A 72,089-nucleotide genomic window follows, 5' to 3' on the forward strand; every position below is an offset into this window, starting at 1 on the left:
TTACATGCCCATCTCATGAGTTACCATAAAAGTTAAAGAAAAAGAGTCCAAAGAAGACTCTTATGTAGCACAACTGGGTTCCATGTTGCACCACACACAATATTTTTCACCTTGACTTGAACACGCTCCAACCAACTCTCTTTAAACACCCCTTCTCCTTGGGCTCAAGCAATATAGTTCATAATAAAGCCCAAGTTTGGGCTAAACCTAAACTCTACAATCTTCACTGCTTTACCTTTTTCACATGTCGATGTCATATTTCCAATGCATGAACCCTCATATTCAACTGACAAAGCATACACTATCACAATCATCATTCTGTGCACATTGCTTATGAGCTTGAGTAGTCTTTCTTTGAAATTTAACCACCTATAGTAAGTTATTTTGTTACTCAACCAGAGAAAATTTTGATGAAGAACCATCACCCTTTCTTTTCTTGTCAACTTTTTGCTCCACCCGCAACAAAGTTTTCTTACTTTGAACCTTTATTTTTCATACATTTATCATAGAGCTTTTAATGACATGGACATCATAATCAGTCATGCTTCTTTTCTGTAACTCAAGCAAGCCTTCATTTTCTACACTGCCTTTTAAAGGAGATATCACAACTGCCCTAGTTATAACATTCTCAATTAGTCGGTATAGGTTTTCAAATATCTTTCCTTTCATCAATACCTGTGCATACCTCTTAACCACCAGGTTTCATTCTTTGCACTAAAGAGACAACCCTTGGAATCCAATGCACTCAAAGATTTTTTTTTTTATTCTGAAATATGTTTGAATGACTCCATCAAACATTCTTATATTAACCGTACCAACTCTCACTACCTTACAATGAGCACCATTCTCCATAAGAACCATCCCGTCATCACATGCCGTATAGGAATCAAACATATTCATGTTATGACACATATATCCATGAATCATAAAAAAAAATCATACTTAAGGAGACAACCAGACTTTCTCCATCGTCTTCATAACCGTTAGCTACAACACTTGCATGATCAATACCTTTGGCCTTCCTTTTCTTCGGATCTTCTTGACAATTTTTGCACTCTATCTTCTTATGAGATGGTTTCTTGCAATAGTAGAACCTCATAACAAACTTGTCATTCTTATTATGATTCATGCTTTGGTCATGCTCTTTGAATTGTCTTTGATCATGATTTGAAGCTTTTGCCACCAAACCCTCATCTTACTAATTATCGGGGTTAGTCTTCTCAAACATCTCATTAGAGAGTAATTACGTAGTTGCATCATCAATCTTGATAACTCTTTCCCATAAAAAAAGTAGTCTTTAAATTTGCATACCTTGAAGATAATAATTTCAAGAAAATTAAAGATTAATCATCTTATTTAAGTAACACACCCAATTTTAAGAGCTAACTCATAATCTTATTGAAGGCATTCATACGCTTTAAAACACTATTATCTTCTTTCATCTTCAAATCATATAGTTGTTGTTTCCAATAGAGTTTGTTTGTCAAGGATTTCATCATATACATGCTCTCTAGCTTTTCTCACAATTCTTTTGCAGACTCTATCTCAAGCACGTTATACATTATCTTATTCGCAAGGTATAATAGAATCGTACTCGATGCTCTATAATCTAAATCCTCCAAATCCTCGTCACTTATAACTGATGTCTCGCTGGATGTTGTCTTATCATCAACAGATGTCACAAGTTTACTTGACCTACCGAACAATGTCTTGTACACACTCTATTGAATCAGCATAGCATTAACCTTTCTTTGTCGTAATGCAAAGTTTCATTTGCTATCAAATTTCTCCACCCTAAACATAATAGTCATCATCTTTAAGGCTAAATATGATTTTTCCTACAACCAATAGCTTTGATACTACTTGTTGTCCCATGATAACACTAGGTCGGATCTGATATTGATGCAATTAAAAAACATAGATAACAACAATAAATATCAGTAAATAAGCAAATAACAACAAGATAATAGAATTTTACATAGTTCACCAAAATTGCCTACATCCATGAAAAAAGTAAAGAAATTTTTATTAATATAATCAATCACCGATATAAGAGAGAACCAAATAAAGCCACAAATGAGAACAACTACACATGTCGTTCAACCCACCAAAAAGATCAATGCATACAACCCAAAAAAAAAATCTCCTTCACTAAGAAGAAGTCATTCTCTCTCACACTCTTCTAAAAAAAAAAAAAAAATCAAGGAAATCTTCAAATACTAGAGAACCACTCAAGAGAATAAAACCAACATCTTTCTCTCTTACGTCAACACCAAAAGCCAAGGGCCAAAAGTCAAAGAAAAACACACTCTCATGTCTCCTAGTGAGAGCACTAAAAGAAAGAGAGATACCATCGTTTTTCTTTCTCCCTCAAGCTAAGAAGTACCTCACAACTTTTCTAAACGAAAGCACACCCTCTCTTTATCATTCTCAAAGGTAGATAGCTTATGCGGTACAAGTGGATCCCATGTTCAAGCCACACACAATAGGTACAACTAGATGACTAGATTTCGACCTGCACATTCAAAAAAAAATTGAAAAAAAAAAGATATGATGACATGGATCTTTTGAAAATTTTATCAATAAAAGATTATTAGATATATATATATTTAAATATCATTAAACTATTAGAATAATATTCAAAAATGTTAAAATAATGTTTGTATATGTCATATCGTGTCCGACTCATGTCAATCATACGACCTTGAGTGTCGTGTCACTGTGACATAAGATTTAACAAGGGCTTGAGTGCCCAAAAGCGAGCTAGTTCCAAACAACTTGATGCATGTTGTGTACTCACAGGGATACGTTATTAATTTATTGTGTTGTGTACAAGACGCACCATATGACACGAGGACACGTCACATGACAACTGCCATAGTTTTTTTTTTTGAAAGGTTGGCTGCCGTAGTTATGTATAATAATTTTATGATATTATAAATAAACTTATCTTTACATTTAAAAGCTATTTAAAATATACCTTTTTATTTATTATATTTATAAAAATAGATGTGCATTTTTTTGTGAATTTCCATGAACTTTTCATAAAAATCACAGATTTTTGTCTTTGGATCTATGATGTATATATATCCATGTGACATATACTTATAGACTTGACTGAATCAAATACACTAAGGGTAAGTTTAGTTTGCTGAGACATGCATGTGATTTCAAATCATGATTTGGAATCATATGAATCAGAATCACACGAGGCTCCTAGTGATTCTGATTCTCAATTAAATGAGAAAGCAAATGAGAGTCCATTTCTCACCATTCCTTTTCTCATGTTTGTTTAGCTGATTTAATGAGATTCATTCTCGCATTTGTACCAGAGTCCAAATCTAATGAGACCCAACTAAACATGCCCTAAGAAGGATTGCTTCATATTGAAGACTTGATAGCCTTGATGGAATCAAAATCATCAGAAAGATGAGTTGCTTCATATTGAGGTAAATGAGGGGAGGAAGGGACGGGGGGCAGAGTCCAGACCAAAAGGGTTGGCACGCATGACTGCTGCAAATGTTTGTGAGCAGGGACATAAATGGGTTGGAAGTCAGATTCGGTTTCAGAGTTAGATAGGATCAGATAAAATCGAATCCAGATCTGACTAGAGCTGAAAAACTGATATGTATATGTATTTGGATTTGAATTTTAGGTGGATTCAGATTTGGATTTAGAAGCAACACTCAATAGGGAATAAAAATATGATTATTAAATAGATCTGAATTTGGCTACTGAATCTGATTAACGGATTCGGATTCAGGTCTGATGTAGAATTACAACTAACCCATTGACATCCCTATGTGTGAGCCCCATCCAAGGAAACGACCATTAGTACTAGGGGTGTCAATGGGTCAGGTTTGACCTAGATGTAGACCCAACCCGTACCAAACCCTATAGGATCAGGGTTTGGTGATAAAAAAGGTCTGATTAGAATCCAGGTTGAACCCAAAGGTCCGATTAATATATGAAGCCGGGTATGGTTTGTGAAATTTCATACCAGACCCAGGCCTGACTTGAGTTTAGATTAAGATCTGCAATTTTTCAATGTAAAATGGATAAAAATATTATTTTATCAGGTATGGTTTGGGTCTAGTTCATGTATATCTTTATACAATTCGGGTATGATTTTTCTTATGGTGTGTCCTATTAGACCCAAGTCTTGACCTGGTACCAGCATCTCAAATCAGGTCTGGTTTTACGTGAACCAAACCGACCAACTGACACCCCTAATTAGTACCCATGTCGATATGATCGATTCATTAAGTGAACCGATTTTTAAGAAAAAAAATGTTCAAATCCAATTGGATAGTCTTTTAATTGGACCATTTCAAAGATTGTTTTTTTATAAATATGTATTTTAAATATCTAAGTGAACTGATTATGTCAATTAAACCAACAATTGAACCATTTTTTAGGAAGCCTAAATCAACTCATTTCATTAAAGGACCGATTTGATATGAACCTGCCGAGTCGGATTCATTTTGTTAACATTGATTTATAAGGTAGGCCTCCGAAGATGGGTACTAAGGTGATGTTTTTGATGCATCCAAATTAGGATAAATTGGGATATTGCTCTTTGTGTCATGATGCAATATCCCAACTTATCCCACCTTTTTTTTCTTTTTTTCGATAAAATGGGTTCGTCCACATAACCCCAAAACTAGTTTTACTTCTTGAACAAGTGGGTTGCATAGGAAAGCAAATCTACATGGGATAAGTCTGGAAATATCCAACTGATTTATCCAGATAAGTGGGACACACTAGGCATCATATCATGATGGGTTCCAATGTTATTGTTGGTAACTAGGGGATCTGGTTTGGACCCAGGTGAGTACAAACCCAGATCTGACTTTGAGGTGTGGGTGTTGGGTCCGGGCTCGGGTCTGATTGAGTCCATCATAAGAAAAACCATACCCGGGTCCTATAAGGATTACATGAACCAGATGGGTTCATACCCGATAAAATACTATTTTTTATCCCTTTTATATTGAAAAAATGGTCTTAATTGGAACTCGGGTCAGACCCGAGTTTGGTATGACATTTTACAAACCATACCTGGCTCCACATACTAATTGGATCATTTAGATACAAACCAGTTTCTAATCAGAGCTCTTTCTTTACCACCAAACTAGGGTTGGTAAATGAGCCAAACTAACCAATCTTTGTTTGTTTGGGCTTGGCTCGTTAAGGGTACACCCTTGCTCGAGCTTGGGCTCATTACGAGCCAAGCTTTGCATGCTGATCACGAGCTGGATCGTTTCTTTTAAATTATTTTTAAGCTTGATCATATGTAAAATATATATGGGTTGATTTGATATCAAACTAGTTGTATTTAACATTAAATAAATTCAACCTTATTAAAAGATTAAAAAAACTTTAAAAGAATAACATTTTGAAAAATGCATGGTTAATTTTTGTAAATTGATAATGTTACCTTTTTGAAAAGAGTGTTAGATTTTTTAATTTTTTCTAAATTCAATAGACATGTAATGCCAAAAAAGTAACAATTTATTTTCAAAAGTACCATTCTTTTAAAGTTATTTTAATCATTTTAATGTTTGAATATATTCCATGTTAAATATAATTAGTTTAATGATAGATTAACCTATATAATATATGTATATACATGCATAAAATATATATGAAAAATGATCGTACTATAGGGCTAATTTGTCATGTTTTCCAAAATACCTTATAATTTTTACTATTCTCTTGATGTCCAAAATTGCTAATAGTCAACTTTGTTAGGACTTTTTTATCCTTCACAATTGCAAACTTATATGTTATTACGATAAAATTATACCACTCATGAGCTAGTGTAAACTCTCACTTAAATCCAGAATCACACATTTTTTTATGCAAACTTAACAAAAGAACAAAAAAAAATGTGTAAACCTAATAATTATGTCACTTGCCAACAAAGTTTCTTTGTCATGCATGACTTTTTCTTCCTCACTAATATTTTTTTATCAATAATTAAAATTGTATCATATTCGACAATATGACAAATATACACATATGACTCAGGATATCGATTATACCTAATGCACCATAATTTGTTTCTTGCTTAAAGAATATTTAAGTAGTTTGGTTCTCTTTCTGCCATGTTTCTCTTTACATTTATACATCATGAAGTACATAAAATATGCATAGAAAACATAAAACATTGGAGTAATTCATTAAACAATACTTGATATACACACAAAGACGCAATTAATTAAACAACTCTTAACAAACTAAATCAAAATTCATCGTATCTATGATTTTATTTTCTTTTATGCATGTAACATTCATGCATTTTCAACATTCAAGATAAACCATCAAAATATCATATTCATGATCACACTTATATCTCAATCATAAATTGCATTAAAATTATAACTTGTACATTGTTTTGTCATATGCTCAGGAAGGCTACATGTCATTCAAATTATTGCGATGAATATCACCATCACTGGTTTTTCCACATAGTTTCACATCCTTTGTAGTGATCCTTTGATCATCTATAACATCAATATTGTTCACTGTTTGGGATAGTTGGATAATCGACAAAGGATTGAACTCAATAGATGGTGCCTGAGATAAATGTGCACTCTTTATAAGATGCACATCATTCCATTCCTTAAATGCTTCTTATTTAATTGTTCATTGATTAACTTTGCATATATTCAAGTAAACATTACCACTAAATAATATTGATTCTATGTCATTATCGTCTAAAACATTTATCCATATTTGTTGGTTACTTACATTTGGAGAATAATTATACCGGATGCTCAATAAGTCTTTCATATATATGATTTTATGAGATATTAAAGTTATAAATTTCTTAAAGTTATTATTTTTGGAGACCACTATAGATTTTTAATTAGAGCAACCAGACCTACGATAGTATACTTTAGCTCTTTCAGACACTATCATTGACTGCCTACAACAACCCCTATAGATCTTCAATGCTTGTGCACGGTGAATCATAACCACATTACATCAACACAAAGAACAAATATTAACTAAAGGATAAACAAACAATCATAAATCAACATAATAAGTATATATCTATGAAAAAAACTTTAAACGATAAATCCAATGGCTAGAGAAGTCAATGACAACACAAAAAAATATACAAAAAAGATCCATAGCAACAACCAAATAGAAATATGCATAAGGATATTCAATGATTATATCTAAAAAAAAAAGATAAAAGTTTGGAGTGAAAAATAAACAATATGTATATATATTGTTTGTATATAACTCACCTTTTGAACCTATAAATGGAGAAGTCAATGACAAAGATGATACCACAATCTCTTTGAAATGCAGTGCTAAATTACATGAGAATCACCGCAAGGGAAGAGAAACTGTGTAAAGGGTTCTATAGGAAAGCTTTTTGCAGACATAGATAAAAAAAAGAAACCCTAATTACAAAAAAGAGTTTATATATGATTCATGAACTCTACAAATAATAAGAAAACTTGCATAGTATCCATCCCAAACATATGCGATGGATTAGAAAATTTCATATATTTGTCAGAAAGTATGCATATATGTAGAGAAATTCGCATGTGTCATAAATTCATAATTATTTCGGTAGGATATTTACGATGTTGCAATGTTCAATTTAAGTAGAGGTTCACACATATATTTATGTGAATTCGTGAAGTATATGCAAATAAGTAGGATATTTGCGATTTTAGTGATTTCAGTCTAATCGGATCTGTGCAAATAAATTTATGTGAGGTTCTTATTATATATGCGAATAAGTAGGATATTTTCGATTTTAGTAATTTCAGTCTAACCAGATATGCGCAAATAAATTTATGCGAGGTTCTTATTATATATGCGAATAAGTAGGATATTTGTGATGTTCGGGATATCAGTTTCACTTAATGTTCACAAATAAATTTATGCGAGTTTAGTGAGGTCCACATAAGAAAGTATGTGATTCTGGATTTAAGTGAAAGTTTGCACTATCCGATGAGGGTACAATTTTATCATAATAACTCATCAGTTTGCAATGACGATAGATAAAAAGATCCTACCAAAGTTGGGCATTTGTGATTTTGGATATATGAAGAATTATAGAGCATTTCAAAAAATGTGTCAAATTAAACATACAGTACGAATATTTTTCAAAATATATACAATATGCATATATAATATATAAATATATAATATGCAAATCGAGCCTATACAAACCAAGCTTGTCATGTTCGTGCTCAGCTCATTAACCAAAACAAGTTGGATCGTAGCTCGGCTCATCAAGCTTAATTTCCAAGTTGAGCTGAACTTCTCAAGAGACGGTCCAAACCATAGTTACCGAAAGCTTCTTAGATAGGTGAGAAACTCGCTTTCTAGAAATTTGCTTCGGAAGCGCGATACTCCTCGCTTCCGAAACTTGATGAGAACCTCGATTCCCCCACGCTTATCCTATGCCCTCCATACGCTTCATTTATTCTTATTATATGTTCTCTTACTCAACTTTTCATGCTTTTTATGTGTTTTCTCTAACTATTCTCACTCACTTCCATGTGCTTTCGCTAAATTGGTAATTATTTTTAGATTTTGTTAAAAATTTAATTCTTACACTGAAAAGTCATGAAATTTAAAATTAATCACTTTTATTTTAGTTTTTATTTGTGTTTTATTTTGATTCTCATTCAATTCTTATATTTTTTTGTTTTTTATTCCTCGCTTCCCGCTTCCTATATATTTTAAAATGCATCGCTTCTCGCTTCCGCTTTCCGTATTGTTTTCTGCTTTTGCTTCCTAGTGTGGCAACCTTAGGCCAAACAGCGAGCTGCTTGCATTTCCCAGCCCTACACCAACCCTGACCCTGAAGGGTTTGTTACGGGTCGAGTCCGGGTCAAACCTTATCGGTTGGCACCCCTATTAGGAACTCGTGGGTTTGCAGTCCCAAAGGGGTTGGGCCTGGGCCGCTAGATGGCCAGTCCAGGTTCGATTCCTTCATGTGAGCCCTTGCGTAAGCCATCGTCCAACATAGGCCCTCGTGGTGGGGGTTGTATCCTTGGACTGTACGGCCTTTGGAACGACGGCTATAAGTATAACTGGCTGAGCCAGTGCCACCAGGTCTTTGATTCTGGACACGGTTTATTTGAGTAATAAACCAAAGCCAAAAAACTTATGGGATGTTTCAAACTCCAGCGCGCGCGCCATCAGGATATCTCATAGTCGAAGCCAACGGTGGCCTTAATCAACAACGCTCATCGGTATGTATTACCATCCAATTCTTTAAACAAGTTATCGACATTTCAACCATTTCCATCAACGTTTTCATATGGGAAGAAACCAAATTAATAAGAAATTCAACCGCCACCCATTGTCTCAGATATGCAATGCGGTGGCTGTAGCTGGTCTTCTCAATGCAGTCCTTGTTATTCCCAGACTTCAGTTTCACAACATTTGGAGGGACCCCAGGTATGAAAATCCCACCATGGGTTTTCCTTTCATGTTGTTTTCTTCTTGTTTTTTTGTGTGTTTTAGCGTGTCTTTTCATTGTGTCAAATGGGCAATTCAATGATATTTCTTCTCACCTTCAATTTCTTTTGTTTGATCAACTCTTTATCTTTGTTGGTTTTACTTTATATATGCTTATTTTGCATGTGCATATATTCCCTTTTGGTTTAGCTTCCATCTAGAACCTCTTTTTTGACTTGTGGATGGAAAGTAAAATATTTAGGTAAAATCTAACTAAACAATTATACTGTAAGCCTACAATATAGAGAGAAGGCCTTAAAATTAGGAAACTACATGCTTCCTTTTCCTCTAGTTTCCCTCTCTTTTTCAAACACATTATGGCATTATCTTGTATACAGGATTATAAATTTAAAATTTTCATATTTTTATCCTAACGACATCCAAATTTACCCTATTTTTAAAAGCATTGGTTAGGAAGAACAACAGTAGGAACTTGTTGGGGAAATTCAGTAGGTTGGGGAAGGTTGGCTGCTTTAGTGGTTTAACAGGGGGTGCTTGCTTTCAATTTCAATATCTACAACTAGCAAATATCTCAAAACATTTCACATTGGGTTAGGAGTGCTATCTCATGATGAGAAAAGAAAAAGTGCCCACATATTTTTGAATTGTTAATAGAGAGTTGAAACCTGCTCTAAGAAATTCCAAAAGCTTTAAATGCGATGCTGGATTCATTTGGGCCAGAGATAATCTGTATCTCTAATAGTCAGAACTGAAATTAAGTTTTACTTCTGAGCAATCAAACGGACCCTAATTTAGACTTTAAATTCTTAGTAATAAAGTGCATAATGTTGATCTTTTTTCTTTATTGCTTTCGGCTGCAAAGGATAAGCTAGCATTTAGTTTCTTTTTTATAGAGTTAGTGAACTATTTTACGAATGAAAACTTCATTCAACCAGATCTGATTCTTTTGTTAAATAGAAAAACAGAAAACTTCATTCATCTATATTTGATTCTTTTGTTAAATCAAAAACTACAAATGCACAATAATAAGTGGCGTTATTTGGTATTATTGATCTATTCACTATTTCCCTTTTCTTGTTTTAATTATTGTACAGTTGCAAGTATCTTCATAGTCAAGCTCCAGAATAGAATTGTTGATTTATTAATTCGTTAGTCAAGTATCTAATTGCAAATTTGGAACTCTGATTAGTTCAATGCTGGTTAGGTTGATTATATTTGGTTATTTTTCAGTGAATTCAAGGATATATATGATGAGGACTACTTTATCCATACACTTCAAGGTCATGTCAATGCCATTAGAGATGCACCAGATACTATACTGGAAAGATTTGATCACAATATTAGCAATATCCAGACTGTCAGAGTTAAAGCTTGGGCACCAATCAGTTATTACGTTGAAGCTATTTATACTTTATTGCAGGAGCAGGGGTATGTCTTATTGAGTTTTATGTTTTTTTTTCTTTTGGGGACATGAATGGGTTCTGCTTATAACAATTGACAAAATGGCATTGGCATCTTTAGATTGATATGAAGAAATTGTTTAGAATGGAATTAGAGATGTTTTTTATCCCTGTTACTGCCAATGTGTTATGCAATCCTGTTAGATATTATGTACATTGTAAAATTTTGAATGTCTATGTTGGGGCTGGGTTCTGTTACACTGTCATTATTAAACAACTGCATAGTCTACTCATAGTTTGTGGTGTCAGCTCTTTCAATTTCGCTTACATATCAAGTGGAACGGAAATTGTTAATAGGCATTCTGTGTCATTGTTTCTTTCAAGTGGTCATATTTCCAAGGTGCTAATTAAGCTTTTTCTTATGCCAACGTGGTCTCGACTTTATCATTGTTGTATTGGAAAATTTTCATGGTGTGCATCACTTGCAACTGAAGTCATCCATGAGGACTTGCTTAAAAAGCTATAATTGTAAGATGGAAGGGGTTTTTCTCTTTTTTAAGCACTTTTTAAAAAGAATATTGAGAAGAAAAGATGTTTCCTTTTAAAGAAAAAACTTTCTACTTTCATTCATATAGATTTAACACATAAACGAAAAGGAGTAAACAATCAAATTAACTGAAGGGGGAATGAGGAGGCAACCCAGAGTGAGGTGTGAGAGGAAGCAGCAATACAGGTTTTGGCTAATGCTTTGTAACGGATACAATGCAGGATACATGTGACTTTTTTAATACCTTTTCTTGATGCAGGGTAGTTCGTATTTCACCTTTTGCAAATAGACTAGCATTGGAAGTTCCAACAGGGATTCAATTTCTTAGATGCTTTGCTAATTATGAAGCATTAAGGTTTTCTTTCCCCATCTTGTCACTTGCAAATGAGTTAGTGGCCCGTATGAAAATGAAAAGCTTTAGAACTTCTGGAAAGTATGTTTCTGTCCACCTTCGCTTTGAAGAGGTATATATGGTAATCCTGTGCAGATATTGTTTTCATGCTTTTGGTGTAAAAAACTCCTAAGCTTTACAACTTAAGTATCCTTTATTTTAAGGATATAGTGGCATTTTCTTGTTGCACATATGATGGAGGAATTATAGAAAAGTTACAAATGGATTCCGCACGTGAAAGAGGATGGAGGAGGAAGTTTAGTGGGAAAGACCAAAGTCTTAGAGCTGGGATAAATCGACTGAAAGGAAGATGCCCTCTAACTCCTCTGGAGGTAATAAGAAAACCTTTACTGATTTTATTTTACTTTACTTTTTTGGCATATGTTCATATTAAACATTGAGGCAATAATTATGTACTTTTCTGACAGTCTGAAATCGACCAAATTCATGTTGGGGTTCTCCATTATCTGGATAAGCTATTTAAACATGTTCACCCAATATATTTTCCTCTTTAAAAAAGAAATGTTCCCTAATATTTCTTTTTGATAAGCAAGATGGGGTTAGGCAGACCCCACCAGTTATACAACCATACCATTGGGTTTTGAACTTGCAATGTCCCAACACAAGACAAGGTGACGTGCACTAACTAGGGGTGCCAACGGGTTGGATTTACCCGAACCCGACTCGTACCAAATCCTATAGGGTCTGGTTTTGGTGATAAATAAGAAGATCCGATTAAGACCCAGGTCCAAATCCGAAGGTCAGACTAATACATGGATCCGGGTATAGTTTGTGAAATTTTATACCCGACCCGAGTTTCAATTAAGACCCACAATTTTTTAATGTAAAAATGATAAAAAATAGTATTTTACTGGGTATGGCCTGGGTCTGGTTCATGTAGTTCTTTATGGTGGGTCTGATTAGACCAGGGTCCGGACCCAATACCATACCTGAAAATCGGTTCCAGGTCTGGTTCCACCTGGGTCCGAACCAAACCTGATCCGTTGACACCCCTAGCACTAATTGCTCCTACCAGACAAGGGGAGCCCCCATTGGTAAATGTTCCCCAATATATGTTGCCCACTGCTTGGATATTATTATCCAAATTTTGTTACTGCTAGTAATTTTTGGAATAGCATGGCGATTCTTTGTATTGATTGCCATTAATATTTAATTTCATATAAAGTGAGTATCACGTCTATTACTTGTGCTTTGGGAATGTAACAAGCTTTTGATCTTATATATTGAAAAGATTTAGAAATGCTCTTAGTGGCGTGAATTAGCTAAGATGCTGCAACAAATTTCAGTTATTGAGCTCATGTGCTTTTTTTATTTCACTTGTGTCTTTACTGAAGGAAATACCAAATACTTTAGATGTTCACATGGTGAAGTTATTCCAGTCCTATCCTATGTCACAGGGATTCGGCTAGCAGGGTGCCGCACCCGCGTCGACGCGACTCGACGCAGGTGCGGGTGCGGCACCGGGTGCGGTCAACCCGATCCTGGGTGCATTGACCGCACCCAGGATCATTTAGGTCCTTTTTTTTTTTGGATTTTTTCTTTTTTAAATTTGCCCAAATGGGCTGCGAATTTTTTTTAAAAAAAAATTATGGTGACAGCTGCAGCAGCTATTCTGTCAGTTGCTGACAGCTGCAGCAGCTGTCTGTCAGCAGCTGACAGCTGCGAAATTTGAAAAAACCTGCGTGTTCCCCCGACCCCCTATATATATATATATTACATTTTTGCCCCTACCGCACCCCCGCACCCGGGTTTTTTGGAAGTGCCGAATCCCCGCACCCGCACCCGCACCCATGTGACATATGTCCTATCATGTCTTTATTCACATGGAACCAAAGCAAGTAAGGCCCATACTAGTGAAACTTTGTCCTATGTTCCAAAGTGAAACCAAATCTACCCACAGTAGTTGTAACACCTCAAAATTCCCAACTTGTAAATTTTAGAAAAACTTTGAAACTTTGCAATTAATCTTTTTTTAGAGTTTAAAATGATAGTTTAGCAGAAAACAGTGTTTGAAAGAACAGGTTAACGGATCTTTAGCGCATTATAGGAGAACCTTACCTTTGCACAAAGATTTTGGATCTTCATATAATCATTGAAACTACATAGCTTTAAACAAGAGTTTTGATATATAAAGTTTATACAAAAGAGGTGTTACAAACGAACCTTCATACAAAATTACAAAAAAAAAAAGGTGTTCACATATACAGTATACATTTCGCGACGTGCAATTTCAGAATAAGTAATAATGAGCTTGAAAATCTTGTTTCGATAATTACTGACCTATGGGTACACACAAGATAAAACGTAGAAACAACTGAAATTGTTCGGGGGTTTATTATTCTATGTATTTTGCTACCTCGGACAACTAGCTGATTCCGCTCTCAAGCGGAAGGCCTATTGACTGAGAGAAAATTCTCCAAGGGCATAAACGACAGGGGATGCATTCAAACTTTTACAAAAGTCAATGGGATCTACCACCTAGGATAATATTTAGTAGCCCAGTCTCCTTACTTCGATGATTGGGGACACCGAGTCATTTCTACTCGATGAGTATAGTTGTTAACAACTTGTCCATCAGAGTTTTTGTACCATTCCATCATCTCTCTTGACAGAACCAAAAAGACGAATGAGTATGTTAGGTCTTATTTTAACTGATGACTCATTCTACATGTTCTGCTCTTTTAAACAAAATCGAGCATCTTGCCTGTGAAGGCGATCATTTCATTTATGTGATTTATCTTAGTCAGGTGCTATGTCACACTTTGAGGTCATAATAAACCTTTAGTTCATTCATCATTATACTAACATGTCATGCATGTCTAACAATACCAATACAATGAGGACAGTGTGGGTTTTCTCAAAAGGAAACCTGAACTATAATGATATCCCATACCTTAGGTCAAGACTGATTTGGAAAGGGGTTTAGAGAAATTTTTCAATGCTAGATGGTATGTCCGGTAAGTACGGACGTGACATCATTGGTCCAAGTATGCAAGGGAGTCTTGCCATAAAATTGGGGTAAGCTATGTATGAAATTGCTGGGTGTTGCAAATATGCAACCATAAAATATCTGTTTTACTTTTCAAGACATCGGGAAAATGCGTGCTTGAAATCTCACTTGGGGATTCTTTCAATAAAATCGAATTACGGTGAGGATGCACAAATCTGCATCTTTAAATACATATATGTTAGCATAATTTAAAGCAGGCAAGAGTGCGCAAAACTGCATTCCTTGTTAAAAACATAAGTTTGTGCATATTTCAGCACGATGACAAAGTAAATGACATAAAACAAGGCCCGATGTGTGAAACCACACATCGAGCTAAATAAATTACGTAAAACAGTAGCCTGTGCACATTACAGCGTGGCGGCAAAGTAAATGACATAAAGCAAGGCTTGATATGTAAAACCATACATCGAGCTAAATAATTGCAAAAAGCTAGAGCACATTACAACGCGACGACAAAGTAAATGACATAAAGCAGGGCTCGATGTGTGAAACCACACATCGAGCTAAATAAATTGCAGAAAGCTAGAGCCTGTGCACATTACAACGCGACGACAAAGTAAATGATATAATTTAAAATGGACAAGAATATGCAAAACTGCGTCCTTGAGTTAAAATCATATATATATATATATATATATATATTAGAAGTGTTCTGACATTGTTCTCGCATGCAACTTTCTCTTACCTCGGAGATGGTCTAGATCTCTAGAAATTTTGAGTATAGGTTATAATATTGTTTGTGTCTCAGTAATCATGCCAAAAATATGGAGTCTTGTATGTCGTGTTGAATGGTGTGTTGTAAATGGTTTTTATTATGCTGTGAATAGAATGATATAACAAATCTAATTTAACAAAATAAGCGACGATTGTGTAGCAGGGGTTGAACCCGAACTCAGTTCGAGTCAACTGGACTGAGCCAGGCTCGATGCAAGCTGATCAAGCTCTATATGTTTCATTTTTTCATGTTGAATCGACTTGGTAGCAATAACTATAGTACTCCTGTTATCACAAAATAGAAGTGATTTGGAAAGCCTTTGATTAAGACTGAGTAATAAGTGTCTAATCCACAACACTTCAATTGTCATGACTACCATTGCTCTCTATTCAACTTCAGTGCTTGAACGAGCAACTGTCTTTTGTTTTCTACTAGCCCAAGATACTAAATGTGATCCCCAAAAGACAAGCATACCCTATGACTGATCTTCTAGTGGATGGATCGCTGACCCAATCTGCATCTGAACATGCAAGCACAACTAGTTCCATGCTTCTATATGGCTGATTATGGGCAATTGCATGAAGCATAAGATCTGATTAATGGCAAACACTAGGTCAAGTCTAGTGAAGGTAAGATATTGTAGGGCTCCAACTAGATTTTTGAATTTTTCCAGATTTTCCATAAGGGGATCTCTTGGATCATCATTTGTCAACTTCATGCTTACCGTAATGGGAGTTTATACTGGCTTGCAATTTGACATACCAAAACAGGAGAAAAGATCTATAGCAAATTTTCGTTGAGTTAGGATCAAGGAGCTACTTATCCGATCAACTTCTAATCTAAGGAAATATCTTAGAGGACCTAAATCCTTCAATGAAACTTGTTAAGCATAGATTTTAATTCAGAGATTCTCCCAGGATTACAGCCCGTAATCACAAGGTCGTCCACATATACAAGAATGATAGTGATGTGAGAACCATTAAAGTCAATGAACACTAAATAGTCACATTGACTCCTGATAAAACCCAAAGAACGAACTGCAATACTAAAGGTGTAATACCCACATATTTTTTGGGATGATAAATAAATTATTTTGGTATAATTAATAAAATTAGTTATTGTTATTGTCGAATTATTGATCGGTAATATTTCGGTATTTATTGGTCTGTTGATTTTATAAAAATTGATTAATAATGTTATCTAGGAAATTTCAGGGGAAATCTTTAACTAAGGATCTAAATGTCATATTTGAGATCGGATCCATTGGGTGGACCTGATCTAAATTAAAAAGTTAAATTAAGTTTGGATTGAACCCAATTTGAAGTAATAACAAAACCCTAATCTATAGACATTTCTAAAAGATGTAAATTATGTTATTCACATTGAAAGTTTGAACAAAACAAAAGTGATTTCGTCGAAACCGGAGTTCATACAAACTCAAATCATACCCGACAACACCAAGGGCAAAAGCATAATTTTGAAGGCCTATTTTATGAGTTTCGAACACTTGGTTACATTCGTATCGAAATTCTAAGAACGGTTTTGATTTCATAAAAATCGGAGTTGGGATGTGTTTGAACTGCTCCCAGTAAGTTTTGGGGCCATAGTGGTAATTTTTACCAAAATTCAGTAACAAATATGATGTGAGGGTCATAGTCGTCCAAACTTGGGTTGACCAATCTAGAGATTTGCATGTCGTAACCACGTGTGGTCTGAATGAGGATGGTGGTCATAGTCACTATAACACAATTTCATGGAAAATGACGGAGAAAGAGAGGAAAAGAAGAAGCTCACTTATGGTCTGATATGAGGCAACTGCAGTTTATATAGACCCTAGCGGTCTAGAGGACCGATTGCATGGGTCTATAAAAACCCATTAAGGTCCAAATGGGTAGGCATGCACCCGATTGCATGGGTCTATAACAACTTGTGTGCTAAGTTACTCTGGGAACTCTACTTGACCTCGAGAATTTTACTCGTTTGGAGTATCCGCGGGAAACGGTAATAAAAAGAACTTAAATTATGTGCATTTAATAGGGACATGCATATAAAAAGAAAACTCTGATAAAAGATAATAATTTATTCATGCAGATGCATAGAAAACATGCATATTCCTGCTATGCATTAGATCATGCATATTCATTTGTTCCTTTAATTGTTATATATTGATGATTGCATGATGTTTGTTCCCTAATGCCTGTTAAATATTTTTATTGCTTAATTTATGGTCTTTGTTGATTATTAAATTGTTCTTTCATGCTTAATAATCGTTTCCTATTGCATGAATAGTTAATTGAGTTATGAATTTGTCATAATTGCATCACTCTAAAATATTGCATGAATCTTATTTGTGTTCTTTTTACTTATTTGTTTTATTAGAGGGTTTCGTATACATAATTCTTTGGATGCTGACACCCCTACTTTTGTGTTTTTCGCAGTCTCACGGGCACAATGAGGTGATTTGCTTTGCGAGGAGCTACGAGAGTACTGCGACTTCTTGACAGACTTTTCTTGGGGCAGCGTGACTCTTCTTTCTGATTTATTTATATTTTATTTGCTCATGTCTCAAACTATATGCACTTCAATGAATAAAGTTTGGTTTGGTGTAAAAGATGAGTATAAGATCTCTTGTGGTTGTGGATGTGTTGCAACTATAAAGGCCTCGGGTCTCTGAGAATGTTTTCGCACTTATTTAAAAAAAAATTGTAATTTTTTCATGGGTACGAGTTGGGGTCGTTACAAAGGTCCTCAGGCAGGACAACTCATGTTTAATCCCATGATCGTCCAAATAACTTGAAAATGCCACAGGTACATATTCGCCACCACCATCACTATGAAAATTGATTTTCAATAAGAACCTTGAATTTCTGAAAAACATATAATACATGGTCTTTGGATTTTAAGAAATTTTGGACAAAGACAACACAAGAGTAGAACCCCAATCATCAGAATGAATTAATTCCAAGGAGAATTAAGCTCTTTTATTAGAAGTACTAAAAGAGAGCTCATGGCTCTTACAGACCCAACACTGAATACACAACACTAAACTTTTAAGTGACTTATTCTTTAATGGAATAAGTCCTTTATTAGATAGAATCTAAAGAAAACTAGAATTGCAGTGATCCAATCATTTGTCCCACAACATGACATCATTATTGGATGAGATCATATTAGACACCAGAATTTGAGGACGACTGAGAGAAGCTTCATTTACAACATATAATCCTCTATATATTTTCCCTTCAATGAGGTTCCACTTCGTGTGAATATCCTTAACAGAGACGGATGATTTAGAGAAAGAAACACATGAATTAGATTAATCTGGAAGTTGAGATATAGCGAATAGATTATGTCTAATATTAGGAACAAGGAATGCATTTGAAAGATGAAAGGGATCACTAGGAGTGTGAATGGTGGCCGTTCCAATGTGAGTAATGGAATGTGTTTTTTCATCACCTATGACGATCTTTCCATTACCACGATATGATAAAAGGTTTGTGAGCTTACCTGCATCACCTATGACATGGTGGGCTGCACCCGAATCTACGAACCAAGACCTTGGCTGCGGTATCTGAGAAGAGATAGAAGTTGTCCATGTGGACTGATTTGGACTCATCGGCCAAGGAGATCTTATTGTGTTATCTGCTGCTGGTTTTGCCCTGCTAGCCAGGGTGAGCTACGTGAATTGTTTCCACTCTGCATACCCATGTGAGAAAAAGAGGCACTCAATGCATTGATGTCCTGACCCTGGCCTGATACGAAGGGCGAACCAGTGACTGTAGGAGTATAATCAGGGTTGAAGCCAGCATTAAAGACTCCTTGTCGAGAGCCTCTTTCACCATTCATGTTGTTGCCCTGTGGTGAAAACTGACGAAAACAGGTAGGATATGTTGTTAAAATGTATACTCAAAAACATTATTGTAAGTATAAATATATATACTTATATATAGAGAGATACGTATACATATTTTATATGTATACGTATCTCTCTATATAAGTATATATATTTATACATTTTTTCCTTTTTACCCGAAAAGGGTATTTTAGTCCTTTTACATTTTTGCGCATATTCCATTTGGAATATGTTGTAACTTTTTCTTTATTTTTTAATTTCTTTTATTTTTATATTTTTCCTTTTTGTAATTACAAAAAGGTGCCTTGGGGGTCTCCCCAATAGAGTCGTTGGGGAGCCCCCAACGGTCACAATTGTGACCGTTGGGAGCTCCCCAACGACTCCTTTGGGGAGCCCCCTTGCACCTCTCATTTCTTGTATAAATAGGGGTGTTCCCCCTTGTAATTTCCTAAGCTTGAGAGTCTCAAGCATTTGCTTTTATTTATGAAATACATGCATTATTGCATGTTTATTATTTATATGCTTTTTGCATATTTTGTTCAAGTATTGTGAGATTGCTTTCGTGCACTTCTTTTTTGAATATTTGTGCTTGTATGAGTATTGTCTCTTCATAGACAATTTCACATGGTATCAGAGCTCGGTTGGTGATTGAAGATCGTGAGATCCTCTTTTGTTCGAGTGCCTCGAAAACCGTGCCTTCGGATCTTTAGAGATTGAAGTGGTGGATCTTGCTTCTCAAATATTTTAGAAGGATCTTGTGCAAAGTAGAAGTTGAAACATTGTATTGGTACGTCCTTTTTCTCCTTCTCTTTATGCCTTAATGGGTGAGAAAGAGTCTCACTTTGCCCTTGACTTCAAGTTGAATGGGTCCAACTATCATATTTGGGCCGGGAATATGGAGGCCCACATAAAAGGAAAAGGATTGTGGGGTTATGTGCAAGGAACGATTCCGGAACCGGAACCCAAGATAACCGTAATGGACGGAAGCAAAATCAAGGTTCTTGAGGGAGAGGAAAGAATCAAAGCTCTTGAGGAATACTCCAAGAAACACGACGAATGGGAAATGAAGAACTTCAAGATTCTTTCTTTGTTCTTCGCATCCGTCGAAACAAAGATAAATGCCAACATTATCAAATTCAAAAGAGCATCGGAAGCTTGGCATTATCTCGAGAAGATGTATACATCAAGAGATCTATCCCATAAGTATTACCTTCAAAAGAAAGCCCTCTTCCTTACTCAAGGTGAAATGTCGATTAGGGAATATTTTGCCGACCTTTCCTCTATTTGGGATGAGCTCTCTATGCTCGAACCAAAATAGAGTGGAGAGGCAATTGAACTTCGCCACAAGCAACTTGAAGAAGATCGTTTCTTCAATTTTTTAAATGGGTTGAGACCGGAATTTGAGCAAATAAGGTCATCCCTTCTATCCTCATTTTCTCCTCCCTCTCTTGAAGATGTTCTCACCAAATTAAGTGGTGAGGAGACTCGTATGAGCTTATGCAAACAAGGACCAAGTGTTCTTATGGTTCATTGTAATCATGAAGAAAACAATGAGGTTAATGCCGTATCAAGACCCGGAAATAATGTAAAGACCTATCGTCCCCCTCATTTTAAATTCCAAAATCAAGGAGGAGATAGTGGACAAAGAGGAAAGAGGGACTATAGCAAGACTATATGTCATTTTTGTAAAGAACCGGGGCATATCAAGCCCGTATGTCCCAAATGGAAGAAGCTTCTCGCTATGGCCACCACCGGTGCACCACAAAAGGAAGATGCATCATCAAGTGGGTCACTCTCGTTGAACCAAATAATGGAAGCCCTTCAACCTCTTCTCAAGGGAGCTACATCCGGTGCCGCCGTATCTACTTCTTCCATTCCAGGTAAAGTCTCTTGGCTTTTGGACTCAGGTGCATCTTTTCATATGTCCCCAAACATGTTTTCGCTTTCCGATTATTCAAAAAATGCTTCTCCATCCTTTGTTTCCACTGCGGATGGAACCTCTCTTGAAATTAAAGGAATAGGCAATTTTGAAACTCAAGATTTTTTTATTCCTAAAATTAGATTTATACCTAAACTTAATTTAAATCTTCTCTCTGTTTCTTAACTCTCGGATCATGGTTGTGATATTAAATTTTCATGTGATAAATGTTTAATACAGGACCGCCTGTCCAGGAAATTGATTGGGGAAGGCTTTAGAAAAGGCGATTTATACTATATGGAATCTCTTCAAGTTCCAAAATCTTTTTGTAATGTTGCCCGAAACAAAGATATAAATGTGTGGCACAAAAGACTTGGTCATCCTAATATCACCAAGTTATCTTATTTACATTTTGCAAAGGACCTATGTAAAAGTTCTTTTTCTTGTAATGACTGTATTTTCGGAAAAATGCAAAGTTTACCTTTTGAGCAAAGATCTATGTTCTCATCAAAACCCTTTGAAATTATTCATTCCGATGTTTGGGGACCCGCACCTGTAGTCTCAAAAGGAGGCTTTTCTTATTATGTTATTTTTGTGGATGATTTCTCTAGATATTCATGGATCTTTTTTCTTAAATTCAAACATGAAGTCTTTTCGTGCTTTAAAACCTTCCATTTAATGATCAAGAATCAATTTAATAGTAACATAAAGATTTTTAGAAGTGATTTTGGAGGAGAATATCTCTCCAACCAATTTAAAATATATCTTGAAGATCAAGGAATCATTCACCAAAGATCTTGTCCTAAAACCCCACAACAGAATGGTTTGGCCGAAAGAAAACATAGGCATATCATTGAAACCACTAGAACCCTTCTTATTTCCCAAAACATCCCTAAAAATTTTTGGGCTGAAGCAGCTCTTGCTTCTGTTTATCTGATAAATCGCTTGCCTTCTAGAATATTAGGGAAAATATTCCCTTTTGAGATTTTATATAAACTCGAACCGGATTATAATAGGTTACGAGTCTTCGGGTGTAAGTGTTTCGTACTTACAGATAAGAATGACAAACTATCTCCCAAGGCTATTCCCTGCGCTTTTCTTGGATATTCTGAAACTCAAAAGGGATTTCGATGTTATGATCCTCGAGAAGATAAGTTATATGTCTCTAGAAATGTAACTTTTTTGGAAAATGAAAGTGGATTTGAAAAAAATGTTTCTCAACAAGAAAATTTTGATTACTCCTTCCTTTTTTACTTGTTATCTAGTAATGATGATACATCTAGTGATGATGATGTATCATCAAACCATGATGAGAATATTGAAAGTAATGTCGAAGAGCATAACCAACAAGAAGGCAGGATTTCAAGTGATCCTATAACATACTCTCGTAGAAACCAAGACACCTTTAGAAGTGCTATAGATCAATATAGTGAACTCGTTCCTGTTCTCGATCACCGAAGATCAGAGAAGAATAGGAGACCTCCCACTCGTTTTGTCTCCTTTGATTCCTTCTCACCCCGATATAGGGCTTGTCTTAGTGCCATTCACTCTTATTTTGAACCAAGAAATTTTGAAGAAGCAAAAAAAATGTATAGAATGGCAAGAGGCTATGCAAAATGAACTTAATGCTCTTAAAAAGGCTGAAACTTGGGATTTCCAAACTCTACCCATAGGAAAGAAAACTATAGGCTGTCGATGGGTTTTTAAGATTAAAACTAAGAGCGACGGATCCCTTGAAAGGTATAAGGCTCGCTTAGTTGCAAAAGGGTATGGGCAAGAGTATGGAATTGATTATGAAGAAACTTTTGCTCCTGTAGCACGAATGGTTACAATTAGATGTCTTATCACTATTGCATCTATTAAAAAGTGGAATATCTTTCAAATGGATGTAAAAAATGTCTTTTTAAATGGTGATCTTAATGAAGAAGTGTATATGGATGCTCCACCAGGCATGGAGATCCCTAAAGATAAAGTCCTTCGTCTTCGAAAGGCCCTTTATGGTTTGAAACAGGCCCCCAAAGCCTGGTATGACAGATTTACCAGTGTAATGCTGGAAAATGGTTTCTCCTCCTGTTATACTGACACTGCTCTATTTACTAGAAAATCTAAGGCAGAGATTGTAATATTATTACTATATGTTGATGACATGTTAATTACAGGTGATGATGTTCAAGGAGTCAAGGGTATTAAGTCCGTCTTGACTTCAAAATTTGAGATGTCAGACTTGGGTTTTCTGACATATTTTCTTGGAATTGAGGTTGCCTATTCGCAACGTGGTTATTTTTTATCCCAGTCTAAGCTTGCTTGTGAGATTATTGACAGATCAGGAATCTCTGATGACAAAGTATGCGAAACCCCTGAAGTCGTGGGAGCAAAAATGAAGATTGACGACGGTGTTCCTCTAATCGTTCCTACTCCTTATAGACAGTTGGTAGGTTCTTTAATGTATCTCAGCATTACTCGGCCCGATTTGTCACATGCTATACGCATAGCCAGCCAGTTTCAGCATGCTCCTACAACCGTTCATATGGGTGCTGTGCTTCGCATCATCAGATATTTGAAGGGAACGGTAAATAAGGGAGTATTCCTATCCTTTTCTTCTGAATTAAAATTGCTTGCTTATACTGACTCAGATTGGGGAGGTGACCCTAGTAACCGTCACTCCACCACTGGTTTTTGTATTTTCTTAGGAGAATCTTTGATTTCATGGCAATGTAAAAGCAACAGAAGGTCTCCTTATCATCCATTGAAGCCGAATACAGAGCCATGACATCTACCACCATGGAAATAGTATGGATTAGACGTCTTTTGGAAGATATGGGAGTAGTTGTCAAAGAACCAACAAAGCTTTGTTGTGACAATAAAAGTGCAATCTACATTGCCAAGAACCACACATTTCACGAGCGAACAAAGCATATAGAGATGGACTGCCATTATGTCAGGGAAGAATACTTGAAGAAGGTCATTGATCTACCATACTTGACGTCTGAGTATCAACTTGCGGACTTCTTCACAAAAACACTTTGTTCGCCTAGATTTCATTTCCTTCTTGACAAACTTGCGGTTATCACACCGTAAGTTTGAGGGGGGGTGTTAAAATGTATACTCAAAAACATTATTGTAAGTATAAATATATATACTTATATATAAAGAGATACGTATACATATGTTATATGTATACGTATCTCTATATATAAGTATATATATTTATACATTTTTTCTTTTTTACCCGAAAAGGGTATTTTAGTCCTTTTACATTTTTGCGCATATTCCATTTGGAATATGTTGTAACTTTTTCTTTATTTTTTAATTTCTTTTATTTTTATATTTTTCCTTTTTGTAATTACAAAAAGGTGCCTTGGGGGTCTCCCCAATGGAGTCGTTGGGAGCTCCCCAACGACTCCTTTGGGGAGCCCCCTTGCACCTCTCATTTCTTGTATAAATAGGGGTGTTCCCCCTTGTAATTTCCTAAGCTTGAGAGTCTCAAGCATTTGCTTTTATTTATGAAATACATGCATTATTGCATGTTTATTATTTATATGTTTTTTGCATATTTTGTTCAAGTATTGTGAGATTGCTTTCGTGCACTTCTTTTTTGAATATTTGTGCTTGTATGAGTATTGTCTCTTCATAGACAATTTCACATATGTGACAGTTGGAGGTCGATAAGTTGTAACCTATATAACACGGACTATTCTAACAGGGCAACACACCCTCGTCGCACCCGCACCCATGCGGGGTGCAACACTTGGACACAACTTCCTTTGTGTTAGGTGAAGTCAACCACACCAAGGTCCATTTCTATCCCAAAAGTAAATTTGGTTGCCTCTAACTAAGTTAGTTTTATCTAATATTATTTATATAAATAAATAATTAGGGATTTATATCAAGATAGAGATTAGGCTCCACACTCTCCAACACTATGTTCCTCCTCTTCCTCATTTCTTTCTTCTTCTTCTTCTTTCTCTTCCTCCTCTTGTCTATCTTCTTCCCTCTCCTCCTCCCTCCTTCGCCTCCTCTCTTTATTCTTCTTCCTTCTCCTCCTTCCTGTTTTTATTTCATTAATGTTAACTTAAAACTATTATATATATACCCTCCTCGCACCCGCACCCAAGTTTTTTTAAAGTGCCTCATTCGCACCCGTATCTGCACCTGCACCCGTACCCGCACTCGCACCTATGAGACATAGGTTGGAACATACCTCCAATAACAATTTGAACATGAGTGTCCTCGATTCCCACACCTTTGACACATCACATTTTGGCAATTCTCATTAATGTTAGAAACATTAGGATTAGGAAGAATACTAGCAACTCTATTGTCATAAGAATTTTTGCCTCTACCATGCCCACAGGAAGACTTGTATGCCACCATCACTTCATGTTGGGGTATAGGATCTTCTTTCTTTGCAGATATACCAAAATTGGACTCAAATTCCAGCAACATAGACCTGAGCTTATCGAAATTACCACTTTTTTCAAGCCCCATGTATATTGCCTTGAACATATTATATTCATCTCCTAGTCCCTGAAGTGTTTGGCTGCATATATCCTCATTTGCCACTGGGCTTCCAATGGTAGCTAGCTGATCAACAATGTACTTCACTTTATCAAGGAAGTCGGTAACACTACCACTTCCTCTCTTTAAGGCTCCAAACTCATATTTGAGATGATACATCTTTGAAGTGAATATTTGTTGGTACCACCTATACAGAACTTCCCAAAGCACACGAGTCGTTACTCCAGTTGGAGCATGAAGAACTTATCTCGAAAGGGTAACCATGATGAATGCCAACGGTCTTGTCACTCTTGAACCATGTGTCATAATCTGGATTTCTAACATGAAATGTCTCCTCTTCTTTTTCCTTAGTCTTTTCCCTAGTCACTTGCATGAATTCTGAAGGTGCAGCTTTGGACCCATCGAGGTATCCCCTCCGATCATGACTACAAATGAAGGGAATTATTTGTTTTTTTTTTCAGGTTATAAAATTTGATTCATCCAACTTTTCATGAACAAGTTGATTAAGGAATGAAGAGGTGAGAGTATTGGAAGAAGCCATGAATCTGTCTACAAGAGAACAAAACAAAAGTTCACCAACTCAGTACGACAAATAATCTATCTGCAGCTCCATGTTTTTTTTACATTCAGCCCTGTTGTCAAAAGATGTACCATAAGATTGATTTTGTCCCTTGCTGTTGACTATAGTTGACCTTTAAATCAATTGTATGTGAAAATTGTGTTTTTACATGGTAGCCTGAAAGAAGTATATATAGAACAGCCCGCGGGGTACGATATTGAAGGCCTAAAGACATATGTTTGCAAACTAAAAAGGGCAATATATGGTTTGAAACAAGCCTCTAGATCTTGGTTTGAGAGTTTTTTTTTCAGAAATCCAGAATCATGGCTTTTAGTGGTCTCCTCTTGATCACTCTCTTTTCATTTACAAGAAGAAAGGAAGGATGACGTTATTGTTTATTTATGTTGACGATATTATTGTGACAAGGAATTCAGAAGAACATATTAAAGACATTGAGCTTGTTCTTGCTATGAAGTTTCAAATGAAAGATCTTGGGAAGTTAAAGTATTTCTTAGGGGTAGAAGTAGATAGGCCTCAAAATGGTGACCTTGTCCTAACACAACATAAGTATACTATGGATCTGCTTGCTAAAACTGGTATGAAAGATTGTAAGTTTGTCTTCATGCCAAGTACAAAGATTACGTGGTACAGAAGGTAGAACCAAGCATATTGAGATTGACCAACACTTCATCTGGAAAAAAAAATAGAAGATGGAGAATTAGTAGCAAAATTTGTGTGAACGGAGAATCAGATTTTGGTATCTAAAGAACAAGTTATCCATGGTGAAAACTATGTACAACTTGAGGGATGCTATTGTGATGTGACTGGGACTTGATATGGATTTGGATCTGGATCTTGAATCAGATCTAAATCCAATAAATTTCAGATTTAGGTCTAGATCCAGATCCAATCATGTAAAGAGGGTTGTAATCTATTTTGTGTGTGTTCCATTATTGCCCCTTATCAATTATATATTCATTGTATACTAGTGAGGTCAATGTTGTAATTCATGCAAATTAAGTATATAAATTAGAAAGCAAGACACACGTTCTGACATTGGGAAACATGTATTCAGGAATCTGTCTAGTTTCTATTCTCCTCTTCCTCTTATCTGCATCATCTTTGAAACAACAACAAGATACCAAAAATCTATTACTATTTGGCTAGTTGGTACCTCAAACCTGATTCAAAAACTAGTCTTGCATATTTCTGCAAGTTTTGTCTCCCACTCTATCTATGGTCATCCCTTTTGAAGAAGCATTGTAATTTTTTACCACTCAAATTTGGGATGTAAACCAGAACTGTAACCATTTTCTAAAATCTTACCATCTCCCATCTTTCTAAGCCCTAGTGCCTGTACTTTACAGCTATGAATCGTAGAACGTACCAAGAACCATCCAAAACTGCTGAAAACAAACCCAAAATTCTATTCTTATGAACATGAAATCAAATCCAAGAGATTAATCAAGTTGGTTGCTCCAGATCTCTGAAAATTTTGAGTTTCATGATTGGGAATCAAGGGAATAAGAACATTACAACACAAAATGAACACCAGAAATCAAGGGAACAAGAACATTACAACACAAAATGAAGCCTGGTTCTTGTTCTCTCAATCATTTCTCCAGAAGTTGTTAAAAGAAAATCCAGAGTTACCGGAAGCTACTTAGATAGGTGGGAAACCTGCTTCCTAGAAACTCACTTCGGAAGCGCGATACTCCTCGCTTCCGAAACTTGATTGGAATCTCGATTCTCCCACGCTTCTATGCTTTCCATACGCTTCATCTATTCTTCTTATCTATTTTCTCGCTCTACTTTTCATGTTTTTTATGTGTTTCCTCTCACACTTCTCGCTCACTTCCATGTGCTTTTTCTAAATTGGCAATCATCATTTTTAGATTTTGCTAAAAATTTAATTCTTACACTAAAAAATCATGAAATTTAAGAATAGTCACTTTTATTTTAGTTTTTATTTGTGTTCCATTTTGATTTCCATTCAATTCTTATATTGCTTTTTTTTATTTCCCGCTTCCCGCTTCCTATGTATTTTAAAATGCATTTCTTCTTGCTTCCGCTTTCCATATTGTTTCCTGCTTCCGCTTCCTAGTCTGGAAACCTTGAGGAAATCTTTAATACAAACATCAAAATGTTTTTCCATGGGAGAATTCTTTTATATGATTTTATTTTCATATAAAATAAAACCTTGTGAATTGAAACTTGAGTTCATATGGAAGAAATATCTAACAATCAAATAACCTGCAACTATGAAGCGGAACTGCAGGTCGTGTTAAAATGTCTGCATAACTGAAGTCCTACTTTTGGATATTGGATCAACATAAACGGCCAATAATTTATTTGCCCTGAGAGTTGAGCATTTTGTAGATAACACCTTGTACGGGGGAAGAAATATGGTACTCATTAATCATGATATTGGAAAAAATCAAACAATGATGAAGAGATAATTTGAGAACATGGCTCCTATCGACCCTCAAGGTTTAACAACATCAAATATTTACGGAACTTCACAATTCTACATTCTCTATTAATTACTGACTACATTTTGAAAATGTAGTAGAAAATTAATCGGTTCAATCCTGATTCTGGGGAAATGTTCCTCTAGCAGAATAAACACTAATGGTCTGACGTAATTGATATTTTGAGATTGAATGAACAATTTTCTTGCAATATACCTACCATACAAATCTAATCATAGTAATCCTACTGTGTTGTTCACTCTTTTACTTTATAAAGACATACCAGTCAAGTCTCGGAAACTTCTTATGGCTCCACAAGCTTGTTGAACATCTTCACTTCAGATATATTTTAAACATTATCAAGTAAAATATTTATATTATTGCAGCTGTTCTGTGCATGCTATTTCCTTTTGTAGTAATTATTTCTGTTTCATTTTGTCATTCTATTCTCAGTGTAGGTAGGTATGATGCTTCGTGGAATGGGTTTTTACAATGATACTTCGATATACCTAGCATTTGGGAAAATATACAAAGCTGAACACAACCTCACTCCATTGTTAAACATGTTTCCCCTTCTTCAAACCAAGGAAACTATTGCCACTCGTGAAGAGCTTGCTACTTTTGAGGTATCTATAAATATCTCCAGTCTCCACATGATTCCAAATTGCACAATTCTTCTGATTCTGAATTTCAATAATTGCTGGACTATGTCACATGGGTGCGGGTGCGGCAAAAAAAATATATATATATATATATATATATATATATATAAAGTCCAAAAGTTGGACATAAATGTCCCTGGGTGCGGTCAACGCACCCAGGGTCAGGTTGACCGCACCGGGTGCCGCACCCGCACGCGCATGCTCACCCGCGTCGCATTGCGTCGACGCGGGTGCGACACCCACTTTGCCGAGTCCCTGTGACATAGTTGCTGGATTATTTTCCAAAGATGAAATCCGTTTTTGTTGCAACAGGGCTATTCCTCAAGGTTGGCTGCTCTGGACTACACAGTGTGCCTTCACAGTGAAGTGTTTGTGACAACCCAAGGTGGTAACTTTGCCCATTTTTTGATGGGCCAGCGGAGATATCTTTATGATGGACATGCCCAGACCATTATGCCAGACAAACCCAAATTGGTCATATTGTTTCAGGATAAAAATATCAGGTTCTCTCTCTCTCTCTCACACACACACACGCACACACACATGATACTGTTTCATTTTGATGCTACTCAAGTACAAATCTACAAGTTTCCTTTTTCTCCATGAAGTAAGATTTAAAACTATCTTTCTTTACTTTCATGCCTAACGCAAAAGTCAGATATTGTTTATGTTCTTTTCTAAAAGAAGGAATCATCCCACTTGAGTTCTTATATGCCTACACTCCTTTATTCTCATTCAGAAACTAATCATCCATTCCCATGATGTTCTCTTTAAAACCTAGATTCCATAATTTATTTTGTAAAAGTAGATTTGCATTCACCTACATCTTCAGCTGAATCTTCGCGTATAAGGTCTTTCTAACATCCATTTGCAGAAGTCCAGACGACAATTAATATAGTAGTGAAAATATTTCACGTCTTTAAAACTAGGCTAAATTTGAATTTATATTCTAACATCCATTTTACAAATATACTGAGCACACATTACCAAATGTAGTACTATGGAAGTGTGTCCCATCCTTTAAAACTAGGCTTAGTTCGAGTCAATGTGCTTGGCTTTGCCCTTCTGCCACTGAGCTTGTTTTCTATTGGCTATCTGCATGATCTTTTAGATCCACTTTGATCCAAAAATGATTTTGTGGATGATTATCCAAGTTGCCACTGATTTCTATCCTTGATTTCCGTCATGGCTTCAATACAATGGTTACTCTTCTTGGCATATTCATAGTTCATGGATTCCTATGATTAGTATAATTGTTTATCTTGGTTGTTCAACTCAAAACAACATATGATCCACATGTCCACATGAGGCTGGATTTTTATTCTAGTTTATGCTTGTGACTGGCTATACTGAAACTTGTTAATGACTTACCAAGATTTATTCCATATTGCTTCCATATTGCAGGACTTATTGCCACAGGAACCGTTTTCTTATTGCTTTCTCCATCATCAGTTCCTTTTCAGTAAATATATGGCTTAATGACATTGTGACTCTTTACCAGAATCATTAGGTCATTTCTTTGACATGTTCTTTGGCAGTCAATATACTAAAATGTTTCATGCCATCACAATTTCATCTTTCCTGATTTGATTATCTATGATGAAGTTGGTGTCTTTTTATGGAGGATCTGGCATCATTCTCATCTGTATAGAAGGATAAATACTTTTGAGGTTCATAAAGATGATGTCATGGAACTTCAGGTTTTCAGAAATAATGACTTTCTTAAAGATACTCTGCATGTGTTTCCTGTGAAAAATGCATTCATCAGCTTCTTGTGATTATTCTTGCAAATTGCGCGAATTGAAAAGTGAGAGAGGAATAGTTGAGTGTGAACTACATACCTTCGTTAGAGTTCAATATATACATAAAAACCCATAACACCCTTATTGTATAATAAGGAAAATAAGAACAGACTAATAGCCTCAAGGCTAAATATATATAACTAAATAGGACAAAAAAAGAGCAGGACAGATGTCCTGTACATAGAGAAAAAATCAAACATGTCTCTATACACATACATATAGAAACACTAAATACTTCCCAATTATCATGTTGATGTCAAAATGTGAACATAACAACCAAATACATGAAAGGAATCATAACAACAAACTTCAGTGATTGATGCTAACTTTTAGATTGTGAACTTCATACTCTATCTTGAGCCAAGTGCCTTGTGAAAGCTCAAATACCATAAAATAATTGACACTGGCACTTATTGGCTCGTAAAAGAATTTTGCTTTTATAGTTTCTGCTGCAAATTAGCATTCTTCAATGCTGGAAATGTTGCCTATTACTGTGTCTTTGGTAATTCTGGCACTCTACAGCATACTGTGCATAAGAATGCATTCCTTTGCCCACAAGGGCTCCGCTCATCTGGTAGGGGTGACTTGTGAATGTCACCAAGTTGACAGGACGTCACAAGTTCGAAACCCACGGGTGGCATCCCTTGCCACAAGGTCAAAGCTGTGTGCACTCCCTGGTGGGCAGAGGGTGTAAAAGTATCTTCAACAAGATACTATGATCAAGACCTTAATATTCTTGATGATAAACACGTGCACACATGCACAATAAGAACTCTTAGAACACTTGTGCACAAAAGCACAACCCACTAAATCTCACAAATGCACAAAGGCATAAAAGAATGAAAGAACACTTTATTAATCACTTGAGCTTTGACCCAAAAGCCTTACCAAATACAAAGAGAAGGGCTCTATTTATAGAGCAACAAAAAGGATTTTGTGGGCCTTGGAGGGGCTCCACATGTAGTCGTTGGAGCCAGGGGCCCAACGACTATATGTGGGCCCCCCAAGGTACACAAAGTACAATAATTAAAAGAAAATAAAAAGAAAAAGAAAAGTAAAAAAATATACAAACATATTCAAAAAGATGAATATGCATAAAAAGAGTAAAAGACTAAAATACCCCTACGTCTGATAAATATTTGTATATATATAATTAGATAGATACCTGTACATATATATGAAATATATATGTATATGTATCTCTCTTTATATATATAAAAAATATATATGAGCATTATTGGAATTACAATTTAACAGAGGAGACCTCAAGGGTCTTACCAACCAGAGGCCAGCCAATGTGCGGTCAGTGATGAGGGGTTTTCCCCTTGGATGTGTTCCTTTAGTATCGTTTGTTTCATGCAACTTTCATGAGAAAGCGCTGAGTTGCAATCCTGATGTAATCCTTTGCCACCATGAATGAAACAAACATCAAATCATCATGGTGAGAAAGTGTCATGCTGGCACAAGTGGGCCTCAGTTTTTTCCACCACCTACCACTTTTTGTGTAAATCCTTTCATACCTCCTCTATATGAAAGCTTTCACATGGAAAGGCTGAGCTGGCAGGATTTTTTAGAAATCCATGCCTATTCCCATGTAAAGCCTTTCATTTACATGGGAATGAAACACACGAGACTGTAGTGATTTTTTCAGATAATATTTTATATTTTATTGGTTTAATCTCCTGAAATTTGATATGAGCTCATAGATGCATGCTGAGTATATACATGTAAGCACATGTGCATCACTTAGACACAAACTAAATGAAACTTGGGTGGGTATCTTTCTAACACTTTGAATTACATTCATAAAGTTAGCAAACACTCTGCCAGGTTGCCCGAGTGGTGGCGGACCTAGAGCTAAGGTGCTGACCCTTCGTCCCACATCCTACTCCCACCCGGTGTGTGGATGTCTTTAACTGGTGGGCTCTGTAAGGGTGTGGGTGTCAGTGACCCCACCCAAAGATTTTCTGCTTTGGTGGAGAACTTCATCATCAAAGAAAAAAAATCATACAGTTAACAAAGTAGTTGAGCAAATTGTCGTATGCATGCATTCAGGTGCTTAAATGCAAGATGTAAAGAATTAGATGATGAGCACATGTATAGGCATCAATGCTTTTGTGATAGTCCATTTATTCTGGTGTTGGTATCTAGTCACTCGACTTGTGGAACAGCTGATTCTTTAATGTTTGCTCCTAACAAGTAAGGCCTATACCTTCCACATTTTCATGTGGAGGTGAAAATGCATATGCATGTTCGTTCATGTTATCCTGTGCATTAAATTCTGTTTTCTCAGTCGTCATGTTTAGCTACTCACTGATGTACTTACTTTCTCCACAACAACAACAACAACAACAACAACAACTACGCCTTCATCCCAAAACAATTGGGGTCAGCGATATGAACCAAAAAAGAAATTCATTTTGGGTCTTCCACATGAATCCTTTTCCTCCAATCATTTCTATCCAACGCCATGTCCTCGGTGAGGTTCAAAGCATTCATATCCTTTCCTATCATCTCCATCCAAGTCTTCCTAGGCCTACTACCCCTACCTCTTTTAACTAATATATTTTCCCATTTCTCCAACCTTCTAACTGGAGCATCATTAGGCCTTCGCCGAATATGTCCAAACCACCGTAAACGATTCTCTCGCATCTTATTCTCAATGGGTGCAACACCTACCTTCTTACGTATCTCTTCGTTCCGAATCTTATCTTTTATTGTATTTCCACACATCCATCTAAGCATCCGCATCTCAGCTACACTCATTTTTTGAATATGATGTCTCTTGGCAGCCCAACATTCCGTACCATATAGTAAAGCGGGTCTAATAGTCGTCCTATAAAACTTTCCCTTCAACCGCAATGGCATTCTACGATCGCACAGCACTCCAGTAGCACTTTTCCATTTCATCCACCCAACCTTTATCCTATGATTTACATCTCCATCAATTTCTCCATACTTTTGAATGATGGATCCCAAATATTTGAAATAATCATTCACCGGTATATCTTGCTCACCAAGCTTCACTACACTCCCATCACTACTTCGTTGCTTACTAAACCGACATTCCATATATTCAGTCTTACTCTTACTCAACTTAAAACCTCTAGCTTCCAATGTCTGTCTCCATAATTCTAACTTAGCATTAACCCCAGCTCTAGACTCATCAATCAAAACAATATCATCAGCAAACAACATACACCACGGTACATTTTCTTGAATTGATCTCGTAAGCTCATCCATCACTATCGCAAATAGGAAAGGGCTTAAAGCAGATCCTTGATGTAACCCAACCGTTATCGGAAAATTGGTTGTCACCCCTCCACAAGTGCGGACATTGGTTACTACTCCTTCATACATATCTTTAATTATACTAATGTACTTGAGAGAAACACTTTTCTTCATCATTGTCCACCAGAGAACGTCCCTAGGTACTCTATCGTATGCCTTCTCTAAATCAATAAAAACCATATGCAAATCTTTGTTCCTCTCTCTATATCTTTCAATAAGTTGTCTAAGAAGATGTATAGCTTCCATAGTTGATCTTCCAGGCATAAAACCAAATTGATTCTCCGATATCATGACAACCTTCCTCAACCTAGACTCAATCACCCTCTCCCAAAGTTTCATAGTATGACTCATGAGTTTTATACCACGATAGTTTGTGCAATCTTGTATATCACCCTTATTCTTATATAAAGGCACCAAAGTACTCTTCCTCCACTCATTAGGCATCTTATTTGTTCGCCAAATCAAGTTAAAAAGATTTGTCAACCATTCTAAACCTTTCTCTCCCAAGCATTTCCAAGCCTCGATAGGTATACCATCTGGGCCAACTGCCCTTCTTGATTTCATTTTCTTCAAAGCCTCTGCAATTTCTTTCTTTTGAATCTTGCGCATGAAGTCACGATTTATCTCATGAAAAGGAATGGAGAAGTCTCCAAGATCTTGAGCATGACTATCATTAAATAGCTTATCAAAATAATCTTTCCATCTCTCCTTAATCTCCTCATCTTTGACTAAAACCCTTTGCGTTTCATCTTTGATACATCTAACCATACCCAAATCCTTCGATTTCCTATCTCTCATCTTTGCAAGCCTATAAATATCCTTCTCGCCTTCTTTGGTATCCAACTTGTCATAAACCTCCTTATATACCTTAGCCCTCGCGTTTCGAACAACTTTTTTAGCTTCCTTCTTTGCTATCATATACTTCTCCAAATTCTCATTATCACGACTCTTACTTAGATTTCTATAACACTCTCTTTCAACCTTAATAGCTAATTTGACATCCTCGTTCCACCATGATGTATCCTTACCTAGTGGTGCACCGCCTTTAGACTCACCCAATACCTCCTTAGCTACTTTTCTCATACCACCCGCTATCTTATTCCACATTGATTCTGAATCCTCCTCGAGACACCAATCAACTTCCTTAACTACCTGCTCTACAAACATTCCTTGTTTAGCTCCTTTCAGTGCCCACCACTTACTTTCTCCACAACAGTTGGGAAAATTTTAAGGATCAGACAGTGATGATGCTTCGTGAAAGTGACAGAAAGGGATTTGCAGTTCGGAAAGTTGGACAATCAATATATAAAAATCCTTTGCCTGACTGCATGTGCCCCCATAAATTGAAGTACTCAAATATAAATTCTTCATTTTTGACATAATTAGTTCATTCTAAATGTTCAAGCGACAATTTCTTCCTTCAGTCAAGTTGTGTATACTTGTTTTTCTTTAACAAACATGGGACATGTTCTTTTGATAACAAGTCTACGAGAGATAAAACAGAGAAAAAAGAAAACCTGTGAGCTCAAATCCCTGTGTTTTTCAGGCACTGTTTTGTGGTCTCACATTGTTCATTGTCTCTTCACCTGATGTCACGTGTCAAGCCATTTTCCGCACTATTATTTTCATTTTTTTAGCACTTTTGCTTTGCTAGGAGAGATGGAGAACAATTTCCAATTCAATTTGATCATGAAATTCCTCAGGAAAATATATAACTCTAGCAAAAAGTCTAAAGTGGATCATGTGAATTGGCTGAAGCACTCAATCCCCCGACCACCAATCATGTCGGAACATGTACTCGAGCTGATTGCGTCATCTGCTGATTTATCACATTCAACCTCATAGCAATTCCATGGATTGTTTAATACTTTCTTAAATTGATTGATGTCATTCCATACAGAATATTATGTTTATCGTTAAAGTGCATGTAATGCGTACCAGTTTGCCTAAGCCATTCTTTCTTAGCATAGAGAAAAATGGAAGACAGAAATCTAGCAAATGAAGAAACCACATATTTTTGAGAGGTTTGTATTCTAAGAAGCCGAGAATGATTTAAATCATATAAAGATTAAATATATACACAACTGTTTCTCAATAAAGTAGGATGTTGTGGTTATATGCATGTAATGTAGAGGACTTAGTGCCTTCCCTCCCTCACACTTACCCCACCACAACCCACAATCCTCCTAACCCTCCCAAAACAATTACATCCAAGCTGGGTCATGCCCTAGTTGGAAAGAACTGAACTGGGTTCAGGCCCCAGTTGGCTTCAGTACCTGGCCAACTCATTCTAGGAAGCACATTAGTCAATATAGTCAGGCCTAGGTCCAATCATATGAAGTTGGTGCCTGGCCCAATTAAGTGACGTGCAAACTTTACAAGAGCCTTGGTATGTTCCTGACTGTTAAAAGCTTATTGTGTTTTTTTGAGTGGTATTCATATGCAATTCAGACCATAGGGTTGTTGGTGGTTCGGATCCTGACCTAATAAGTCATTTTTTACCCAGACCAAGATACTTGCATTCCATTTACTGTTAGAAGCCAATGCTGACCTAATGAGACCAAGTTTGTGTAATCACCATCATGAACAAAATAGGGTAAAAAAAGAGACCCTTAACAAGTATTAATTCACTATTGCTCGCTCCTGTTCAACAAACAAAAAACATGTGTCCCACTGCAAATGAGCACTTAGGATTTTATGGTACAAAATGGGGGAATGGAACTAGACCTGATTGTTGTAGATCAGTTTATCTTCCACGGGTTGTGAAATCCTCGGTTCTAAGGTGGAATTTCTTACGAAATTTAAAAGGAGTGGTTAACCTAGTCTTATGAAAATTCTAGTTCCAACCAACTAAACCAGGCATCAATGCGTATCAAACCAGTAGACAATCATAATTCGAATCATCTTAATAGTTTGATTGCACCAACTTGAAAACCAATGGGAATCCATATGTATCTTTCTCATCATTTGGCCCAAAACTGTCCTCTGCTACAACCTACTTTGGTTCTACCTGGACCCATTATTCTCAAAGGCATCCATTTTTCCTTGCAACTTTCCTATTTGAAAAGATAAAAAAAAGAAAAAGAAAAGGTGGGGAACAAGCTGAGAAAAGGCAGCTAGTCACATAATTGGCTTTCATGATCAGTAGTATGAAAGCAAGCAAAGGTAGAGAAATTCAGATTCTTTTACTCAAGCACATGTACTTGAATCACTTGCTTTATTTCAGATTAATGTTTAAATTCAATGTTAGTGGAGCTCCAATCCCTATTTAAAATCAGTTATCTTTTCCTTTTTCCTTTTTATGACCTTAAGGGGCCCAAAGAACTCCAAAGTCGAAACTAAACTGGTACATCTCTAGCCCCAGCTCTTTTTTATTGTGTTTCCCATGATTTCTTCCTTCCAAGGGAAGGTGAGATAATAATAGCTGTCATGATGTTTTAGTTGGTCCTACAATCTCTCTCTCGTTAGGTAATGACTCAATTTTTTCATTTAAAGGCTTGGTCAAGCCATGGTCAAAGATGTCATGGTCCATCGTTATCTTGGTGTGGTCCACAACTGAACCAGCCACCAATAAAGGAAGAAAATATGGTACCCTGCCTTCAGATACTAAGATATGGGCTTCTCATAAAACTGGTATCTCTTTATGGGATTGGAAAACCTACAAGATTACTTTATCATCATAGTAAAAAAGGCTACTCCATCCCACAACAGTGCTTGTGGTTGGTCCAAGTGGCCTTGATGACCCTAGTTAGGATGGCTGGACCTGAGCCCCAACTCGGTTGCGTCATTTACTTTGCAATATGGTACTTATCCTAAGTTGCAACATATATGGTCAAGCACACATGTAATGCTAGGGCACTTGGGCCATGATGATTGACTGGATTCACCAGGCTAGCTCATCACATCTACTCCCATGTAAAGGATGTAAACGGGTCGGATTCTGTTTGAATGTATGCATTATTGAATCCGACCTAATGGGATTCAAAGTTGGATTCAGATTTGAATGGAAAAGTTTAATTCCAAATGCAGATTTTATATATATATATATATATATATATATATATATATATATATATATATATAGAGAGAGAGAGAGAGAGAGAGAGAGAGAGAGAGAGAGAGAGAGAGAGAGAGAGAGAGTTCATCATTCAACCTTACCAAAATATATCCAACAGAATATTGGATGAAAGAGGAACATAAGAGTAAGATAGCCACCATCACCGTTCAGAGTACAAGTAGATCCAAGCCCCCCCCCCCCTCTACTATGTAATTTAAAAGTCAGATACACATCAGACATAACCCGCTCACGTAGAGAGAGAGAGAGAACTTTAAAAACCAAAGGTACAAACCTTTCATTCCACTTTTAAAAATCATATTTAAAAGCAGTTTTTGGTAAATCCAACCATACCGATGTGATCTTCATGATCAAAAACCTAAGAACTGGCTTTTATTGAATTTTTTTTATGCATAACTTGGAGTTTTATGATTTAGAGAACTTTAAAATTTTCAAACTATTGACTTTTAGCACATTATAAAATCCTATGTACACATCTAAAAATTTTGCTATGACAGCCGGTTCTTAGGTTTTTTATCATGAAGATCACATCCATAGGATCAGATTTGCCAACAAACATCTTTAAATTTGGTTTCCAAGAGTGGTTTGGATAATTTGTTTCTTCTTTTAGCTATATGGAAAAGTGATAGCTGCCCATAACTTTTTTAGCCTACAGCAAGTGCACCAGAATTTTTGGATTGTTTTTCGCAAATCTAACCCTGTAGATATGTTCATCATAATCTATTTGCTAGGAAATGACACTTGGATCATGTTTTTTCAATAAAAATGTGATTTTTAAGCCTTGAAATTTTACAAAAATCTTAAACTATCGGTTTTTAAACCTTATAAAAACCTAGTTGTGTGTCGGAATGGGACGATCCAAGAGTCTATTCCTATAAAATCAAGTAAGTTAAATACATATGTACTATCATATTTAAGGAAAACATAGAAAAAAACCTTAAAAGCATGGTAGGTTGGCAATAAGCTATAAAAGTGGTAGGAAACTACCACACACACACGTATATATATATATATATATATATATATATATATATATATATATATATATATATATATATATATATATATATATATATGTATGTGTGTGTGTGTGTGTGTGTGTGTGTCTGGTTTGCATTTAGATTAAGAAATATGAGCTATTTTTTAAATTTGTGGTAAAAATTACCATGGAATAAGACAACGAGTTCATTTTACTGCAATTAATATACCATAATTTAAAACAATTTCCAATTGATTTTAGGCTCAGTGTTAGAAGAAAGATGATACGGGTGATGAGAGTGAAGTCATCAACTACATTCTCACAATGATGTAATTGAAGCGAGGAGATTGGAGGCTATTTCTGTTCTCATCTCCCAAACTCGGGCTCCCAGAGCAGCAAGGGCAGGGCATTCAATGAATCCCCATCTCCCTCTCAACTCTGCTCCTTAATTAAATCATTTTACTGATAGTTCTTAGGGGGAGGCCAGAGAAGAAGGCATAGCTAGGGGGCACCCCTCCCTCTTTTCAATTTTGTCGGAGTACCAGAGGCTATCCCTTAGTGGGATCACCTTTGGTAGAGTTATGCAAAAGTGCTAATGTGGGTCAATCCACTTTGACCTGTTTTTTATAGTTGACACACTTTTACACAAAAGTAAGAGATAAAATCAATTTGAATGAAGCGAGAGGAGAAGAAAGAACAAAATCTTTCTTGCCATCTTGTACTCTACCAATCAATAGGTAAAATTTACACCAACTCGACAAAGAAAAGGAACAATAGAACATGTAGAACAAGGTGAAACTGGGCTAGCCTTCATCCTAGCTACTCTCTCTTATTATACAATACCACTGGAATAAAATCCTCAACATGATGCCCTAAACTTTTTCTTTTATAAAACACGTGAAGAGTTAGATGACTAACTTCGCTCCCAGTTAAGCCTCCGGATAGACTGGGAAAAAAATTATTTGTTATCACAAATAGTGAGTGATCTTAGAGATCATGACTCCTACTACTCTTACTATGTGTTACAAATTTTAGGCTACTTTTAATTTAGACACTACTACCCTAAGAAGTCACTGTTGAAAGAAGTGGTCCAGCTCCAGCAACCTCTACAGCGGCCAGACTCAACGTTCAGAATTTTATTTTTAGCAACTATCTATTTCATCTTTCCATAAGTTCAAACTAAACTTATATAGACTTGACTTATTAAAAATCTTTCTCTGCTGTATTCCTCAACCTACGTGACCTGCCTCTTAAAAAAAACTGTCTTCCCATTATTAAATGACTTCATTTTTTGATGTTGTAATACATACGAGTACATACAGCACTATCTGCAAAATCTGAATAAGAGTTAAAGGGTTGAGGTTGCCGTGGATGTAGGCTCATCAAAGCCGAACCACATTAAAACTGTTTGAGTGGTGGTATGTTTGTCTCTTGTCTGATTTTTTACGGTCACCGCACCTTAGTTGTGGTGTACCTCGAGGTGTCTGAGGTCAAAGGTGTTTGAAGAAGGGGATTTTTGATGGAGTTTTGTAGTCGAATTTTGTGGTTGTAGGCTTGTTCCTCGTGTAACTTGTTCTTCATCTACGCCATAGTGGTTGGATTTGAAAATGCCATAAAGCGCAAACCAACAACGATGATATGAAAACCAAAATCAGAATGAGAAAAAAAAAGATATTGTGAGAGAAAGACGAAAGGCCATGGAGGAGGAAACTGATAGATCGGGGTTGCAGAATGGAGAATCATGCAACACATCAAAGAGTACGTGGATCATGAACAATTAAAGCATAATAACGTGATTATTATGCATTAAAATGTGAAGTGAATAAGTTTTTCAAAATTGTTTTAGAAGAATAATGTTTTTTTTTTAATTGCAAAAGAAACGAATACCAAAGATGCATCAGTAATTTAGCATGTCATACTGAAAGGGAAGGTCAAATAATTTGTCAAATTATTGCATGTATACCGGGAAATGTGGATGCATGGGCCCTTGACCTAATAATGTACGTACGTGTTAATCAAACTGGTAGAAGTGTGATTGAAATTTTATTTATAAATGATTAAAAATTCATGATTCTGTCTGTTAATAGCTGTGTTGTTTTGACCTCTTTTTAGGTTGTCGTTTGTTGTTCTTTATCATTCATTTACTTTATATTTTTTTAGCATGACCTGCAGCAGTTTATTAATGATTTTCTGCACATATTAGTCACAAAATATGCCCATCTCCCTCAATCTCACAAATCTCGTTAAAATCTCTTGATGAATTATTTTTCTTTCTTGCAAAATCTTGGACAAACATTGGCAAATGTAAGACAATAAAAAAAATGTAAAATGCAAAAAATATGAAGAAATTCAAAGAAGTGCTCTTTATTGCGTCAACATACCGTAATATTTGTAAAGTAGTGGCATTTTGAAAATGTCATGATGGTTTTGAAGTTATATTACAAAATATCACGATATTTTTGTTGCATAGATCCTCTTTGGATAATTAGGCTACATCTTTAGATGCATGCACATAAAAATTCAGGCAATGAACCAACCTTATCTCAATCAGGAAGGTGAACCACAATTCAGATGATCATTGTAGTCCCTTGTTAGGAAACCTTTTGAACAATGTTCCTCGGTGCGAATCGGCCAATTTATATCGTATCGGCTAGAAATTGGTTTGATAAAAGGCTGATTCAGCTTATTTCTTAAAAAAAAAATAACAGTTAAAATATTTTTTAATAATTTTAAATATTATATTACTATTTTATGACCATTTTTTTGTTGAAAGTTGGCCCATCCAGTTTGATTCAGCTCAAAATCCAAGTTGATGGATTCACCAATGACTCAAGGCCCGACACGATACTTACAACATTGCTTTTGACCAATATACTGAAAAGGTGAGATCATGATTGTATGCTTGACTGATTGTTGATGGTTAGCCTGATTTATGTGGGAGAAATACATGTGCAGGCATGAGAGAATTCTAAGAAATAGGATGCTCGGATGCAGAATTGTTGTGGGGTGAAGAATATGTTGTTACGCTCAAAATTGTCAGGGAGGTCCACACTCTCAACTTACAATTTGAATGTCTTTCTTGTAACCCATACTATTTCACTGCATTTATAAACTTGTAAAGAGTTCAAATTTGGGATACATTCCTAGGAGAAATCCCTGCAGCCTCAAGAGACATGTCTCTTTGTATTTTAAACATTGTGATTGTTGGAATAGCCCCCAACAGTCACCTTATGGCTATATAGCCTTACATTTCCCACTTGGCTATAAGCGATTTCATGTGTTTACATGCTTGTTCTCAATCGGAACCTTTCATACACACTTTCTAAGTGAACTTTACTCACTCACCACTTAGACATATCTGAGTCTCATTTGACTCACATGTCTAGTGAAAACATCGTCTAACTACCTTGGTTAGCAGATCTGCTACCATGTCACTTGAAGGAATATAGTCCACTGCTATTTTATTTTTCATAAGCATATCATGAATATATTGATATTTAACTTTAATATGCTTACCTTTAGAGCTATCAACTCCTGTTTGTATCAGTCTTATAGCAGCTTTATTATCACAATAAATTTGAACTTGATCTTTTAAAATATTTAATTTCAACTTATTTAGAAAATGATTTATCCAAACACCAAATGTGATTGCTATGTTACAAACAATATACTCAGCTTCCTGGGTATATTGTGCCAGACACCCTTATTTCTTGTATGACCATGCAATTAACCCACCTCCTAATATAAATACATAACTAGAGGTGAACTTTGTTTCATTTTTATCACTAGCAAAATCAGCATCTGAATAGCTTACAAGCTTTAAACTATCTGACTAATAGCATAGCTTGAGTTTCTTAGTTCTCTTTAGATATCGAAAAATATTTTTCACTGCTTCACAGTGAGAGAGCCCAGGATTACTTTGATATCTACTCATTAAACTTACAATAAAACTTAAATAAGGTCTAGTGCAAATCATTGCATACATCAAGCTTCCAATTGCCTGAGCATAGAGAACATTCAACTTTTCTTGTCCATCTTTTGAATAGTCATTCTTACACAGTTTTAGACCTTTTACTACAGAAGTACCCTTTGTCTTGGTACTTTTCATTCTAAATTTCTTTAGAATGTGGTTAAGATATTTTTCTTGACTTAGACATAGCAATCTTGATGTTATCTCTCTCTGTATCTTAATTCCAAGGATATATGAAGCTTCACTCATATCCTTTATTTCAAATCAAGAACTTAACCATGATTTAATCATATTTATCATGTCTATGTCATTTTCTATAATTAATATGTCATCAATATAGAAGGATAACACAGTAAACTTACTTCCACTATTCTTGGCATATATACAGTGGTCCAGACTATTCACCTCATAACCCAATTTGGTTATAGCATTATGAAAAGTCAAACACTATCATCTTGGTGACTGCTTAAGTTCATATAAGGATTTATTCAACTTGTATACTTTATCCTCTTAACCTTCAATTTCAAAACCTTCTGGTTGTTGCATAAAAATAATTTCATTTAGCTCACCATTTAAGAGGGTTGTTTTTACATCCATTTGATATAGGTCAAGATCAAAATAAGTTACCAATGCCAAAATAATTTGAATAGATGCCAATTTGGCTACAGAAGAATAAGTTTCTTCATAATCAATCTTTTCTTGTTGATAATAGCTTTTTTCTACTAGTCTTGCCTTGAATTTATTAATAGATCCATCTGCCTTGAGTTTTTTCTTGAGAACTCACTTACTACCAATTGCCCTATATCCATTAGGCAAAGTGGTTAGTTCTCAAACTCCATTCTTTTTTATAGAGTTTAACTCATCTTTTATTGCTTTCTTCTATAGTTCAGACTCACTGAAAGCAACTGCATCTTCAAAACTTAAGTTGTCATGAGTTTCATTCAAATCCATGGAATAACATAATTTCTCACTCAAGAATGTATAATAATCATTCAAATGTGATGGATGAGTTCTTGTTCTTTTCTATCCAATTACTGGTTGTAAGTTTTGCTCATTATTCACAACTGGATTGTTATGATCTAAATCTTGAGTACGTACCTCAGGATAATTTATGATATCCAAAAAGACACCATCATTTTCAGGATCAAAATTATTTTCTTTAGTTTTCAGGAATTCTACCTCTCTACTTTCTATAAATCTCTTTTAAGGATTATATAGATGATATCCCTTTAATCTTTTTGGGTATTTCATGAAGATATATTTGATAGTTTTGTTATATAATTTGTCTCTCATTTGACTAGAAATCAACACATGAGCAAGTAATCTCCACTTTCGCAAATGACTCAAATCTTGCTTTCTACCAGTTCATAATTCATGAGGTGTAAGCTCTACAACCTTAGAAGGAACCTTATTTAGGATACACATGACAGTGTAAATGGCTTCTTCTCAGAATTTTTTGAAAAGATTTGTATATGTCAACATGGACCTTGTCATATCCATTAAGGTTTTATTCATTTGTTATACTATATCATTCTATTGTGATGTATAAGGTATAGTTGTATGAGAAGTTATATTATTATCATTGTAAAAGGTCTTAAACTCATCAGAGTTATATTCACCTCCTTTATCAAATCTAATAACTTGTATTTTTCTTTCTAGTAATCCTTCAACTTCAGATTTATATGCCTTAAACTTTTTTAGAGCTTCAAATTTCTTAATTAGAGATTAGGTATATGTATCCATACTTTGAGTAGTCATCTATAAATGTGGTGAAATATAATTTTTTTTCATATGTTTCTAATGTTAAGGGTCCACATATATCTGTGTGTACTAAAACTAGTAAGTCACACGATCTACTTCCCTTAGAAAAAGGTTTTTGGGTCATTTTACCTTATATGCATGGTTCACATTTTTTAAATTCTATATTTTTAAGAGAAGGTAATAATCCCATGTGAATTGTTTTTATTTTATTTTATTGATATTTATATGTTCTAATTTTAAATGCCATAAATATGCATCAACATTAAATGCACAATCAATATAACAAAAAATATTCATTGTATTATTTATAGGAGTTACATTTAAATGAAAAAAGACCATGGTTAGCATTCACTTTTTCATCTTTTTAATAGTGACCTTGTCACTCCAGAAGTGGATTTCAAAGCCCTTTTTAGCAAAATCTCCTACTGCTAAAAGATGCATTCTCATGAAAAGTACATAAAGTACATTTGTTAATAGGAGACTAGTCCCTTCTACTTAGGCTTGTAGATCCCTATCCCGATCACATCACTATGGGTGTTATTTTCTATATACACCTTATGATTTCCATGCTTCAACTCCTTCATCTCCACAAGTCTTTCTTTTGACTTAGACACGTGTCGCGTCACCCCTAAATCAATTAACTATCCTGGGAGATCACTATTTGCGATCAATGATTCAGACACAGTGCATACTATTTCTCGTTCTCCATTTACTTACTTTCCTGAATTCTCTTTCTTGGTTCTATTTGAGAAATTATTCTTGAAATGCCCAACTTTTTTGCAAGAAAAACATGCTTCCCTGGTTGCAGTCTTGGAGTTTTTGGTTTACACTAGATGTTTTTTATTGAATTTATTCTTCTTAAATTTCTTGAAGAATGTGCCTTTAGGCTTGAACTTGTGAGAGGTTGCCAAAAAGGATTCTTGGGCATTCATAACTTCTTTCTTTCTGTCTTTTGACATGTGCTCTTGCTTAAGGGCTAATTGTAGAGGGAGCGCAGTTAGAGTAAGACTTTTCTAGTTTAATCTCATGGCAATTGACACCATCTTTTAAGTTGGAGGAAGGTTGTTTAGTATAGTGGAGTTTTGAATTCGCTCAGGAATATCATTTTTAGCTATGGCTAAGTCCTTAGACATTACCAGCATTTGATTTATATGATCGACTACGTTGTTTGACTTTTTCATTCTACATGAGTTGCATTGCTCCAAAAGAAGTTGAATGGGGGTTTCTAAAGTCATATCATACTTCTTCCATCATTTTTTTTGCAGTGTCAAAGTCTTCAAATACTCGGATGAGGTCATCTTACATAAATGTTAGAAGAGTTGCTCAATCAAGTTGATCATCTTCAATAAACTTATTATGAGCTTTCTTCTCTTCTTCACTTGATTTATCAGTTAGTGAAGATTTTACATTATTCAATACATATAGAGACTTGTCATGTGTTAATAAATATTTCATATTCCATCTCCACATTCCAAAATTCATCCTATTGAGTTTTTCAATTTTGGACAACTCAACCATAACTATTTGATTTGTCATATTCCTAATTATAAATAAATATTAGAATTAATAAAGCTTATTTCAACTAATATTTATAAATGTAACTAGTTTTGTTCCTTCTAAACAAATTTAGCATGTAATAAGATACTTAAACATGCAAAAATATACATAAAAATATTAAATTCTAAATACTTTTAACAAAAACATGCACTTGGTGGTTTTCAGAAACTCAAGACCACTTTTCTGTAATTTTAGAAAACAAAAGAAGAGGCATTATGTAAGCAAAAATATATAAACCTCTTTTTGTAATTTTTTGAGTTAAAAAGAAAGTTTGTAACCCTCTTTCTGTAATATAAAAAAAGATTAGATCCTATGTTCTGCAAAAATTCAATAAAATGGAATACTTTCTTAAATTTCTGAGTTTATCAGAAAAGATAAACCCCATTTTTGTAATTTTCAGAAAAGCAGAAGCCTCTCTAAGCAAAAATAAAAATAGAAGCTTTTAAAATAAAAATTTTTTTGAGTTAAACAAAAAGATTCAACCCTTTTTTATAATTTCAAAAAATATCAGTAGCCTTTTTGTAATTATCCAGCAAGCTATATATATATATATGCTTAAAATTTCTTGAGTTTGACAAAAAAGAAAAGAACCACTTTTCTGTAATTTCATAAAAGTCAGTGTACTGTTTTTCTGTTTTTTAGAAAAAACCCAAATTAACAACCTATTAAAAAAAGAAATTTCATTTTCAGACTGAATTTTTTTAAAGTGAAAGCTTATACGTAAAAATAAAAAAGGAAAACTCGATTAGGGTTTTCTTTTCATTTTTTTTTCTTTGAGAGAGGAGAATGACAACTAGGCAGCGAGTGATTTTTCAGTGAGTGAGGGTTGAATCGATCTGCCCTCTACTCGAAGGAGCATCGACAACAGAGAAAGGTGAACCATGTGAATCTTTTGGTGAGTCATCGACTACCTTTTGTGGTGGCTGATGGCGGAGACAGGGATGAGGAGGTTCGGCTACCTCCTACGGCTTATTCGGTGATGCCCAAGCACCGACAAAGATAAAAGCCCGTTTCCCCTTTTTTTTATTTTTTTTTTCATCCCCGCTCCTCCACCGCTGTAGACAGCGATTTTTTTCAGTCTCAATGACTCAATCCCTACCCTCTGTCGTTGTAGTCATTCTCTGATGAGAGGGAAGATGCCACTTTTTGTTAGAAAAAAAAGAGGAGTGAACCCTCTTTCCTCTCTTTTTTTCTATATTACGACCCCTACCATGAAACTGGATAGTCCAGGCCAGGAAAAATCTTGTCGATCGATGCACAGTGTGAGAGGGAGAGGAAGACCGGGCCACCACTGGTGGTGGTGATTTCTTCTTCTCTACCCAAAAAAAAAGAAGAAACCGAATAGGGCCAAACCCTCTTCCTTTCCCCTTTTTTTTTTTTGAGTTTTCACAAATCAGGAACCCTTGGTTCACTGATTTGTCTAAAACAGAAAATAAAGCTGACTTTTTGCTTTTTTCGAATTTTTTTATGTTACTCTTTTCCAGCGATGAGTCCCTGTCGTGAAAGGGGTGTTCCGGTTTGGCATCACCTGAGTTCGATTCCTATATCAATACACCCGCACACATAGGTTGCTTCCTGCACCATTAGGGATCTATCAAAATCGCTCTGATAACAATATAAGAAATAGAATGCTCAGGTGCAGAATTGTTGTGGGGTGAAGAATACGTTGTTACGCTCGAAATTGCCAGGGAGGTCCACACTCTCAACTTATTTACAATTTGAATGCCTTTTTTGTAATCATATATTTCCACACTATTTCATTGCATTTATAAAACTTGTAAAAAATTGAAGTTTGGGACACATCCTTGAGAGAAATCTCTTGAGCCTCAAGAGACATGTCTCTTTGTATTTTAAACATTGCGACTGTTGGAATAACCCCCAATAGTCACCTTATGGCCATATAGCCTTACAAGAATGACCAACAAGTGCAATTGAGTGATGTTGATGTTTTGTTGGATCTAGCTAGTTTCATGCTTCTTTCTATTCTTTTTTTCTTTCTTTTTCTAATTAATAACAGACAAACCATGGGTTTGGTCTTGATGTCCTATTATGGACCAAGAGATGCCACATTGACCATTGCCATGTTTCAGTGTCCACTGTATAAAACTTTGTGAGGTCCTCCCTTGCCCATATGAGATAGTTTCTTTTTTTTTTAACTTTCGGCCTTGGGGCAAAAGATGCACACCTACTAATGGGGGCTCTGCCTGATTGGTATGAGCTTTAGTGCACATCACCTTATGGTGGGACGTTGCGCGTTCAACCCCCAACGATACGTTGAATAATAACTGGTAGGGGTCTACCTAACCCATCTTGCCTCTAAAAAAAAAATGCACACCTAAAGTATTAACCTCTTAACACACTTCAACTTGAAGGCCTTAAGTTGACCCACCTACGTACCTAGCAGCTGTCTAGAGCCCTTGTGGCCTGTTAGATTCATGTTTAGTTTCACAAAAAAGGAAAAAAAGTGTTCCTTTATATGCATCATTATACACATTGTGAGGAGCATTTCAATTACAGAAAATGATTATAAATTTGACATCCTTTTTGAAATGCCCCACAATTTACCAAATCTGTCAAATAGACAATTTTGTAGGTTTTTAATTTTTTCTGAACACTTTTACCCCTTGCAGCTGCAATTTTTTTATTTTCACAAGTCACGATGTTAAAAGTTGATGGAGTTGCAAAACTCGTCAACAAAATCACATCTGATATTGCGATATTCTAAAAATTATTGCAAAATTCTAAAAAACTTGCGAAACCTGTGAGAAGTATCGCAAGTCACATTGCGAAAATCCTTTAAGTATTGCAAAAATCCTTTACCTTGCAACAATTTCAAGGATTATTGCATGAATTATTGCGAAATTACTAAAAACTTGCAAAAGTTGTATGTTGCAAAATTCTCAAGGAGTAATCGCATCGGTATTGCGAATTTCTTTTTTTTTGAAAATTTTCTATCTATATAAATGATAATTTGTTTCTTAAACCCTTATTTGCATATGGATGCCCTATTTTTGCAACCCTAGGGTTCTTTTTGTCTACAACTGGTGGTCTTTAATACTTTCGATGATATTTCATCCTTTCACTAAATGAAGTCACTCATACATTTTGCATCTATTCCATTCTTTCACAAAATGAAGTCGCTTAAACATTGCATTCATTCCATTCTTTCATAAAATAAAGTTGTTCATGCATTGCATTGCATTCATTCTATTCTTTTACAAAAATGAAGTCACCCATACATTTTGCATACATTCTATTCTTTCACAAAATGAAGTCGCTAGCTCATACATTGCATTTATTCCATTCATTTATAGAATGAAGTCTCTCATATACTTTGCATTTATTCCATTCTTTTATAAAATGAAGTTTCTTGTACAATTTGCATTCATTTCATTCTTTCACAAAATAAAGTTACTCATACAATGCATTCATTCCATTCTTTTACAAAATAAAGTCGCTCATATATTTTGCATCAATTCCATTCTTTCATAAAATAAAGTCTCTGAAATATTAATTTTATTCTATTATTTCATAAAATAAAATTGTTTATACATTGCATTCATTTCATTCTTTCACAAAATGAAGTTGGGCATACATTTCATTCATTTCATTCTTTCAAAAATGAAGTCACTCATGCATTTTGCGTTCATTTTATTCTTTCACAAAATGAAGTCGCTTATGCATTGCATTCATTTCATTATTTTACAAAATGAAGTCACTTATACATTTTGCATTTATCCTGTTCTTTCATAAAATGAAGTCATTCATGCATTACATTCATTCAATTCTTTCACAAAATGAAGTCACTTATATATTTTTTTATTTATTCTATTCTTTCACAAAATGAAGTTGCTCATACATTACATTCATTTAATTCTTTTACAAAATGAAGTTGCTCATATATTGCATTCATTTTATTCTTTCACAAAATGAAGTCGCTTATAAATTTTGCATTCATTCTATTCTTTCACAAAATGAAGACACACTTATATTTTTGCATTATTTCATTCATCCACAAAATGAAATCACACATTCATTTCATTCTTTTATGAAATAAAGTTACTCATACATTACATTTATTTCATTCTTTTATAAAATGAAGTTGCTCATACATTGCATGGAGAGAAAACATAGTCTATGCAGAGGTACTCTCATCTATTCAACCTGAAGAATGCTAAATTTCACCACATTTTTTATAGAGAGAAAACATAGTATACCATCGGTTGATTGTACAATATCTGTTGTTCTCTTGATTTTTTCTCACACCCATACCATATAATCAAACGCTAACTGTGAGATACGTCGACTCTACATCATCATCGTCCAACATATCTTTGACGAAAACTCTCATATATAAGTGCAAATTTTTTATTCTTTTATAAAATGTATTCGCTCATACATTGCATCCATTCTATTATTTTATAAGAATATTGTTTATCACTACCTCTTTGGTAGAGAGAAAATAGAGTACGTAAAGAGGTACCTCCATCTCTTTGGTCTTAGAAATGATGCATTTCACTGCATCTTTGATGGGAAAGAAAACACGAAATACCATCGTTGATTCTATACTTTCTATTGTTCTCCTGATTTTTCCTATCCCACCCATACCATGTGTCGAATGATTGTTAATTGTGAGAAACGTCAAGTCTATATCATCATCGTCTAACACATCTCAGGGGGTTTTGCAGTTCATTAGAGTGGAGGCCCTCATCGATTCTACATCATCATCCTTCATATTCTCTATGATGAGAATAAATTTTCAACTGATCGACTTTTGCACTCACTAACAACTCGTAAACTTTTGGTTTCCTTTCCTACCTATACCATAAGATCTCATTGTTGATGTTTGTATCAAAAAACTCACCATTGATGAAGTGTCATCCATCTTCTCACCACTGATGCTTTTACCAAAAAAAACTCATCATCGATAAAATGTCACCCATGATTTTACAGAAAAAACTCATTGTCGATGAATTGCCGCACATGCTTTCAAGGGTTTTCACCACCTGTGAACCACTACCGATGAACCGTCACCGATAAGAGATTTTTGCAATGTCGAAATGTCATTGAAATATCATCAAAATAATTAGGGACCAAAAGAACCCTAGGATTGCAAAAATAGGGCATCCACATGCAAATAATGGTTTGAGAAACAAAGCACCAGTTATATAGAGAGGAATTTTGCAATACTAGTGAAATACTCATTGAGAATTTCATAAGTTTTTAGTAATTTCATAATACTTCATGCGATACTCTTTGAGAATTTTGTAAGGTAAAGGATTTTTGCAATACTTAAAGGATTTTCAGAATATGACTTGCTCTTCATGAGTTTCACAAGTTTTTTATAATTTTGCAATAATTTTTAGAATATCGCAATATCAATGATTTTGTTGGACTTTCATAAGTCCATCAACTTTTAGCATTGTGACCTGCAAAAATCGAAAATTGAGAACCTGCAAAATTGTTCATTTGATGAATTTGGTAAAGTATAGGGCATTTCGGAAAACATGTCAAATTTATCTTACAATACAGTCATTTTTCGTTTCAATTATGTGTATCACATGCTTTCTTCCCTACACACGGAGTGACATGTAGCAACTTTATTTTGAGCTTTTTAATATTTTTTGTTAAATTCTAATATATATACTTCTATAAAAATGTATTTTCATATATTGAAATATCAAAAAACAATTTTATTATTAAAAAAAAACCTTGCCCTCATGTCCTATTTTTCAAAAAAAAAAATAGAATTCTCATCACAAAGTTGTGTCACGTGTCGGGTTGTACCCGTATCTTTGTTCCATAAACAGGGACACACACAGACCAAAACTATTATGGCCCAAACATATACAAACGAAAACACGCAGAGGCACGAAAAAAACAGGCACAATCTATCTCTCTCTCTCTCTCTCCCTCTCTCGCTGGCTCTTATGGGTTGTCAATGGGTCCGGTATCTTGCTCAAGTTGGTTTAGTATAGACTGTACATGAGCCCTGTGCTAGGGTTTGTCAAGACATTCAGATCATAAGGTTGGATCTGTATCCAGTATCCAACTCCTATTCAATGACACTGACACTACAAACCCGGTGTGGTCCGACCTGCAAGTTGTATGGAAAGAGAGACCTAGGTATGGAACTCCACAGGCTAGGCTCCACATTTGGGCCTAGATCCTGCGTGGAAGAGTCCTGGACCTAGACGTGGACCACCACCACATTGGTTCTATATCTGGACCCACCTGATTCCAGTCCAGCCCATTTACAGTTCTCTCTCTCTCTCTCTTACGATTCACGTGCCGACAACCAATAGGAAGAGGGAGAAGGGACCACACGAGTTCAAGAAAGCAGAAGGCGCACGTGTGAAGGTATCATGTCAAGCAATATGACACATAGAAATCATCATTCTCCACACTTTTAACCCTTTGGATTTTTATCCAAATCGCCTCTCTCTCTCTCACACACACACACACAGAGTCGGCATCCATATCTACTACTTCAAACACAACACAACACACTCAAAGAAAAGCAAAGGAAAAGAGGAGGGAGGTGGGTCATCCCGCTCGTGCATTACTTTGCTCTCGAGCCCTACACCCCATCACACAAAAGCACTCTCTCTCTCTCTCTCTCTCTCTCTCTCTCTCTAGAGTGGCTCGCCACCTCCCCTCACACTCATCATCCCCACCACCTCTCTCTCTCATCATCATCTTTCCAAATTCCATATAAAAACACCTCAATTCTCTCCCACCTCCTCTCATCAATCTTCCTTCTTCAATCTCACCAACTAGGAAGAAAAATGGCGTCCGAGAAGGTTGAGACCGTGATTGCAGGAAACTACATAGAGATGGAGACAGAAGGGAAAAGAAGCACAGCAAAGAGCAGGCTATCCAAGCTCTTCTGGCATGGCGGCTCTGTCTACGATGCCTGGTTCAGCTGTGCCTCCAACCAGGTACCCCCCGTTTCACCTCTTTGCTTAAGGCCTGTGAAATTAAAGAATGTATAATTTCTTTTTGAACATTTTTTTTAGTTTGTGTTTTTTGATCATGTATGTTTTTTGATCATGTATGTTTTTTTGTGATGTTGGTTATGAATTCAGGTTGCCCAAGTGCTTCTGACATTGCCTTACTCATTCTCCCAACTTGGGATGTTATCAGGCATCCTTTTCCAATTATTTTATGGGCTGATGGGTAGCTATACGGCTTACCTTATTAGTGTACTTTACGTTGAGTACAGAACCAGAAAAGAAAGAGAAAAGGTGGATTTCAGGAATCATGTAATTCAGGTAAGTCTCTCTCTCTCTCTCTCTCTCTCTCTCTCTCTCTCTCTCTCTCTCTCTATATATATATATATATATATATATATATATATATATATATATATATATATATATATATATACCCACACATCCACAAACACATTTAGATGCATGTTTCAAAGCTATAAGTAAAATTAAATGGGGTTTTGTTTCCTTCTTTTTTTTGGGCCAAGCAATAAATGAGAATTCTCTACTTTTGGGCTGTAGTGGTTTGAAGTCCTTGATGGGTTGTTGGGAAAGCATTGGAGGAACGCAGGCCTCTTCTTTAATTGCACCTTCCTTCTATTTGGTTCTGTGATTCAGCTTATTGCATGTGCTAGGTATGTAAGCTGCTCCAATTTATGAAAAAATGAACTTAATTGGTATCTTTTTTCTTTTCTTTTCTCTGCTTTTCTATTATGTCTTACAATGTAATTTCTTTTTCTTGTGGCTGGGAAACAGTAATATCTACTACATCAATGATAACTTGGACAAGAGAACATGGACATACATATTTGGTGCTTGTTGTGCCACCACAGTTTTTATCCCATCATTCCACAACTACAGAATTTGGTCATTTCTTGGTCTCATGATGACTACCTTCACTGCCTGGTACATGACGGTTGCTGCACTGCTTCATGGACAGGTAGCACACAATTTTGAAAGTTAAATTGACACATTCTTCAAAAAATTAAAAAAAGAAAACAATCAGAGATGATGAAGTTTGCCAAAAGCATCTTTAGTTTTTATTACTATTTTATTAATATCAGCATTTTATTATGTGCAACTTTTTGGTAGGTTGAGGGAGTACAACATTCAGCCCCAACTAAGGCAGTTTTGTATTTCACTGGAGCTACCAACATCCTATACACTTTTGGAGGGCATGCTGTCACAGTGTGAGGCATATTTTACCTTCCATGTTTGTTTACGTTGCAAGTCAATTAAAAAAATACCCTTGGTTTTGATTTCGTCATAATTAATCTGTGAATTGATTATCTTTATGCCAACTTGGTAGAGAGATCATGCATGCAATGTGGAAGCCTCAAAAGTTCAAGCTCATATATTTGATGGCTACAGTCTATGTTCTAACCCTCACTCTGCCCTCTGCCATCTCTGTTTATTGGGCATTTGGAGACTTGCTGCTCAACCACTCAAATGCTTTCGCTCTGCTACCAAGAACTGGTTTTAGAGACCTGGCTGTCATTCTTATGTTGATCCATCAGGTAACATCGCCATTATTAACTGTCAAGTTTTTCTCAAGAAAATATTGGTAGTATAACACAAAAATATAAAAAAATGAAAATAAAGATTTTAAATAATCAGAGAAAACCATTTCACTCACTTGTGAGCTCATTGATTTAAAAACCCTAGGACCCCTTGTCCACCAATGAGTACACCCATCTTTGAAAATATGAATAATATAACAGCACGGAAAATAATGTTTTTACTGGGTTAATACCGCAATAAAAAATGTTATATTTTTAAAATAAATGATATTTTAAAAAATAATGTTTTATTTAGTAGTTTTTTAAAGAAAAAATTTGCCATATTTGCAAAATAGTAGCGATGTTTGTGACTATTCCTGGCATGTACATAAAAAAAACCCATAAGAACAATGAAAAAAAGAAATAAAGGAACATGTAATTCAAGATAAGATGAAGACGTAACTGAATTAAGGTTTTCATTTTTTGTTGTTTTTAGTGATAATTAGGAGAAACTATCAATAGATAACACCTGTTGATTAGCAATAAGCCCAAGATGATTGCTCGTTTGGTAGGTATGACTCATAAACATCACCAAGTTGAAGGGGCATCACAAGTTCGAAATAAACAGGTGGTGCATCCTTTGCCACGAGATCAAACTTGTGCGTACTCCCAAGTGGGCTTTGGGGACCCAGGTTTTACACTAATGAACTCAGCGAGCGAGCCCGTTTTTCCCTACCTATACAAAAAAAAAGGGTAAAAAAACATATTGATATTTAGTACTTGAAAAAGGAAACTAATTAACAAAGTATAAGTCTCCATATTGTGCTCACTTTGGGACTAAGTTGCTGATTTGCATGATACAGTTCATAACCTTCGGATTTGCATGCACACCCCTTTACTTTGTGTGGGAGAAGCTAATTGGAATCCATGAAACCAAAAGCAATCTCAAGCGAGCCTTGGCCAGGCTTCCAGTGGTTATCCCAATTTGGTTCCTTGCCATCATCTTTCCTTTCTTTGGACCCATAAACTCCACTGTTGGAGCTTTCCTTGTTAGCTTCACTGTCTACATCATCCCTGCCTTAGCCCACATGATAACTTTTGCACCTGCTGCTGCAAGAGAGGTACAACGCTTTTCTCTGATTTTCTTACTCTTTCTTAGTTGATCCTATTCATTTTGACTGAATTGTAGTCTTATGATCATGTTACTGATGCAATTTTAATTGGGTTTTAACTTACAATTATGCAGAATGCAGTAGAGAGGCCACCATCCATAGTTGGAGGCTGGGTTGGGTTGTACTGCATCAATGTGTTGGTGGTAGTCTGGGTTTTCATTGTGGGGTTTGGTTTAGGAGGCTGGGCGAGTACCATCAACTTTATTCGTCAGGTCTACACATTTGGGCTGTTTGCAAAGTGCTACCAGTGCCCCCCTCACAAAGCTTGAGCTTCTTTTCTTCTCTTACCCTTTTGAGAATCCAAATGTTGTAAAGGGATTTACTTGCCTCTCTCTCTTTTCACTTTCATATCTTATGATATACTTATTTATGGGAGCCTTTTTTCTCTTTCCACTTGAAGTCTTTTGGGTGTAACATGACCATCGGTGCTTCATTTCAGTCATTCTTCTTTTGAATGACAAAAGTGTTTATCTTTTTCATAATGAATAGACCATACGAAATCATTTTGGATGTGGACCAACTCAATGGGCCCTATCATTCATGCATGGGATGTAAGGGAGTACTTGTCCAAGCGACCAAGCTTGCATGTATGCGTTTGGACATGAGCAAAAGGCACACATACAAGGAGAGAGAGAGAGAGATGGACTGTAGTTAGACAAAGGACAAACGTTTCATGGACGGACATTGTTTAGAAGAGCATATTTTGCACACAGCCCCAAGCCTCTAGTGTTGCATTCACACTCATTCTTCTCTCTCTCTCTCTCTCTCTATATATATATATATATATATATATATATATATAGAGAGAGAGAGAGAGAGAGAGAGAGAGACTCGTGACTTGAAAGGATCTCAAGTGATTCTTTGACCGAAGTTTCGTCCTAGCGTTTTGTGTGCAATACCATATATACCCAGATTCATAAGGCCTTGGAAACTAGTAGCTGGGATAGGAAGTGGCAGGCCTCTTAGAGGTGGTAGCTGTTAATTCCATGCTTTAGAGTAAATACTAGGGGTGTCAACGGGTAGGGTTTACCTGGCTGAATCAAACCCTATAGGGTCCAGGTATGGTGACAAATAAAAAGATACAATTAAGACCCGGGTCCGGACCTGAAGGTTCGATTAATACATTGACCCAGGTATAGTTTGTGAAATTTGATACCAGACCTGGGCTCGACCCGAGATCCGATTAAGACTTGTAATTTTTCAATGTAAAATGATAAAAAAATATTATTTTATCGGGTATGATCCGAGTTTGGTTCATGTAGTTCTTATCGGGTCCGAGTATGGTTTCTCTTATAGTAGATCCGATTAGACTCCGGTCTGAACCAGATACCATACCCGAAAATCTGGTCCAAATATAGTTCCACCTGGGTCCGTACCAAACCGACTCGTTGATACCCCTGGTAAATACAATGTCATTCCTATCCCAAATTCATTAACTCCTATCCCAGCTTCCAGTTTCCAAACACCCACCTGGTGGTAGTTTGACCAACATTTTGCCAATTGCATTAACTGTTATCCCAGTTCCTAGATTCCAAACAGAACCTAAAGGACAACTCCATTTATGGGCATTATCTATTGCTTGATATCCTAAAAAAGGCCCCTTGCTTTCAGAAAAAAAATGTTAAGACCCAGTTTTAGTTTCACTGAAAACTGTCAAATGGAGACCTCACTCAGGTTAACCGCGACTAAAATGCTCCCGTTGAACAATAATATAGACAGCCGGAACCAGAAAATTTATATAGGAGGGGCTGGTCGTGTGTATATTATATATATAACCACGAATGATGAGCACTTCTGTAGAACGATATTAAGAGAATAATCGACTTTATTGAACCCTTCAAAAACTAAAGTATTACACTACAACAAAGCAGTAGATTAGCGACGACCACATTCCGTCGCGAATCCGTCGCTAACCATGTTAGCGACGGATTAGCGACAACGCGGCGACAGTATGCTTACGTCGCGAATATTTCGACGCTAACTGGCGACGGAATAATTCCGTCGCCAGGTCCGTCGCTAATTGCGACGGAATAACTAGCGTTATATTCCGTCGCCAATCCGCCGGTACTAAACGGCGACCACGGCTTGGCGACCGATTTAATTCCGTCGCTAGATTAATATGAATAGCGACGGATGGTTCCGTCGCTAAGCCGTCGCTAGATTAATATGAATAGCGACGGAATCATCCGTCGCTAATCCATCGCAAACACGAAAAAAAATAAAAAAAAAAAATTATTTAAAAATTAATTACCGAGAACTGTACAATTTCTATTTCCTGTACAATTTATATTTCCTGTAAATAAAAAACAAACCACACAAAAAAATTCATATAACAAGTATCTATAATAATTAATCGTTCCACCTTAAAATTAAGAAGTTTAATTATTTACAATTCAACAATTACAATTAGGAAAAATAAAAAAAATAGAACTTCTTCAACACAGTCCTCTAATCATCGCCAAGATTTTGTGCGTCTTCTTGTTCATTGTCTTTATCTGTCCCTTCAGCTCCACTACCCTGATTATCGCTAGCAGCCTACACAAGAAAAGAACAGTCAGTATTGATAAACAAAATATAATGAAATAAATTACACACTATATGTGATTCTATCATGTGCTCATGTGTGATCTAAGGCAATAAAAAAACTCTATATGTGATTCTATCATGCTCATATGTGTGCTAAGGCAGTCAAAAAATTGAATATGTGATTATAGCATGTTCATATGTGTTCTAAGGCATCTAAAAAAACTCTATATGTGATTCTACCATGCTCAGATGTGCTTTAAGGCAGGCAAAAAACTATATATGTGATTCGATCATGCTCGTATGTGTGCTAAGGCAGTAAAAAAATTGAATATGTGAATATAGCATGCTCATATGTGCTCTAAGGCAGGCAAAACCAAAAATTTTATATGTGATTCTATCATAAATGATATATAACATGTTCATATGTGTTCTAAGGCAGTTAAAAAACTCTATATGTTATTATAGCATGCTCATATGTGTGCTAAGGCAGTCAAAAAACAGAATATGTGATTATAATATGCTCATATGTGTTCTTAGGCAGTCAAAAAACTGAATATGTGATTATAGCATGCTCATATGTGTTCTAATGCAATAAAAAAAACTTTATATGTGATTCTATCATGCTCATATGTGCTCTAAGGCAGACAAAAAGTTAAATATATATATATGTGATTCTATCATGCTCATATGTGTGCTAAGGCAGTCAAAAAATTGAATATGTGAATATAGCATGCTCATATGTGCTCTAAGGCAGGCAAAGCAACTTTATATGTGATTCTATCATGCTCATATGTGTGCTAAGGCAGTAAAAAAATTGAATATGTGATTATAGCATTTTCATATGTGTTCTAAGGCATCTATAAAAACTCTATATGTGATTCTACCATGCTCAGATGTGCTTTAAGATAGTAAAAAAAACTATATATGTGATTATACCTGAGAGGGACCTGGAATCGAAGATCCCCTATCCTGAACAGCGGCCTTAATCTCATTTCGGAGAAAGGGGGCGACGGTGTATTGGAAGTAGTTATTCAGTGATTCATTAATGATCTCGCGTACATCATCACCGGAAAGAATAGTCGGCTGCTTGGAGCTTATGTCGGCGCAAGAAGTCGGTGAGCCGTAACTGGAAGAACCAATAACTGGTGAAGTGTTCATATTACTCCCAAACCCGAACACGCGACCTTTTTTGGGTTCACCTGCTGCAGTCACCCATGCTGTAGGATCAAATGATGGATGCTGAGTAGCGTCTTCGCCATATCGCTCTACCATCTGTTGCTCATATGCCTCCTACAAAATAATGTTTAAAGTATTCATTAATAATTAATGATAACATTATGATAACTTGCATATATATTGCAATGATTATTAATAGAATTAATACATACCGTTGTCGTTCTCGCCTTCTCTGATACAAAGACTCCCGTGGTCTTCCGTTTATGTGTTTCTACAAACACATCCTTATATGGTACACTGTCTCCTTTTTCTGCTTCCTGCGAAGTTAAATGACAAAAGATTTAGTACAAAAAATTGCAACAATACTTATAAAATTAATATTATATATTGATGAGTTACCATTTTCTTTAGGTGGCTCCCAAATGTCTTAGATCCACCTGTGTGTAGATGGGCTTCGGGCATCTTCGATCGATTTTGTGAAGCCTTCGCAGAGCGATTTTTAAATGCATCTCCTGCCCACATATCGCACATTTCATCCCAGTAATCTCTCCTGATAGTAATAGGACCATGGCCCTTCCACAGTAATGGATCATCTACTACGCCAAATGCTTTTTTTGCTGCAGTCTTCATAGTGTGCAGCATGTCTGCAAATCGATTGGCAGCCACCTTCTGTCACACCTTCCTTGCATCATTTTCTTCCACCGTAGTTGCAAAGCGATTCGAAGCCTACAAATATTTTCAGAAAGTTAGTAGACATTGCTTAAATAAATTAAATATGAAACACATTAACTATGAGGAACAACTGTATACCATGAATGAGGACCACAATCTGTCTAACACCTCATTTGGGTACTCTTTCCATTGAGCAACTGGTCCTGGTAGATGTTGAAGAAGTGAATTCCTAATCTCCCATACTACTTCTTGTGGCTCAAACCTCGTGCTGCACATGAATTGTTACACAGTAAATATCAATATAAAATATTTAAAAGATATGCAATAATTGAAAACAAAACACTTACGGTCGATTATCGATATACACTATTCGAATGAGTCTTCTTGTGCCAGCCTGAGAAGACCCTGTTTCCTGTGTTGGCTGTTGACTTGTGCAATCAACTGGTGTAGGTGGGTCGTGTACAGGCGCAACATCATTTGTAAAAAAATATATTAGAAATTCTCAGAATGTGCATTTGAACTAATCAAGCATCTAATTAGTTATATAATATATCTACATGCAAGCATGGATACAATTACATCAAACATTGCAATACATCATAATCATTCATATCAAATAAATGGCAAACATGTACCTGCAGCAAACACACTTCAATATCTCACTAACTACTACCATGCTTAGCATGGACTCCGTACTCCAAAAATAAGAACACTTCCATATTTCTACATTAAAAACATGCTCAGCATGATCTCCGAACTCCAACAAAGCAGTCCTAGATATCAACAACTAAGTGAGTGTGTGAACAATAAAGTGCTGCATTCAATAAATTAAATAACATGTGATACGTTTGCATCACTTACTCACCACGGGTATTTACCCGATTTGCATTGTTTTTGTCATTTACTTACCACAGGTGGCCGAGCACGAGTTGGTTCCGTTGAAAAATCTGCACAAAAACAAAACAAATTAAGTAACAAACTAACTAATCATGAAACAAGATGAAACACTAACTAAAAAAATTAAAACAAATTAAAACAACTCTAACTAATTGAAAGAAGAGAAAAGAAAAATAGTATATATGTTAAGCCAAATCTAACTAGAAGATGATAATTTAACAAACCAGCTATAACATGTTGAACCAGTCGACTAACATAAAGTCATATACAATTTCTAATCTGAACTACTTAGCAAAGGAATAGTAAATCAATCAATTAGTTTACTAGAAAAGATGTGAACTCCGTTTAACCACCACTATCATAAAGAATTCAAATAGCCCTAATCTAACTAACTGATTGTGAGAACATTAAATACCAATCTATCTAAGAAAAATATAATTATAAAAGACTAATAGATTGAAATACTCTAACTAACCAGATTTCAAGAAAACAAATTGAAGTAAAACTAACTACCAGTAGACATTAACAAACTAACAAATTGAACAACATGGACAACTTGTATATATACATTACAAAAAAAATTTCAACTTAAAATCCATATGGACAACATATATGCAAACTACACTTAAAACCATATGGACATCTTATATACACATATTACAAATTTTTTTTCAAGCTAATCACATGGACAACATAGGGATCACATAATAACTTTTTTTTTTTTAAAAAGAGATCACATGGGCAGCATAGGTATCCATAACAAAAATTCTTTTCAAAACAGATCACATAGGCAACGTAGGTATCTCATAAAAATTTTTTTTTCTTCAAACAAACACATAAGCAACACAGTATTCCTACTAAAGATTTTTTTTTTCAAACTGATTTACATAGGCAGCATATTCAGTAGTACTTGAGAAAGATGAAGAATCTGCACTTGTTCTGTCCAACATTGGCAAAAAGTAGGACACATGAAACAATGCTTGCTATTTAGCAATACAGTGGCTAGCATGTGCAATGGAAAACATTTACCAACTATTGTAAATAGAAAGTATTCTTCATGTGATTTTGTGATTTAGATGTAAGGATACATTTTGAAGCAGGAAAATGGTAGGAAAACATTGCAGTTTTTTTTTTAGCGGGAAAAAAAACTTATAGGATCCGGTTATGGTTTTTCAAATTTCCTGATTAAGATATGAAAATGTTTTTTCATCTCAAAGGTGGAGAAAGTTTTCCTGTCAACAACCTCACCTTAAGGGGTGTTTGCTTGTCACGGAATAGGGTGCCGCGTCACCCTTTCTGTGGATTTTGTCTGCCACAAAAACTGAATCGGACCACTCCCATTTTTCACGAAAAAGAAGGGTCCAGCATGTAAAATGACACAACCCTTTAGGCATTTTCACAATGCCATGTTTGTTTTTGACATATGGCTCCGCAAAAATGCACCGGCAGGGGGTCGACCCCCCCTGCCGGAAAGCACGGCAGGGGGTTAAACCCCCTGCGTTTCCGGCAGGGAAGGGGCGTACCCCCTGCGTTTAGAAGAAGAAGAAGAAGAAGAAGAAGAAGAAGAAGAAGATTACCTGCGCGTCGCCGGACGGTGGCGGGAGGTTGACGGGGAGCGGCGGCTGGCGAGCGGCGGCGACCAGACGGTGGCGAGAGTCGACGGGCGGTGGGAGGGAGCAATACAGCGAAACAGGTAAAAGAGAAAGAGGGATGGGATTAGGGATTTACGTGACATTTAGCGACGGCTTAGCGACGGAAACATTCCGTCGCGAAGCCGTCGCTAAACCAAAATACCAAAAAAGCGACGGAATATATTCTGTCGCTACGCCGTCGCTAATTAGCGACGGATTAGCGACGACAGAGTTTCCTCTCTAAATCCGTCGCTAAAATGGTGTTCTTGTAATAAAAAGTAGCGACAAAAACATGCAGTCGCTAATCCGTCGCTAAGTAGCGACAGATTAGCGATAATAGTCGTTTCCTCGCTAATCCGTCGCGAATTAGCGACAGATTCTATCTCTAGCTAATCTGTCGCTAAGTAGCGACGGAAAAAATCTGTCGCTAATTTCCGTCGCTAATTAACAATTTTCTTGTAGTGTTAGAGCGATTGCTATCGCTCCAAATAACCATCACCTAGAAGCAAAACTTTCATCCATAGACCAACAAATCAATGAACTTCACAGGCTGTTGACTCATTCAAGGCTCAACAAGTTAACATTTTTAAGAGCCAGTGCAATGACTATCTTTAATAGTAGGATCCTCACAATCAAATAATGGTGATGGCAAATAATAGTGCAGCAGACCAATGACTTCCAGAATAACTCCAACAAACAAAATTGAGACCAGTGAAGTGCATAAAGAGAAATCAATGGATAAAAGGACCACCAACAAAACATTACCAGATAAAAATAAGAACTTGAAGATCCCACTGTGCTTAATCTTTGTTGGCATTATGATGAAAAATGGCATAAAGGGCACAGATATATAAAGAAAATTAGTTTTTTTTAATGACGAGGAACTCTCACCGAAGCGAGGAAACCCCTGAGTACAGCCCCACTATCACCTGCCTTACGTAGCTCACATTTGAAAGCTACCGTGCACCAACAGGGTTTGATCCAGCACTTTCACAAGTTCATTCTATAGAGCCCATGGCAGTGAAAGAGGAAGAAGAAAGTAATTGGATTATTGAGAGTTTTATGAATCACTTTATGTTTTTACATAAATAAATTATGAATAATATAAAAACTTTGCAAAAATGTTTTATTCATGTTATAATTGTGATAAAAAGATAATATGGGCAGTATAACATCACCCTCGTGATATTTTCAAAATATGGCCGATATTTATGATTATAGTTGTGTTTTTTCGTTTTTGTTCTTAGCTTTTTTGTATTTTTACTGCGGTAGGAAAGGTTGGGACTTGTCCAACATACATTGATGAAGGATGTCTTGATGCTAATTCAATCTGCCCATTGCAATGCCACAAGTGTATGAGTCATTCCAAGGGACATGATGTTGATTACTCAATGGATGTTCAAGGAGAGAATACTTAATGCTTCATATAAAAGCCCAAAGAATCTTTTTGCCTTCCTGTTTCTCTATAATGAAAGTTTGTGCAATTATTTTAATGCAATGACAATGTCCAGGGGATCCTGGACCCCAGATTTTTTTCTGAAATTATTGTATAAGCTAAAACATTGCAGACCACTGCACCCAACACAGCAGAAATTGTGCAAAATCGGGGAGAATAAGTACAAGAGCGTCATTTTTTATTGAACCCATATATATATATATATATATATATATATATATATATATATATATATATATATATATATATATATATATAAAGAAAAACCCTCACTGAAAACCAGGTCACTTAATGGGCCCACCTCTCTGCTAGGTAAACTGGGTTGAGGACACGACCACCCAGCCCTCAGGCATTTGATCTTGGACCTTCAGCTTGACACAGGGCCCGGCTGACCACTTGGGTGGTGGTGAGAGACGTGTAATATAGGTTGTTCTTTTGCACAGAGCCTGTGCAAAAGAAATATCAATGCTGGCCAAAAACATTCTTAAAAAAGGAACTGATATTTAGAAAATGTTTTGCATTTTTTTTTGAAAGGCAAGCTGGGGTTAGGCGGACCCCTACCAGAACAACAGCCGCCCCATGTGGCCGAGGGATTCGATCCTGGGCATTCAGCTTGACACAGGACCCCGCTTACCACGGGATACCACCTCGGTGGAAATATTTTGCATTTTTTATTGTTTATGTTTTTACACATTTTTTGCATGTTTTATATATGTCAATATTTTTCCCAAAAACAAGCATTCCAGAGCCATAAAAGCATAATTTCAATCATTCGTTCTTTACTTGCCTTCAAGCATTCCAGGCGAACTTTACTTTAAACTATGGATTTTATATCTATTCTTTAAATGAAAATATTTTAAACTTTCAGAACAACATGTTGTGTTGAACTTTTGAGATCTGATCACGTCCTTATCAAATTCTTTTGATCAATCAACACACTCAAATAAAAGGCGAAAGATTTGGTTAAGGTATGAGTAAGGAGGTAATGCGAGTGGGGTTGGGGCTAACCCATTTATGTGGTCAGCAATGATCTTTTGACCTACTTATGAGTTTGAAAGATAAGGCTTTATAGGCAATTTCTGTCATTCATTTGATTTAATGTTGTTCTTGTCTGATAATGAATATTTATGTATGATTCAATTATGTACAATGTAGTCTGATTTAATATTGTTTGCATGAAATTAATAAATATTGATATATCATTCACGATGAGAAGGTAAACGTTCTTTCTCCTCGTAGACAAGTTCAACACCCGACAATCAAGGTGAACACCTAGACGAGATTGACTTTAGATCATAAGTGGGTGATAATTCAAGGAAGGAAGAGGTGCCCCCCCACACCACATGCCACTGGAGCTCCAAATTCGTTCATGATGGCCTCAGGTAAATATTAATCGAGTATTTTTTTAGTATAATTAAAATTTTATTACTGTCATTAATATTAATATTTGTTTCTTACTACAAATTAACAATTGTAAAATCTTTCTAGTGCAAACGTGGGAAGAACAAATGTGTAGCCCACTAAAAGCTAATTAAGCAACGAAAGATTTCAGTAACTATCAAGCCTGGAATGCAAAGAGTCATGGGCAAGGGTTCCTCCGTATTCTCTAGGAAGTTTTCATGCATCATTAGGGAGTGAGTCATACTTACTCACAACTCATAAAAAAAGGTCTCATACCTCGAGAAGATGGTATTATGCAAGACAGTTTGTGTAAGTATATTGCCTAACAATATTTTAATAAACACATTAATCTATAAAAAGAAAGTTACTAACTATATTTTGAGAATTTGGTGTATGATGAATTTGATTTAGACAAAGATATACCTGAACATTAGTGGTGCGTGGAGAAGCAACTTCGACTATCATACTCAAAAGTGCGAGAAGGTTTCCATAAGTATTACCAAAAGTTTTAAAATTATGACATAGCATAACAACATCCTCCCAAGGGAGTTGACTCTGAAGTATGAAAAGTGATTTGCAAGTCTTTCACTGGAGACTATTAGATGATAAATATTAGATATATATTTACAAGTAAATAACTTTTCAAATTTTTAGATTTTCTTCTATTAATTGATCTTCATTTGGTTAAGAGTGAGCGTCGAAGAAAAATTTGGTGAATAGAGCAAAATAGATGGTTCAACATACCAATAGATTATCTTCATACATTCAGAAGTATCATATGAGGGTAAGTCTTTTATTCTCTAAGTTTATTTTTTTTTTTATATAGTATAGTGCTAAAATGTTTGATCTAATAAATTCTTAATTTGTTATTTTCAGACTTAAAATAGATGGGTAGAAATTGATGGTGAGTACAATATATAAAGAGATGCACACCTATTCAAATCGCATGACATTTATCTGTATCGAAGTAGAAGATACCTATATAAGTAACTCGCATTCTGTATTGCCATGTTTATTCATTTTATTTTATACATTATCATTAGCTACTGGTAACTAATTATTAACGATAAACAAACAAAGTTGCAATCTGTGGATATTGAAAATTCAACATCTTCTTTACAAGGAGGCTCATCGATGATGCAATGAGACATCTTTGCCAAGGTTCTTGAAGAGCGGTATGGACATTTGAGGGGGATGAATGCATTTTTTCCTTCATCTAAACCATTCTACTCTAATGATACCTGAATTTTACAGCTATCTTCTCAACTAGACGTAACACAGATGGAGCTCCAATAATTAAGAGAGAAAATAGAGCGACAACAAGAAGCAACTACACAGGAAATGGAGTGAAAGATAGAAGCAACTAGACAAAAAATAGAGTGAGAGAGAAGCAACTATGATGCTTAGAGAGGAGATGCATACCTTTATAGATGCACACAGACAGAACTCTTATCCTAAATTTTTAAACTCTTTGCTACAATTATTTTGATTAATGTTTTGATTTTTAAACTCTTTACTACAATTGCTATAATTATATTTTGATTTATGTTAATATTAGAAGTGTATATGTTTGTTGTAAGCTTGGAAAAGATATAGGGAGTGTAAGGGGTTTGTATTTACAGTGTGTTTGTTGAAGGCTTGAAGAAGATGTAGTGGGTATGTATCTGAAGTGTGTTTATTGCAAGCTTGGAGAGGATGTAAAGGGGTTGTATTTTTTAAGTGTATATTTGTTTTTTGCCTTGTAAATTTGAAGTTTTTATTGAATGTATGTTTAAAGTGTATGTCAATATTTTGAAGTGTGTTTAATGTTTCAGAATATATATTTGAAGTTAATGTTCGAGGATGTATGTTTGAAGTTGACTCTTTGAAGTGAATGTTTGAGGATGTATGTTTGGAGTTGAATATTATGTTTGAAGTGTATATTTGAAGTTGAATGTTTTAGGATGTATGTTTGAAGTGTATTTAACATTTTTGTTGAATGTATGTTTCATTTGCAAGTTTTTGAATATAATTTTTTTTTTTAAATTAATTTTTAGTTTTCAAATTGTAGGTTTATATCCTATAACGATGACATTAAAGTCTCCCCATTATAGGCTAGCTAGATCACTATCTCACTGTTTTAGCCAGCCTGTACCAATGAGTTAATTCTTCTTATTATAGCCTATAATGGCAAGTTAATGATCATCATTATAGGCTATAACAACGAGACAAAAATGTTTTAACCTATAGGTAAGCCAGAGATCTCACCACTATAGGGTATTTCAACGTTAAAACAACCTCGTCATTAGTGTTATCATTTCCAATGAATAATCTCGTTGGTGTTGGGTCACCTTTAACAATGAACAATAAATGTTGTCGCTATTGGTCAACAAATGCTATTTTTTTTACGGTGACTTATCGCAAAAATTCTTGCCATTATAGGTCAATAACGGCGAAAAATAGACCCATAGCAGTGAAAAAAATTATCGCTATTGACCCTCATCCTTGTAGTGCCATTGTATGCTTTCACATCTTGCAAGTGAATTTTTTGCTACTACTTTGCTCGTAGATGTAGGCCTTATGCCGAACCACGTAAATCTCATGTCTTCTATTATTTCCCTTTCTCTTTATCTTGTTTTTGCTTTGTTTTTTGTTCACGGTTTCCAATATTATCATATTATATACTCTAATTAGATACAGGTTCAGTATAGGATGTATGCATCCAAGTTTAAATCTAATTCCAAATCCAATTATCTTAGGTCCGACTATATCTAGTCTAAGACCAACCAGTTTGCATCCCTAGTCTTGATAATACTTTTTGGGGGTAATTTATAGAGTTTTTTTTTATGATGAGATGCAATTTGCAAAGATATTTTTGGTGCCCCATAAATCACTTTCCATAGGATTAAAGTTGGGTGTACTACCCTTTGAGAAAGAGTGACCTAAAGGGCTTTACCAACGGGATCCAAGTCTGCCAATGTGTTGTCACTTATGGAGGGGTTTGAGTAAGTGGCAGCTGCCTAACACTTTTTTAGCCAACCAAGTTTGGGAAGGATTTTTCTATTTTTTTCTAAAATCTGACCATACAAATGTGATCTACATGCTTGATTTTATAGGAACCGGCTCTTGGATTGTTTGATTTTGACAAGCAGTTAGGTTTTCATAAGATTTAAAAATCAACGATCTATAATTTTCAAAAATATTCGATGCTTAAAAGCCATATTTTTTATTGAAAAAACATTATCCAAGTTTCATTTCTTAGCAAATCGACTATGCCAGACACATCTACAGTATTAGATTTGCAAAAACAACTCAAAAACCCTATTCACTGGTGGTAGGCTCAAAAGGTATTAGGCTGCTACCACTTTATAGAATCGCTATAATATGAGAACTAATGTGTGAACCGCAATTTTCATGATTTTTTTGTTCTTTTCTCTTGAATCTAACCATACATATGTGATCTACATGCTTGGTTTTATAAGAACCCTTTCTTGAATCATCCAATTTTGATGCATAAATGAGATTTTTTTAGGACTTTAAAATCAATGGCTCTTAATCTTCATAAATATTCAAGTATTCAAAAGTCACATTTTTTAATAAAAAATACGCTATCGAATGGTTGATTCCTAGCAAATTCACCATGCCAAGCACATCCACATGGTTGGATTTGTAATAAAAGTGTTGAAAATGATCATATTTTTAGTTCTCATATTCTAGTGACCCTGACTTTATATATATATATATATATATATATATATATATATATATATATATATATATATATGACGGCAAGGTTGCATTTGAGTTTTAAAGAAGCTTTTGAATGATTCTCAAATTCATGAACAAAGCCTCGCAGCATGTCATAAAAAGAAAAGAGGCATGGATTAGTTCAATATACACCTACTTGTTTCTGACTTATGAGGCTGCCAACTTGCACTTGCTAAGCAGGAGACTCGGGGGTGGTTCCCACACAGCCAATATTATCTTGGACATTAACACCTTTGTGTTGTTTTCTGTTTGGAGTATCCAAGTCTCAGCCCTATAGTGAAAGGCACATAAGGGAGTCCCCAACGAACAGTACCTTTCAATTTGGCTTCTAGTAGGCACCCATGCTTCTTTCTCTTATGAAAGGAATTCAAGAGGGTGGCTTTACACAGTCTAGCCTAGGGTTTGGCACCCAATGGTCAAACCAACAGTCCCCCTTTTCCTCAGAGAGTGTTCACCCCACCATGCATTTGTTACTTCACATGCTGTCACGTGAAAAGGCCTACTAATTATGCCCAAATAGTTCATATGAGTCGTTATCTTTTGTGCTTTCACAGCCACAAAGGACCCCACATTTTTCTCAAAGTGATTGCGATTGGTTGCATGTCAATGGCCATGACAAGAACCAGTCCTTGGTACCATCCAACAAAATGCTTGTTTTCTTGACTACAGAGTTCTGCACTGACTGATTAGCTTCACATTACCCCAGTTTTTCACACCACACCAGCAAATCAGAGAACCCAACTTTGTAAACTGCCAGCTAACTCAGAGATGCTGTCTTTAGCCTGTGCTTGGGTTTAGAGAAAAGTTGGTTATAGTACTTTTCCCCTCCCATGGGGAAAACCAGTAGTCTTTTCTAGGGATGTAAATGATTCAGGTTCAGGTTGGTATCTGATATAATCCAAGTCCATTTAGTCAGATTCGGTAAGCAAAATCATATCAGAATGCTAATTGGAATCGTACTTGATTGTGGCATTCTCTCATCCAAGGTTTGAAAACTCACTGGTCGACTCTTTTACTCGGCCCAGATTGCCCAGTTACTGGGTCAAAAACACGGGAGGGTGGTGTGTGTTCTCCTCCAAAGACGAGAAGGTGGTGTGTGTTCTCCCCTGAAGACGGACTCTTTGCTACAATGCGTGTTTGGGGGTCTCAATGAGCGCCACATATGTAAGCACATGGGGCTTGTATTCCCGTGTGTGTCAGCATCACTTAGCATCAGAGTGTGGTGCGGTTGCAAAGACTTAAGTACCCTTTCTTGCTATTATTTCCATGAAACGACGGTTCAAGAAAATGACAAAAATATCCTTCATTCAAAAAAAGGGAAACGACGGTTCAAAAAAAGGACAAAAATATCCTTCATCCAGAAAGTAATTCTCTTGAAGATAGAAAAAGTTTTTGTTTTGTTGAAGATAGAAAGTAATTCTCTTGAAAAAAACGATGGTTCAAAAAAAGGAAACAATCGTCTTGAAAAAAAAAACTGAGTTTTTTTAATCAGTTAATTCTCTTGAAGATAGAAAAAGATTATGTTTTGTTGTTGCTAGATTTTTTGGTAATTCAGCAATCTCATTTAACACAGCTAATTCTCCTTATTCGTTGGCAGTCATTGACCTACAAGTACTACACATATGCACTCTAATTGTCTAACATTTTTTTATTTTGATAAATGTTATATACTAAAATTTACTAGTCAATTTTTATTTATTGAAGATCTTGAAATTCAATGCTTGTTTTTTTTTAATTGATTGATATTATTAGACTGCTTATATGAATTATATTATATAATCTATAGTTAAGACACTAGTTTAGTTGTTTGGTACTTTGATTTCTTGTTAGTAAATGACTATATGTAGCTTAGCTGTAACTTAACTTGATATTATTTGATTTATTTAGTGATTTTAAAAGAAATCATGGCATTTTGTATTTATAGTTGATTAATAGTACATTATTTTTATACAAAATCAAAA

General features: G+C 35.6%; 2 protein-coding genes and 1 long non-coding RNA gene across 3 annotated transcripts; 2 read left to right on the forward strand and 1 right to left on the reverse strand.

The window, feature by feature from the left end:
- Window positions 1-8,943: 8,943 nt before the first annotated feature.
- Window positions 8,944-36,169, forward strand: LOC149817067 (O-fucosyltransferase 10-like). The gene is made up of 9 exons (XM_089987020.1): window positions 8,944-9,035; window positions 9,134-9,230; window positions 9,350-9,438; window positions 10,690-10,887; window positions 11,666-11,870; window positions 11,962-12,129; window positions 29,321-29,488; window positions 29,837-30,027; window positions 35,834-36,169. The coding sequence occupies exons 1-9, from the start codon at window positions 8,944-8,946 to the stop codon at window positions 35,997-35,999; spliced, it is 1,374 nt and encodes a 457-aa protein (XP_089843146.1). The 3' UTR covers window positions 36,000-36,169.
- A 17,443-nt stretch (window positions 36,170-53,612) lies between these two features.
- LOC149817068 (auxin transporter-like protein 3) lies at window positions 53,613-57,015 on the forward strand. The gene is made up of 8 exons (XM_089987292.1): window positions 53,613-53,900; window positions 54,048-54,233; window positions 54,474-54,586; window positions 54,708-54,891; window positions 55,044-55,141; window positions 55,261-55,468; window positions 56,314-56,571; window positions 56,697-57,015. The coding sequence occupies exons 1-8, from the start codon at window positions 53,748-53,750 to the stop codon at window positions 56,889-56,891; spliced, it is 1,395 nt and encodes a 464-aa protein (XP_089843418.1). The 5' UTR covers window positions 53,613-53,747; the 3' UTR covers window positions 56,892-57,015.
- Window positions 57,016-58,965: 1,950 nt separating this feature from the next.
- Window positions 58,966-61,944, reverse strand: LOC149817069 (uncharacterized). Its single transcript, XR_016427703.1, has 2 exons — window positions 61,906-61,944; window positions 58,966-59,157 (listed from the first exon to the last, which is right to left on the reverse strand). It is a non-coding gene; the product is annotated as an uncharacterized LOC149817069 (long non-coding RNA).
- Between the last annotated feature and the right edge of the window lie 10,145 nt (window positions 61,945-72,089).

The sequence above is a fragment of the Nuphar pumila genome, chromosome 14 (genome assembly GCF_984573655.1).
Source record: "Nuphar pumila chromosome 14, dmNupPumi1.hap1.1, whole genome shotgun sequence".
NCBI classification, from domain to species: domain Eukaryota; kingdom Viridiplantae; phylum Streptophyta; class Magnoliopsida; order Nymphaeales; family Nymphaeaceae; genus Nuphar; species Nuphar pumila.

What these genes read in the sequence shown, in the direction of transcription:
- LOC149817067 (XM_089987020.1), top strand. Translation starts at nt 8,944, where the DNA reads ATGGCCAGTCCAGGTTCGATTCCTTCATGTGAGCCCTTGCGTAAGCCA. An exon ending in AACATTTGGAGGGACCCCAG is followed by an intron (nt 9,439 to 10,689) that starts GTATGAAAATCC and finishes GTTATTTTTCAG; the next exon opens with TGAATTCAAGGATATATATG. An exon ending in AAGAGCTTGCTACTTTTGAG is followed by an intron (nt 29,489 to 29,836) that starts GTATCTATAAAT and finishes TTGTTGCAACAG; the next exon opens with GGCTATTCCTCAAGGTTGGC.
- LOC149817068 (XM_089987292.1), top strand. Translation starts at nt 53,748, where the DNA reads ATGGCGTCCGAGAAGGTTGAGACCGTGATTGCAGGAAACTACATAGAG. An exon ending in TCAGGAATCATGTAATTCAG is followed by an intron (nt 54,234 to 54,473) that starts GTAAGTCTCTCT and finishes TTTGGGCTGTAG; the next exon opens with TGGTTTGAAGTCCTTGATGG. An exon ending in CACCTGCTGCTGCAAGAGAG is followed by an intron (nt 56,572 to 56,696) that starts GTACAACGCTTT and finishes ACAATTATGCAG; the next exon opens with AATGCAGTAGAGAGGCCACC.